A 71562-nucleotide genomic window follows, 5' to 3' on the forward strand; every position below is an offset into this window, starting at 1 on the left:
GTTGTATTGTGGATTATTCAGTTTAAAAAAAAATAAATAGTTTTAATGTATAAAAGCCAGAGGTAGAAGCTAAAAACAAATATTCACACTAACCCTTTCTTATAGTGAGGAAAAGCTTATTCCAAAAGTAGTTCACAGCTTTTTAATATTTAAGTTGCCAACTTTTTAAGAACGACAATAAAAAGTCCCTTCAGTCCTAGCACCAATGTGACTAATCCTCAGCATAAAATATGAAGGGTGCACAAGGTGGAGGTGAATTTGTCAGTTTTCAACTGAGTAAAGTGGTGTGTAAACACCACAGTCGTAAACCTTACAATTGTGAGTGTAAGTGTGTGCAATTAAAGCAAGATTTCCCTTTGTCGGTGTAAACAAAATCCAGAAATATTCCTATCGGTCTGTAATTTCCCATAGTTTGGAAGAACAAAACAATGCCCTGTGAAATCAGCAATGGTCTTTGGAATGTGATTTGATTGCGATGTTCATAGTGCAGCAACATACTCGAATGTTCTGAAGAAATCCATGCCCTATAAAAGAAAGAGAGAGAAGCAATGCATGCATGGCTTAATACACCACAGTACAGTAGACAGCTGGGTCACACTGTGTACTTTGTTGCGCGAGGATAACTGAATGCTTCCATTGGGTACTTCCCGTTCTTTTAGCTTATGTAAGTCATGGAAAAGTGGGGAAACTCAAACACTATCGCAGGTTTGCTGTCCATCATACAAACAAGTGTTTACACGAACGCTGGGTCGCTTACTGGATTAACACAGTATTTACCAAGGAGAGTCAACGCAAACCTCTTATAATATCCACCACATCCTACGCAAGCTAAGCTAACGACGCAAGTTCGCCTACTTTGCGTCATTGTTGTTCTGTGACAGCTGACTGGCGATGTAGAACTAGACTCTAACTTTATTCACAATGTACGATGCTGGAGGTTGTCAACATTATTCAAACGTGGTAAAACGGAATGGCGATAACATGAAATTAGTTCAGTTTCTGGCATAAAATCGATACCATACCCAGCATCATCCCACAAACGGTTTAGCACACAACATTAGCCAGTTAGCTTTGGACAAAGTACAGTAACTGCGACCTACTTTAGGTAACGTTCACATGGCTCTCATTATCATCGATATGTTATTAAATAGCAGACTGTAAACGTACCTTTCCGTGAGTGGCGTTCAAGCTCAGAATTCCCATTGTTTGTTATGCAAGTTTCTCTTTCATATCTGTTCGGTTGCAGCAGGGGCATTCCACCAGACGCTAACTACTGCCACCAGCGGCGAAGGAAGTCACTCATGTCATGTCATGTCACGTGTGTGTTCAGGTTAAAAACAATCTAGTTCCAGATATGAGTCATAAAGGTAGGGCTAGGGCACATGATCTTTTGTAGTGTGGTTAAAGTCGGTTAAAGTCTGGCAGCGCAGGAAAGACGCAGACTACCTGCAGCTAGTGATGGGGAACTTGAAGCGAGGCTTCGAAGCCTGCTTCGAGCAAAAGTGGGCGTAACATTTGAAGCCTTGCTTCGAGGCTTGTGTCGGCAACGTAGAAACCACGTGACAATGCCAGATGAGGCTTCACATTTTGCGAGGCGTGTGGAGGTTTCATTGCGCGCCGCTACCCAAACGAGCTTTCTGCGCCTCGGAGCACTTCTCAAGTTTTCAAGATTTGTTGTGTGTGTGTTGAGACTGGATATGTAGGCTAGTGACTTTGATTTGGTTCCACTCTGCAATAAATTCAGCTCATGCCGTAGATTGACCCAATTGTCAAAATGATCTATGCACCTCCAATTCCCTTTTGAAGTAGCCCAGATTTTCAAAGTGAGACGCTTCCGAAGACGAGGTGGGAAATTGTTTTAGTTCTACCGCTAAGCAACCATAAACAGCAGTTCTGTCAGCAATCATTAATACTAAACTAGGCCTACAGCTACATAAGAGAGCAGACCTATTTTATTTATTATAGGTTTTGTGCGGGTTTTAACAGTCTTTGCCAGTTGATTCATGTTGACTAGAAGAAGGAAACTCAGCTGGAATCGTACAGAGTCTAGCGGCTAGCGCAGTGGTTAAAGTGTCCGACCTGGGTTCTCAAGATCATCAGATCAAATCCCTGTAGTCGCGACATGATGATGATAATCCAACTAGTTCTTGATTTCGCGGGGTAGCTTTCTAGTAAAGTTGACCAAGTAAACTATGACATCATCTGCTGGGCTGGTATAGTGGTGAAGGTGACTGAGTGCTACCTCAATAATTGTGAGTTCGAATATAAGTAGTGGATAACTGATATTTGTTGGTACCCCTTGAATTACATTTAATTCATATAATGTGAATTATAGTAGGCTAATATTTCTTTCTGGTTATTTTAATTGGCTGCTTATTGTGTTGCGTTTATGGCCGACCACTCCCAGTTGCGCGCCGACCTCCACACAATGATGCTCTCTCACTTCCACGATAACACAGGGTCAGCGTTAACCTTGATTTTAGTGTCCCACAGTCACGAGTAATTAATTCCATACACACACACCATCACATTTATTGAAACAGAACGGATACAAATAAGACGCGAGAAAAAAAAGTTAAAATTAAATCCAATGCCTGCGGTGCCAATTCATTGCACACCAGATGGCGCCAGTGAGAACTGAGGCTTCGAGAAAGGCTTCGAATGCTCGAACCTTTTTGCATGAAAGCCTCATTGGTTCAGGAAGCCTCATTTCGCCATCACTACCTGCAGCACTGCTCTTCAAAACCATGTTTACAACATCAAAAGGGTGAATAGGGCCTACTGAATAGAACATGAAACTAGACAACATGAGAACCATGCCACCTGATTGTTCACATGTTTCTAGGCTAGGCCTACTTGTGCAGTCAAGCCTGTGAAAATGTTTCTGTGGAGTATGCACAATTTGAATTCCATCTTGATTTCAATCCTTTTATTAGGGCCTACTTGAAAAGGGCAATTGATGCATTCATGATTGTGTTCTTTGTGTTGTGGTTACATTGTTGCAAAGCAATTCAGTGCAAATCATTAATGTCAATTCATTCCCTGCCCCAGGTGGTTGATCTGAACTCTGAAATGTCTTTTCTCCAGGCGTTGGTACCATTGTATGCCTATGACCAGTGTGCATGCATCATCTCGTGCAAGACCCCGAATGGCTGCTTATGGGGAAAGAGTCCATGACATTTCAAGTCAAGTCAAGTCAAGTCAGCTTTTATTGTCACTTTCTTCATATGCACAAGACATACAAGGGAAATGAAATTACGTTTTCTCTCTATACCATGCCAGGACAAGACATATACAAGACTGACATTTTACAGATTGACATAAGTCCAAGACATGACAGGTAACAGTGATGGACTGGTAACAATAAGTGGTCAATAATAATAAATACAGTATGAATAAAGATTTAACATTTAACATCCAACATTTAACATTGAACATGTAAACAGAAGATAAGATAAATAGCCTATGGAATGTAGACATTACAATAATAGGAATAATAACAGTGACAGCAGCAATAGTGTGTGTATGTTCCAGGACTAAGGTAGTGCAGGTAAGGCAAAGACATGCCAGGTACTCAAAAGTATCACCCTTGCAAACAGCCAGCCTGAACAGCTTTACCTGCTGAACACAGACAGACATTCAACCCTGATAAACATGACTATAACAGAGGTCTTCCCAGGGCTGATAGTATTCAGGCTCCATGCCTGATTTCAGGCTTGACAGAGTTTGCAAAAATAAAAACATTGATAATAATTAGCCATTAGGTTATTCTTATCTCAGAAAGTGTTACAGGTTCAGGGTTTTCTTCTACTATCAGGCTTGGATAATGGTCATACACAGGCTATTAAATGTTTGAATAATGTGTCAAAACAGGCCTACGTTACGTCACTATGCAGTATCTTGTCGTCGTCATTAGAGCAGGGAAAAAAGTTCAGGCTCAGGATTTTTTTTCACTTTCGCCCCTGTCTTCCTGCGCAGGTCGTCCCCCTCGGGCTCACAAACTCGCCACCTCATCAACTCATCGGTTCGGAAATGTGAGGCACAGTACGAGATCGCTGAGCTTAAGGGCCAGTATGATAGCCCAAAGCTACTGCACTGTATTGAGGCTTCGGGAGGGAGGTTTACTAACGTCCCACGCCACACGCTGCTAGTTGGCCTCCGTTACACTCACCCCCCTAAACCTCACTCCCATCCGGGTCATGGCACCATTGTAACAAAGGTGTTCCCGTGCAGTTCGTCCCCCTCGGGGCCACAAACTCGCCACCTTGTCAACGCATTGGTTTGGCAATGGGATGCACAATGCAACAGCGCTGAGATAAAGGGCCGGTCCGATAGCCCAACGCTACCGCACTGCATTGAGGTTTCGGGAGGGAGGTTTATAATGTTCCACACCACACTCTGCTAGTTGGCCTCCGTGACATACGGTATACTGCATGTCAATATCATGTCATGCAACCCCACGTAAACTTAGTGAAGAACGGTACTGTATCAACATCCTACGACTGCATTCGAGCTGGGCCTATAGATTTGAGAACCAAGCTGTGTGTGTGTGTGTGTGTGTGTGTGTGTGTGAGAGAGAGAGAGAGAGAGAGAGAGAGAGAGAGAGAGAGAGAGAGAGAGAGAGAGAGAGAGAGAGAGAGAGAGAGAGAGAAAGAGAGAGAGAGAGAGATCTAACTTTGTCTAAATGTATGTAAGCGTGTGCTGTATGGTGATTTCATGTGCGATGATGTGTGTTATGACTGTTTTTTCTGTATTCATGTACTACTGGACACCTACATTTTTCCGCTGGATTAATAAATGATACTCTACTACCAATCATGTGCACAGACCACTCTCTCACACTATAATCTCATTCCACCAATCATGAGCAGGAGTGTTAAGGATGAACAGGCCTCAGTCTCGTTTCTCCTCCCTTTACACTTGACTTTGTTTGCTGTCAACTTTCACACGTCTAAAAAGATGAAGTGAAAGTTGTTAATGGTTACCGGACCTTACTCATAATGTTGATGACTGTGGAAGTTGTTAATGGTTAAAATGCGCACTCATAATATTGACTGTGAGCTGCATTTATTTTGCGCTACGATAGGCTTAGAAGCACGTGAATTCAATACATCACAACTATGTTTGCATGATTGCTGAGGGCAGATCCAACTGTCAGCAGAGGCTACACCTCAGTCAATCAATCAATCGTAAATTAATCAGATGTATGACATCCATTATGTTTAGCTGTAGTAAAAGTTGTAGTAAAACTTAGGTTTTTATTTTACTTCAGATAAGTGTTATGTTTCGACGGAGGTTCCATATTCATCAGAGGGTCACATGACATGCTTTAAAATCAGCTGATGTTGTGGAGGTGTGACCTCCCTGTCAATAATGAACCATGAACAGAGATGCGGGAGCACATCTCCCACACCTGCACCACAACTCTGACAGGAGGAGGTGTGACGAACCTGGCATTAGTAACAGGGAGGTCACACCTCCACAACAACATCAGCTGATTTGAAAGCATGTCACGCACCAACATCCATGTGACCCCCTGATGAGCTACCGTGGAAACATCAGGTAAATATACAACTTTTACATGTCCAAAATAAAAAAAACCCTAAATCAATCAATTAAAATATGTACAGCACATTCATTCCAACTACACAAGGCTGCCAGCAGTTTTCCCAGGCATGGGGGCCCTATTATGTTGCATGTACTGAGAGGGGGGCCCTTTCAAATGATTTTGTCTTGGACGAGGCCGAGCATGTCAGCGGCTCTCTTTTGTCAATAATAACCACAGCTAGATCTGCTATATCCTTTTTTAAAAATATATTTTTTTGGTCTTTTTAGACTTTATCATGGACAGGGCAGTATGAGAGGTAGACAGGAAGCGAAAGGGCAGAGAGACAGGGAGGGGTCGACAAATGACCAGGGCCGGGAAACAAATCCAGGTCAGCCGCATGGCAGGCGAGTACCCTACCGGATGGCCACAACAGGGCCTAGATCTGCTATATCCATTAACCCATTGATACCTAAGGCACCTGCAAAAAAGGGTGCTGAATGCCTGAGCCCTTTTTAAGAAAAGCTGCCCTCTGCCTATAAAAAACTACATATCTCAGCTTCTGAAGCACATAAAAATATGCACTAAGTTGCATTTAAACGCTAAGACCCTCATCTTTCATTGGAATGTGTGAAATTATTGTTATTTATAATTTATGTAGATTTTTAATAAAGTTGTCTCATATCTCATGACCCTGAATGTTGCGTAATGCAGCTCCAGTCGCCAGGGCCAATGTTGCGCATCGCAACATCAGGCATCAATGGGTTAAGACATGGCCCCTGTTATGCACTAGCTGTCACCAGAATGCCATTGTCCAAATCATGTATGTATTACCACTATTGTACGGTCACACTGGTGTAGTACTATGGTAGTTATGTTTTTCAGTGACTATATTACAGTGGAACAGCGTGCACTAAGGGGCCACGAAATGACGTGTTCACAAGGCTCATTTACTAGCCTATAACAGATACCACCGGGAGATACTGCACACACAGCTGCATGTTCAGGGCAGGGTGCAGACCGGGGTCAGGGTACAGGGCACCTGTTGGTAAACAACATTTTTGTCTACGGAGAGGAGAGTCACCACATTCTCAGACGAGATCAAAGAAATATTCCTGGACATCAGGAAGAAACCTCCTCCCCCTCTCCTGCGTGGCTGGACTGGCCATAAGGCATATAGTGCATTTCCCGGTGGACTGTATAGATTTTGGTCTCCTCCCCTTAATGTAAAGGTATCAGTCCTCATGCCGCCACAGCTGACCTCACTGAGTCAGTTTTAGATATTAATTTTGGCTCTGTTGTGCTCAAAATAGATAGGCCTAACTAAAAATGTTATCACAGACTTCGTTGTCTATCTCGATGTCTAGCGGCCCGGTCTTGGCTGAAAATGCCCGGTCTGATTTTTTGTACTCAGCACAGCCCTGCATGTAGGCTACTGGGTGTTGTCATCAAAAGGGACTGAGGCTGAGGTTGCAGCAGGTGGCATCCTGCAATGAACTTCCACCAGTTGGTACAGAGAAAAGCTTTATGTCCTTGTCTAAAAGGCTTTACTGTATTTCATTATTTAAGCACCCCCAAATAGCTGCTCCACTGACATCATGTGTCTGGTGTGTGAAAAAAAACCTGTTGATGAGATCAAAGAAATACTCTAGGCCTTCAGGACGGAACCTCCTCCTCCTCCTCTACTGTCTGCTATCATCAAAAGGACAGAAGTGGAGGGGGAAGGCAGGTGCCATCAGGGCTGGGCATATTCCCGATGGGCCGAGAGTCGTCAAGGGCAGATGCTGCTTTTGTTTGGTCTTTTTTTCCCCTTCCCTGAGAAACCGACCCACAATTTAGATGGGGTGGCCAATTGCCCATCTTTAAAATAGACAGTGAAATGAGCCTTTCAGTATGTAGTACAAAAAAGGGGCAGGAGGTGTCTTGTCGTGTGAGGGGATGGTCAAAATGCCCTGGACAATTTTTGGTCCCAGACCAGCCCTAGGTGACATCTAGCCTCAACTGAACTATTAGCTCCCAAGAAGCACAGAGAAAAGCTCTGGTGTTCCCAACCTGTTCCAACTTGGGACCCGCACTTAAAAATCTCTCAAACATCCACATCCTACCTGGCCCAATAAACAATGCAAGCCAAATAAATAACTGCCCATAAGGGTTGCAATGTTTAAGAAATCCCTCTGCTTTGACACACACACTAATAAGCAAGTCATATTAAAGCCATTTTGATATTAAATATAATGCTAAAAAGAGTGTGATAATGGTCTGTAGAACAAAGGATGACCTGAAAATTAAGTTCCCTCCCTTTTATCTATCTGGAGAAGAGCTGGGGGTAGCTAATGCCACAAAATACCTGGGGCACATCCTAACTGATACTCTAGAGGATGATGCTGACATGAGCAGACAGAGGAGAGTGCTATATGTCCAAGCCAATATGCTGGTTAGAAAATTCCATCATTGCACTACTGATGTCAAAGTCAACCTGTTTAGAACTTACTGCTCCCCTCTTTATACAGCTCCTCTCTGGATCAGATACAAGAAGGAGAGTCTACTGAAACTGAAGGTAGCTTACAATGATTGTCTTAGGATCCTCCTAAAGAAACCAAGGAGTACTAGAGCAAGTGGGTTATTCTGCACATTTGGTTTAACTACTTGTATGACACTGTTAAGAAATCTTACCTTCAAGTTCATGAGCAGGCTTGATTGTGCAAAAAATGAGCTCATCACTCAATTGGTTGATCCAAGTCGTAGCTCTGTAAGATACAGTGAGTCCAATATGTATTTGATCCCTTGCTGATTTTGCCCGTTTGCCCACTAATAAAGACATGATCAGTCTATAAATTTATGATAATATGTATTCAAACATGGAGAGACAGAATATCAAAAAGAAATTCCAGAAAATAACTTAAAATAATATATTTTAATTTATTTGTATTTAATTTAGGGTAATAAGTATTTGACCCCTCTAGCTAAAGAAGATAAAGTGCTTTGTGGCAAAGCCCTAGTTTTCTAGCACTGAGGTTAGATGCTTCTTTTAGTTAATGACAATGTTTGTGCATATAGTAGAAACTATTTTTGCCCATTTCTCTTTGCACATTATCTCTAAAACATTAATAGTTTGTGGTTGTAGCTTGGCAAATGGGAGGTTCAGTTCTCTCCATAGAATTACTATAGGGTTAATATTTTGAGACTGTCTAGGCCACTTCACGACTTTAATATGCTTCTTATTGAGCCACTCCTTCGTTGCTTTGACTGTATGTTGTGTATTATTGTCATGTTGGGAGATCCAACAATGGCCCACCCATCAGTGTAGTGGTGGAGGGAAGGACGTTTGCACTCAGGACTGCACATTACATGTCTCCCTCCATCCATTCATTGACGATGTGAAGTTGTCCTGTGCCTTGGCCAGACAAACACCCTCAAACCATAATGATACCACTCGTCGCCTTAGGATTATAGGGTTCTATCTGACTTTTGACCAGTTCTGAGATATTGAGGTTTAAAGATTTTGCACTCTGTAGATCAGAAGTGGCATATGGAATAGGTTTGTTTGATACACTAGACTTAAAGACACCTTCAATGAACTCTAAATCTGAAATATTAAAATCATCGAACATTTGGAAGTGGTGTTTTTTAAAACAGGTAAAATGTAGATAGAACCTTATTGCACTGAAATCGCAAAATGTTTTTAGGATTATAAGGTTCTATCTACCAAAACATCAAAATTAACAATAATTTCTGAACAAAACTCATAGATTACTAATAAAATAGTTGTAACAACACTGTTTAAAGAAAATTAAGTGGTATTTGGAGATTGCAGGCCACTGTATGTATTGCTGTAAGATGCGATTTTGCACTGTATAATTGGGGCACTCTGTAGATCAAAATTGGCATATGGAAAAGGTTAATTTGATACACTAGACTTAGAGACACCTTAAATGAACTTTAAATATTAAATGAAACTCTGAAATATCTAAATCATTGAACATTTGGAAGTGGTGTTTTTTTAAGAGGTAGAATGTAGATAGAACCTTACCGCAAAATGTTTTTAGAATTATAGGGTTCTATCTACAAAAACATAGAAATTAACAATGATTTCTCAACAAAATTCATAGATTACTAATAAAATGGTTATAACAACACTATTTAAAGAATATTAATTGGTATTTGGAGATTGCAGGCCACTGTATGTATTGATATATGTATATATTGTATGTATTTATGCAATACCCATAGTTAGGTAGAGTTTAACCTAGATATTAGAAACCCTTGGTTATTAGGGGTTCAGGGGCTTGTCCCCCAAGAAAATGAGGGGGGAAAGTCACATTTTAACACAATACGAGAATGGAGCCCAAAAATGTAATTTTTTTTAGCCATGGCCCATGGCCCAGTGTCGTGGAGAACCTATGTCCCAAGGGCCGTAATCATCTTATCCGGGCCCGATATACTTTTACTGTTATGCAGCTTCACATGAAATATGACATATTTTGTAAAGTATTATTAGGAATTACATTTGCAGTACAATTACGGTATATTGTCAGGAGACCTAGTGAAGGTGGGATCTGTTATAAAGATGGCATCATTCAATATAGGCCTAAAGTGCAGGGGGCAATCCTGATTTGTTTTCATAGTACATATGCAAAAGTTTCTTCACCCCTGGCCAAGTGGTTAAGGAGACTTTAAAGCAGATTGTTACAGGTTTGAAACCCACCCTTCCACTCAGTATCTCACTCCCTGGCTGAGATGCCCTTGTGCAAGGAACTTAACCCCTTACTTCTCCAGGGACTGTAGCCAATACCCTGTACCAATACCTTGTACTGTAAGTCCCTTTGGATGAGGGCCTAATGTTATGTAATGTACTGTAAAATATATACCAGGTACAGATCTGTCAGCACTGCAATACAATTCAAATGTGCATTACAGTCAATGTTTTTGTATAGTATGGAGTTATGTGTCTAACATATTGCATTTACTGCAGTAAAAGTGTACTTGTTAGACTATTCCAGGGCTCCATATAATAAATTGCAACAGGTACCTGCTTTTCACTTTTAGGGAATGGATATGCACAATGTTTTAAAAGTGATATTGAAGTTTTATTGTGGATGATGAGCTTTAGGGCCCCCTTGGTTCTTGGGTCACTTGGCCTGGGTCGGTGTAATCTGTCATTGAGCCCACAACATTATCTTAAATGGGCCTAATATGCTAAAAGCCACTAAAAAAATCTTAACATCAGCTTAAATTTACCAAATAGTAAAGGTCCAATAGGATATGTGCTGCACATAATGTGCAGCACCTGTTCCACAGATGGCACCTGGGAAAGGCTAGCCATGGCAAGATTAGATAGAGCTAGCTAGATAGAGAGATTTTATTTTAACGTTTGTCCCATTATTGCAATGGGAACCAAAAAGTGTAAAAATAATAATAATTAGTGACCCAAAGCCATAGTATATTAAATAGTTAGATATTACCATGCTGGTACGCCATGCGCAACCAGCGAGCACTTTGGTCAAATACAAACACTGTCTACAAGTCTACAACACGTGCGTAACGTTTACCGTCATTATACCTTCCCATATAAATAGGGACTGCTTGGCTCAGTAAAATCGACGGTGATAGCATCTCATCGTGTGATAAGGTAGGCCTAATATTGATAGCTAGTTTGGTCATGTCCATGATACTACTGGCTACTTTTTTGAGCAATTCTGACCCAACGCAAAGCAAAATCTAATGTTGCCTCACGTAAGCACTGCTAATTGGCAAGCATGGGATTAAGAATTGCCACGTTTGTTCTTTGAATGTGTTTCGACCTCAACTTTCTAACGTGGGCTACATCAGTAAGCCCATACGACTTTGTTGCTATCGACCAACGTTGACGGAACCATGTGAGCGAGAACTTGTTGTCACGATGTGGGTGTTATTAAATACAGCGCATTTGCAGTCGGCCACAAATATGAACGAGACGATGAGCTCGCACCGGTTTGCTCTACTAACACACCACGTGTGAGGAGTGGGGGGACAGGCAGTGAGGAGGAGCTGAAGTGGGGACCTGCGCAAACTTGTGTAGACGGCAAAGAAAATGGAATCTTGTACAAGAACGACCACTAGCTGGTGTGGCCAGGAGTGGCACTGCAGCTATGTTATCGCAGCCAAGTAAATAATGAATGGGTGCCAATGGGGCTATACGCTTCTCATAGAACTATCTGCCCGTGTGATTTTTTCCCTGGAAACAATGAAGTCGCGTTCGATAGATATGAGTAAGTGAAAGCATTTGCCGACACGTTTGCATCTTGTCAAGTGTTAGATTCGTGAAAATGACCCTTATTTCAACTATAGCAATGACATAACACGTGACAATCGACTTTACGGCACTACGCCATTTGTTTTGTAGTTTTAAGTCTGACTTCAGATGTCGATGTGTTTAAAGTTATGTTAGGATTGTTGCGGACACCTGTTATTTATTGCATTTAAGGTGGTGGAAAAGCGGCATGTGTACATGGGGTAAAGGAAATGACTGCGCTCATCCTTAAGAATTTGGGCACCTTCAATTAACATGTTGGACGGTGGTGGGGGTTGAGGTGTGTGACCGTAGATGTCTCTGCTAGGAGGATCAGTCAGAGTACGTCTCTCGTCAGCTCTGGTCGTGAATAGTCGCAGAGATTCCTCAGCCAGCAGGTATTAGCCGAATGCTAGCGTGTTGCAGGACAAAACTAACACGTCTTTGGGAGAACAAAGCCATGTCAGGAACCTTTAACTTCACTTCTAATACAACTTCCATGATAAGGTACAGAATGTGCACACATCTTTACAAACCAGAGAACAGAATCGTCACAAATCCCTGCTGAGCCATTTAGCCCAATAGGCTCCCATTCATCTTTTACTTGGCTGCATGCGCCAACGGGGCTATAATGGGAGCCAATGAGAGATGCCTATCTCATAGCTTAGAACATTTCTGGTAGAGGTGTGAGACAAGACTCATATACACACGTGAGTGAGTTGTTGACCAACCAGTTCATGGTCGCGCGACCTCAGAGGCAGTCCACCGACGAGCGTTGAAGGGGATAAGCAACTGCAGAGGTTGCAAGATCTGACTGCAGCCGCATTCATCCCGCGATAGTTTTACACCATGTGACATGTCACCTCGTCAACGCAACGTCGACGAAATTTCGAAGTTTGACAGGAAATCTAACCGTCATGCAGCATTTTCCATCCAGGGTGCATTGCTGTCTAAATGCGCATGCATGCGTTGACACATCTCGAATGCACCTACTGTCACCGTAAGTTGCAAGATCTGTCCAACTTGGTGCATAGCTCCGCCTTTTGCTGATTAAATAAGCGGGGGTGCATTGGAGTCGCCATCCTTGCTTTGAATGGCAATCAGAAGCTCATATTTGCAACATTTTGCGAGGCAATGTTAGCACTGAGACTGGAGACATGCGTTGGTATCATAACAAACGAAAAAGCAGCTGATTAGCCGCTTTGCAAAGCTGCTACGTTCAATTGCGTCAGATAGAACCCTATAATTCTAAGTTGAAGTGCGGTTTTGCAGATAGAACCTTCTGGTTCTGAGGATTAAACGGTGAAAAATGCATAAAACGTTAAAAAACACATTCTAGGATGTAAAGCAGTGCTACTATAATATGACTATGGCAATAACTCAATTTCGACCAAAATGTCAGATAGAACCTTATAATCCTAGAGCGACGCACTCTCATGCATGATGGTGAGGAGGGTGTTCTTGGGATCATAGACAGCAGTACTCTTTCTCAAAACACATTGAATTGTGATAAGGCCAAATAGCTTGATTTTGGTTTCATCTGACTACAGCACCTCCTTATCATATCCTAAACCAGTCTGATGTCCGTTGGCAAACCTCAAGTGGGACTGCGCAGGTTCCTTCTGAAGTAGAGGTACCATGTGTGCACTACAGGATTTTAAACATCTGTGGCATTAAGTGCTACCAGTAGTTTTCTCAGTGATTTTGGTCCCAGTAGCTTTGATATCATTGCCTAGTTCATCCCGTATAGCTCTAGGGTGATTTATTTATGTTCTCATGATTATCAAATCCCTACAAAAGGTCAAATCTTGTATAGAACCCCAAGACAGGCTGATGGATAGTCATTTTGTATTCCTCACATTTTGGAAGAAATGCATCAACAGCTGGGTCATTAATACCCAGTCTCTTTCTTGTGGTTTTGCAGCCCATTTAATCTTTGTTTAGGTCTAAAATCTTGTCCCTGATATCATTCAACCGCTCTTTGGTCTTTCCCATGCTGGTGAGGTTGGAGTGTGACTGATTCACTCATACTATGGACTGATTGGACTGATTCTGCTGATTCAGTGTGTCTTTTATGCATGTTAGTATGTAAGGGTGTCTTTAATTCAGATGACAAGTTGATCGGAAGTGCCCATCTGGTATGTGGGCCCGGAACTGTAATCAGTTGGCAGGGGATCAAATACTTATTTTGCTCGATGAAATGGAAATAAATTAATATATATTCTCTTCAGTTAATTTCTGGATTTTCTTTTTGATATTCTGTCTCTCCATATTAGAATACATATTATCATAACATTTATTGACTGATCATGTCTTTGTTAGTAGGCAAACCAACAAAATCAGCAAGGGATCAAATACATATTGGACTCACTGTATATGAAGAGTTCAGATGCAAAAACCCCTAACTCCATTTCTGAAGACCTGCACTTCTATATTTTTAGAGAACCCCGTTCTTGGTTTGGTTTACATTCATGCACTTGATAATGCATATAAATAGTTACATTACATAAATAAAATTTTAAAATATGCAAGTTTGATAGCTTTGTATTAAATAAAAATTAATTAAGATTATTTTCTGAAAAGGCACTTAGGGGGTTTTGCATCTGAACTCTTCATATGGTGTCTACTATCTGGGAACACTGGCATGAATGCCTTCACTAGCTTCCTGTTATTGTATGTGTATTTTTTATTTTATGTATTATTGTATTGTTGATGAGTGTACTGTAATGTGTCCAATGTGGGCCCTGAGCCTGTAATAAAGTTTATATATAATTCAAGAGAAATCTTTGATTTAGTGTATTTTCACACACACAAATAGGCTATTTAGATTTTTAAGAAAATTATTTCACGGCCCACTTGCAATAGTTTTGTGACCCACCAATGGGAATCACTGATGTAAGCTATTGAACAGCTTTATTTCATTAGACTGCTAGCTGGTCTGGTATGGGGAAAACTGTTGGAATGACTGTTGGAAAGAAATAAAGGTAGCCTATACAAAGGGTCATTAAGACTGTGGGAAAAGGATTAAAGAGACATTACTTCCTTCCATCTCTATGTGCAGGACTGTCGTAATAGAACAAAGGAAATTGTTAAAGAATATACTCTCTCCACCCATCTCCTTCTCCGCTTTAAACAATACTGTACGTGCATTCTGACACACAGAGTTTACAGCACCATCAAAAGAGCATATTTTCCAATAGCTTCGTCCCTGCCAGGGTCAGACAGGTGGCAAAAATAGGCCTATATAGCCTACAATAATACGACACTTAGGCCATTACATGTTTTGCTTTGTGCAAAAATAATTGCAATTGTAGTTACTCCATAAACTGACAGTCCTAAAAATGCTCTGGAAAAAGTGATACATGCACTTATGTCAAATAAAAATCCTGAACCTGTTAGTAGTGCATATAATTAGTAGAGTGGTAGAATTGTTTTGATTTAGCCTAGGCCTGCTGGCAGATATGCCACATATAACTGTCTCTGCACATGTTAATGACTCCTTATCCCTCAAAAATGAGTCCTTTTTCAGGTAGCTTACTGTGATGTACCACAAGATGGCGCAGTAGTTCTAGACAAAGATGACTTCTGATTCAGCCACCAATTGTCACAAAGAACAGGAAACCGCGGTTGTTTTAATTCGGCGCATTATTTTGGTTGATTGTTTACAAGTGGAGTGTCACATTACCCTCTGCATCTGCAACACAATGCCGTTTTCAGCTTTAAACGATACAACGTCTAACTTTGACTGCTGATTTGTACATCGCATTAAAACCTAAACGCGACAGGTATTACATTGTTATTACTTTTAAATTGTATGTGGTTCATTGAGTTATCGTTATCATACAAGCATGGGGCGGCGGAGAATTTCTGTTGGTCCTTCTGAAACATCTTTGCGAAGATCCACTCGCATCCGAACCATGTGCACGTTGTCAGAGGTGGGTATTTTAAATTTGGATGAAGTAGGCGAGCTTTTCCGCCTCACTTTTTCCTGTAACGTTACAGTATTCTCAAGCCACGTAGCAGTGATGAGGTTAACGTTAGTCACTACGCTAGCCACTTTTATCTTTTGCCGCGCGCTTTATTGATTTCCCTTGCAGAATAGTTTGTTGAAATTTCCGGGTACTTACATCAGCGACCGTAGAGGGAAAAACGTACATTGTAGTACGAGGCGAACATAATGGTACGTTTGTTTGACTTTTCATGCCCGCATGTACTAGCCAGCTAACTCGCTAAAGGTCCTGCACAGTCCGTCTACTCGCAAATGTAGATGCTTTGGGTTATTGTTTTGGTATAGCTCTAACGAGTTTATGTGTGTGGACCATGGGAAGATGCTTTTCTTCCGGATGCTTTACTAGTTTTATGGTGCAGTGTAGCCTATCGAGGGGAAGGTTTTGTTGCCAGCAAACTAATATGCCTGTTTAATTTCCACGGTGACTAATTTTATTATTAGTGAAGTGAGTAACTGATCTATTGACCGGTACTTCGTCCACACTTTAGGAACCAACAAGACCCGAAAGTTCGCAGAACACATCGGAGGATGAAGAGGAGACCCGCAAACCTACCAAGCGCACTTCTCGGATTCCAACTTTTCAAAGCTCATTAGCTCGTAAAGGCCCTGGTTATGGTGCCGAGTCTGCAGCAGCCGGCCAGACCAAAGACAAAGCAAGTTTTGGGGCAGAGCTGTCAAAACCCAAACCAAGAGAAAAGGCTTTGCCTGTCCCCTCTGTACGAATCCCAGGGACTCTCACGGATACTTATGCATTTGGGGACCATGTTGACCCTGTCACCAGTTTTATAGACACCACAGGGCATTCTGCCAGCAAAGAAGAACCTTCAGACCCCGTTCTAGAAGTTCCAGACCAGCTCCAGCGTCCTTCAATCAGGTTTGACCAGGATCAGGACCAATCTGATCCTGACCCCGATGAAGATGCTTCATCACCTGCAGACAGTCAAGAAGTGGCCGGTACAGACTCAGAGGGTGAAGATGATGACATAACACAGGAGACCTCCAGCATCCCCGATGATGGGGATCATGACTTGACTTTGAAAGAGGAGGAAGACGAGTCGTTTGGTGTGGAAGAGTGCCCTGGCGAACCAGCATTACTGAACCAGACTGAGCTTGACTTGCAAAATCAAGCAAATGATAGCAATTTGAATACAGAGGAGAAGTGCACTGTTGAGGAGGAGAAAGTGAAGTCTGTCTCCACGGAGGCAGTGAAGACTGAAGAAGCACTGGTGGACGAGACGTCACAGCAAAGTGCCAAAATCGTGTTAGAGAGAAACACACAGGTGTCAACAGATTCCACAGCAGGGTCAAAGAACGTTGTGGAGTCTCTACCTGAGAAAGAGGAGAAGAGACGTGAAGCAAAGCAGTCAAGGACTCCAGATTCATCTTCAAGGAAGGTAAGTAACTTACATGCAATGATACACAGGCTATACTAGGACTTTAATTTGCCACATGCATTTACGTTACTAAAAGTAAAAGTGTACATGTGGTTTATGATTGCATAGTGTTTTAATGGGCCAGAAGAAGAAGTGACAGGGGAGTGGTATTTGGGAGGTGGGAAATGATGCTATAGTATTAGACTCTTGAGAGGTTGTCTGTCTGACACTGTCACTTTAAGAGTGGTTACCATAACAAACTGACAACAAATACGGACACTGGATGCACTGTAATTATATGGAACCGGAAAGTCTGTGTTGGTCACTGCATAGTGATAATCGCTGGCATATTTCCTCTGAATAATCACAACAGCTGAAATTAACTTCTCATGTTTAAATGAGAAAAAAACAGTGTATTGTGTTTTATTTATCTGTATATTTTATTATGTATTTATTATCCATTTTTTAAAATTATTTGTAGGCATGAGTAAGCAGCCTTTGCTTTGTCCCGTCTGAAGAACCATGTATCATGTGTATCATGTTTCTTTTCTCTATCTGTATATTTTATTATTTATTTATTAATTATTATTCATTTGTTGTATTCTTTTTAGGCAGAGGGAAGCAGCTTTGTTGTATTCTGTCTGCTTCCCACCACTCTGTTGCTGCTGGGCGGCTTCGGTCAGCATATCTGGCTGTATGGCATTCCTAAATCCACGTCACACTTGCTAGCTCAACTGGAACTGCACTGGCTGGAGGGTCTCTGGGTTTCCCCTGAATGCTCCTCTGACTGCCGGTGAGAGCATGGTTTTAGTGTGTGAAAACATCAGTTATTAATGGGCAATACTATGCCGTTGATGTCCGTTTCCATTAAAAAAGTATGTATTTTTGACCAAAAAAATACTCCAAATTAGTTTATTTTATATACGGTAATGCTCTTAGAAATTAATGGGGAGTTGTTATATACTTGTAACAGACAATAACAAATAGATAACACACAATAAGTTATGACATTTGGTAATAACATACAGTATAAATGAATATTCTTTGCAATTTCTTAAGTATCTACTGCAGTAAGGTTATCTCTACCATTCACTCAATAACACTTCTCTGTGCTTCTCAGCTTCACCTTGGTCGAGAGTATTCCTGAAGGCTTGACATTTCCACCCGATTCACCGCTTCTACCGAGCATCTCCCAAGCATGGAAGGACCTTCTGGACAAGGCCAACGCATCCGTGGATGTCGCCGCTTTCTACGTCACCCTCAGAGACTCCGACCTGGGCCTCACCGAGCCCAGTGCAGAGGAGGTAAGAGATGATGACTGACACTTTATTTTAGGGACACATCTATAAGCACTAATGCATACAATGTTAATGCCTGCATAAGTAACTTGTAAGGCATGTACTAAGCAAACGCTAAGGCCTACTAGGTCCTTACTAAGGTTAAATTGGTAATAAATCCCTTATTGTGCATGAACAAGACATTTGCAAATACATGCCTAACAAATGTTTGATTTTGCTTTGTACATGCCTTACAAGTTACTTATACAGGCACATTGTATGTATTAGTGCTAATACATGTATCCCTAAAATAAAGTGTTACCAAGATGATGACTGACACCTCACTTTTCTTTGTCCTTTTTCCTAAAAAGTATTTTTCTGCTTTTTGTGCCTTTTTTCTGATAGTCCACTACTGTCACTCACCAATGTTAAATGCCCAGTTATTATTTATTACTTCATCACTTTCCTGTTATGGTCCATCACTGTTACTTGTCCTGTCTTGCCCTTTGATGCCAGTTTGTAAAGGTCAGGCAGTCCTATGTATGTCTATGTCCTTTCATGGTATAGAGAGAGAAACGTCATTTCAATTTCTTGTATGACCTGTACATATGAATAAACTGACAATTAAAGCTGACTTGACTTGACTTGACTTGACTTGACTTGACTTGATAGGATAGCAAAGATGTGACAGGAAAGTAGTGGGGAGAGAGAGATGGGGTAGGGCTGGGAAATGACCCGGGCAGGACTCGAACCGGGATCCCCATGTATATGAGACAGGTGCTCTACGTGATGCACCACAGGACCCCCAACGACTCATCTTTCCAAAGTTTATTTTGGGCCTTTTTATGCCTGTATGTAGGATGATACAGTGTGAGAAAGTGACAGGAAATGAGTGGGGGTGATAGAAAGATGGGGAAATGTCCTCGGGTTGAACTCGAACCCGGGTCCCCCAGTAGTGATGATTTTGGCACCTTAGCCGTCTGAGCCACGGCGCGCCCCCCGGCTACACCTCACCTCAAACGCACCTTTAACCGGTCACATCACTCCGCAAGTTTACAGCCGTATGTATTATTTGTGTTTGCTATTAGGCAGTATCAGACGCGACCCTGTTAGCGAGGCAGCAACTTCTGACTTACCCGAAACACCCTCTTTCCCTCTGATCGCAAATGAAAGTGCTCGTTGGTATGACATGCCTGGCCCTTTAGCGCAAGTGCGAGAGTCGATGGGGGACGCGGGTAGGTGGAGGAGGAGGGGGTGAATGAATGAGGGATGAAGAAATCTTCAAAGGGGTTTTTGATCATCAACTGCTGCTGCTTGCTGCTGTCTCCTGGCATGGCTGTCATGTTGCAGGGGAGACAGGTGTTCTCCAAGCTGATGCAACTGCAGCCCAGAGGAGTGCAACTGCGGCTGGCCGTCAACAGTCCCCAGTCCTACCCCATGGACGCGGCGGAGCTGGCATCCACAGGTCAGAAATCGCATGTGCTCATCGTCAAAACTCTTGTCTTGCATGCGTATTTATGAAATAAAAATTGAGCGTAGATGACATTTGTGATAAGGAAAATGTTATAGACGTTCCTATTGATCTGTCTGCCTGTGTGTCTGTCTGTTTAATAGATGAAAAAATAATTGCCAACTTTTTATTACATGGTTCCTTTTTTAGTGTGTCTACATGTATCAGCATGTAACATAATGTTACACATCCCTGACCCTAACACTAATACTAAGGTGCAATGCAGGTGCAGGTTGTTATTACATATTGATACATGTTTTGTGAAATGAAACTGTAAATAACTGATGTTACCTGCAAATTAAGTGTTGTAACCAAATCATTATCAAATGGGCAGCTATGTGTAAGCGGTTAGGGCGTTAGCCCAAAGGTTGCCATTTCGACTTCCAAACCTGCCAGGTTGGTTGGGGGGGGAGTAATTAACCAGTACTCTCCCCCACTTTCCTCCATCACTGAGGTACCCTGAGCATTGTGCTGTCCCGCTGCATTGCTCCCTTAGACTGCTCTTTTGGGCTGCCCCCTTACACAGGCAAGGCATAAATGCAATTTTGTTGTGTGCAGTGAGCACTGTGTGCTGTAGATTGCTGTGTGTTACAATTTAGGAGTTTCCCAGGTGGGCTTTCAAATGATAACATTTTGCTTCTGTTATTGTTGTCCTTACTCCTCTTTTAGGTGCAGAAGTGCGGCCTGTGGATCTCCAGTCTGCTACAGGAGGCATCATTCACACCAAGCTGCTGGTGGTAGACAGGAGGAACATGTACATCGGTAGTGCAAATATGGACTGGAGGTCCCTCACACAGGTATGCAGCCGTCGGGGCAGTGGTGGTGTAATGGGTATAAGGGAGCAGCCTGATCTCCAAAAATTCTGTGCTCCTGGACACGGATGTTAAGGACACGAAATCCATGTCCAGGAGCACGGATTTTGCCAAAATTCTGTGCTCCTGGACACGGAATTGTGTTCCGTGATGGGCACACGGAAGTTTTTTTCTTTATTCCAACAGCACTGTGTTAACTCTATCATTAGAAAATACATACCAAATGCTAATCCTAAACAAAATAATGCTACAGCAATTTAAGGTGTGCCCCCCTGACCAAAACATTTCCTAACCTTAACCTGTCATTAAAGACATATTTTTGAGAAATACCTTTTCCAGTTGGTTGATAGGCTATGAAATTCATATAATGAATGAAAGAATACTAGCTGTGCCCAGACCAAAACAATCCCTAACCCTAACCTGTCAGTAAAAAATGTTTTCTTGAGAAAAATATTTGAAATGAGAAAAATCCTGAGAAAACACAAGACTGTGGAAACATAGAACTGTGGGAGTATAGAGAGAGCACTTCTGTGTGTCCATCACGGAAAATAATTCTGTGTCCGTGCTCCTGGACATGGATTTTGTGTCCTTAATATCCGTGTCTAGGAGCACAGAATTTTTGGAGATCTTGTTGCAGCGAGCCAGGCTGTATATCACAGGTGTTGCGTATCGTGTTGAATGATACTGGATAATGGGTTCTGGATTCCATGTGTAATAAATACTTACTTATATGAACTTCATAGGAGCATTACTTACAGGCAGCATCACTGTAGCAGTACTATAAGCAACTGACATGGGAAGTAACTGACTTTGAATGTAGAATGTACATTACCGGCGTGCGCACTGTAGTGTTACAATGTCACATGAATCATACATAGAAACATTACACAGATGTTCTACAACAGGGTTGCAGGTTCAATATCCTCACCCTTACCAATCCCTTCCTCACTCCATGGCTGAAGTGTCCTTGAGCAAGGGACACTTATCCCCACACTGCTCCAGGGGCTGTAACCAATGTCAATATCTTTTTTTAGTCGCATTGTATAAAAGCGTCAGCTGAGTGTAATGCAGGGTTCCCACACGTCCTGGAAAACCTGGAAAACCTGGAAATTTAGAGATGTGTTTTCAAGTCCTTGAAAGTCCTGGAAATTCACCAAATGTCCTGGAAAAAAAATATTTGTCCTGGATTTTTTTTCCCTTCAACTTTTTCCCGGTTTTGTTTGTGGTATTATTTTTACTCTTCTCCGAGTCTACTGTAGACATGACGATTCAATTTATATCCATCTATTGAATGCATTATTGTCCACACACAGACACACACACACACACACACACACACACACACACACACACACACACACACACACACACACACACACACACACACACAGTTTGGTCAGGTTGCCATCTTTGATTGCACTTATACACAGTCATATTCTTTGACTCAGTGTTGCCAAAAGTCACTAGAAGTCGCTAGTTGGCTTGCTGAAAAGTCGCTAGCTGATATCATGGCGTTATATATCTCTCGAAAACCTGCGTACGGTCATAAAAGGCCTACAAATAGGCAGTGCTAGCACTTCCTTACAAAAAATTGTACTGCTATCTTTTTTGGAGATCATAGCTTTCAGTCTCACTAGCCACTTTGAAAGCTAGTTTGATCTTTGGTGTGACAAATCACAGTAGTCGCATCAATTGTTTGTATGCAAGAATATTCCAGGGAAAAAGAAACTGTCAACAAAACTGGCCTACAGAAAGACAGAAACCACTGCCCACAATGGTTGGTGAGCAAAAAAGTCAAAGTCAAGTCTTGTGGAGAATGCATTTAAATCCAAGTACACTATTTTTTGCGATAAGAGAGAGACTATTATTAAGGTATTACTTTCTGAGATAATGTGAGTTTACATTGCACTTTCATTTAATTCCGAATAAACGTTTTGTGGATCAGAAAGCATTTCAATTGAACAGAGGTTGCACGTGCTGGGCTTGCGAAATTTGACATATGGGTGTGGTCGCCAAGCTCCAGCAGATTCCTACTAGCGGGACAACTGGGGATCTTCAACCGCAACCCAGGTCAATACCTTTGGACAAAGAACATAGAATGGATAAGAACGCTTATTCGCAGGAAATTGCATTGACCACGGTGTAGTACGGGGGCGTAGCCCGGGGACACCATGCGCAGTGGATGCAAGGCCATGATCGATAAAAATTGTGACACTGGAAACTCCGCAATTTGAATTGCGGGTGCGAGGAGCTGCTGCAAGTTCCGGCCCGGTCAAAATAGGATGTCCTGTCGTCAGTGTTCAGTTTGTGGTTAAATTACAGCTGTCATTCAGCCTTAATTACAGCTGACACAAATTCACTATGTCCTATGACCTGTTCCACACTCCAGCCCTGGCGGTAGTGGCTTTGAATTTTACCTTGCCGCCAGTACTAAGCAAATAATGTACATTGGATAAGAAGTATCACTCAATGGAAAATGCATTGGGTTAGGTGTAGTCCGAGGACATTGCTTAAAGACACTGTGCTCATGGTCAGTGGGTGCAACGCCATAATGGACAAAATCTGAACTCTGTAACTTCGCAAAATTGGTCAAGAGAGGAGATCCAGTTGTCAGTGTTTAATGTAATCCCTCCTATCACTAGTCTCCTTAGTACTAACTGCAGAAGAAGAAAGTGACTCCCCTTGCGGCCATGCCATACTATGCTCTTATGACGTCTTTGGACGTACCCTCTTCCTTAACACACTGTACTCATTCATTACAACTCATTCCAACCTTAATGTCACATTGTCTCTAAAATGCATTGTGTGTCGCTGTGTATGTCCAAATTGTGGGTCCGACGGATGAAATATCCGTCCTGAATTATCCAAAAATAGTCCTGGAAATGTCCTGGAAAATGATTTTTGAAAAAGTGTGGGAACCCTGGTAATGTAATGTAATGTATGCTGACTTGGCAATGTTTTGTCTTTGAGAAAAAAAAATACATTTACACTTTATTTAATACACGTACAATATTTAATGGTAAAAGGTTGTCACTAAATATATCTAAACATACATCAACACAGAGAATATTTAATAGTAAAAGATTGACACTATTTAGTAGTGAAAAGCTGCGCTGACACGCCCTACAAGGGTAATCTAGCTTTTGCTCTCCACTACAGCATTCACAACATTTCAGTAAGGGTGTTGGTGGAGATTTAGCAAATCTTAGTCCCAACAGTAGTTTTCTAAGCCGAATATAGTTAAAAGTTCATGCTCGGGAATGGGATTATCAACTGTTAATATCACACCTTGGTAAGTCTGATAAATGGGCAGGTGTGTGCATCTGTCCTAGACAGCAATATACTAAGCAACTCTTAAGTACTGAGCAACTGCTTTTCACATGTCATCTGACAGGAGTGTTGGATATGACCCATTGATCGCTGAGCAGAACACATTATACGTAAAACTTGCTGCATACTGACCATTTCGCAATAATTTTATTTACCTGATGAAGGTTTCAGACCGAAATATTGAGAACAAAGTCACTGCAAAATGGTCAGTGTATTGGAGCTTTATTGTGTAGGATGTGTATATACTTTCTAATTGTCTTCAGTTTTCAGAGGAAGAGCGCAACACTGCTTTCTTGTCAGTTTAACCACTTAATTTTTGGCTTGCTGACGTTTTGGCACAAGGTCTTTTATCGGAGATATAAATACAAAGCATGCACAAACACGATGAACATACACATGCACACACACACACACATACATACACACACACACACACACACACACACACACACACACACACATACACACAAGCACACCGCACTTTCTGCACTAAACCCAAACATACACACACTGACACACAACTCATACTCACACACACACACACACACACACACACACACACACACACACACACACACACACACACACACACACACACACACACACACAAGTACACAGACACACACACAGACGCACACCGCACTTTCTACCTGCACTAAACACACACACACACACACACACACACACACACACACACGCACACAAAACACATACAAACACACACACACACACACACATACTGCTGCTGGTGTATTTAATAAACCTTTTTTAATTATTTATTTTCTTCAAATGCTACTATTACTATGTCAGAACGCTATAAAGGACTTTTAGAAAAAGCACAACAAAATACCTCCTCTTAATGTATGTTCTCTACAAGTCTTCTGTTGTCCAGTCTTGCACTTTAAATGTCTGTATGAGCAATGTCTACGTCCATACTGTCTTATGTCCATGTATGAGTACTGTCTATGTCTATACTGTCTATGTCCTTACCTAGATTAGTCTATGTCTGCATGGGAGAGCAAGAAACGCAATTTCAAATTCTTTGTATGACCAGTGCATGTCAAGAAATTGACAATAAACTTGACTTGACTTGAAGGAATAATTGCAAGGGTCTACACGGAGCAGTATCGTAAGAATTGCCCCCTGTTGCCACTGTATTGTGTTTGTGCAGACTATTGTATGGCTAGTGTTTTCCTGACGACTCAGAATAACATCTGCTACCACCGGTCCGCCTCTTCGTGTCTTTGGTCAGCGTTTTCCTGATGACTCAGAGCGTGGTCTGCACGACGATCTGACATCTCCTTGTTGTCTTTGTTCAGGTGAAGGAAGTGGGCGTGTCGGTGGAGAACTGCAGCTGCTTGGCACAGGACGCGGTGCGCATATTTGGCATCTACTGGGATATAGGTGACCGGACAAACGGCACTCTGCCGCCGTACTGGCCTGGACGCCTCTCTGCCCTGTCCAGTGCATCCCGCCCTCTTGTAGTTAATGTCAACGGTGTCCCTGCACGTGTTTATCTGTCTGTGAGTTCATTTGTGTTGTTGCTTTTTTTCCCCCACCCATATCATTTGGTCTGCCTTTCAGCATTGACGACTGGAGTTACATGCACAGACTGTATTCTGGTTTCAAACGGAATCTTGTCAGTATTTGGTTTAACCCATTGATGCCTAAATCGCCTGCAAAGGCTAAAGGCTAAAGCCAGTTTTGGGGAAAGGCACTGTCAGCCTATAAAAACCTAAATATCTCAGCATCTGAAGCACATAAAAACATGAAATTCTATTCAAGAGCTAAGACCCTTGTGTTGCATTAGAATATATTCATTCATCTCTACCATACTAACATGTCAGAGATGGTCAATAGATACCATTTCTGAACATGTTTCATAAAAAAAACATATGCATCTTCAGGCGCTAGGGTCAATGTTGTGTTATGCAGCATGTGGCATCAAGCAAGCTTTTTAACAGGTTCCAGAATATTCTGTTTTACATGTGCGAAACACTGTTCTATTATACAGCATGATATTCCCTAAATACGGCCACATTCAGAATGAATAAAAAATGTTCATCACTTGTGTGCAAACCCATTACTGGCACCATTCTGGTAAAAATCAAAATATTTCTTGCATGTAGCTCTACTGTAACTGTGCTCATTGTATGTGGGCTCAGGCTGCATCTGTCAATTACCAGTAAAGACCATTTTTACATCTCATGAAGACTGTTTTGCCAGCCAGGAATATTTTTAATACCAGGTCTTACCAGAGATTACCTTAAACACCTGAACTAGATTAAAATGTTTAGTCTTAACGACTTAAGATTTAAAGCAGCAAATTGGATACAAAAGTCACAAGTGAAGCTAAGCTCCCTGTCCATTGTTTATGAAATAATACTAAGACTATGTAATGCTCACAACAAATCATTATGTATGGATTGTGGTTGCATTCATTCCAGTAGTGGGACATGTACTTCATTGCTGAAGAACAAATGAATGTGTCAAGATTTGATTGTGAGCTTGTTGGCACTTCTGGCAAAATGGATCTTAATGTTTCAGAAATGCGTATTTACTTATTTAAATGCGTATTTAATTACCATGAAATCCCTAATATCCCACATTTGAAATAACATTTTCCTGCCTGCTACTCCATTGATACCTGTTCATTTACGTCTGTCAATCAAACTGGTTCATGTGCTACTAGCTCAACCATTGTTCATGCTCTCTAATAAGTTATATGGTTGAAACTAACAAATATTGAGTTACTTGTCCTTAACAATTTAACCTACCAGTATCGTTATACAACACCAGACAGTGTAATGCATTGCATTGCATTAAGCACTCTTTCCTAGGCCCTTAAAATCCGTTGATATTATTTATTGAAAGATGCTACAAAGCATGGCCACATGGCACATTAATATTGGATGATAACCTTGTGATCATGAGCTGTGATCATTGAACACACTTTGCCACGCTTGAAAATGAAAATTGAAGCATTGAAAATGTGACATATAGGGAGAGGGGGTGATCTGCATTTCAGAATGTCATAGCTGTTATTACTTCCTACTGCTATTATTCCTCATCGTTATATGTAATTGTGTAATCTCTGAATCTTGTGTTTCCTTGTTTCGATCTGAGTGTTCAGTGTATAATGTGTGGGGCAGCCGTGGCCTAGTGGTTAGAGAGTTGGTCTTTCAATCTAGGGGTTGCTGGTTCAAATCCCCCCCTGACCTCTCCCTACACCTCCATCCATGGCTGAAGTGCCCTTGAGCAAGGCACATAACCCCACATTGCTCCAGGGACTGTAACCAATACCCTGAAAAATAATAGTTGTAAGTCGCTTTGAACAACAATGAAAGCGTCAGCTAAGTGAAATGTAATGTAATGTGTCCCGGCTGCTTCTCTCTAGAGTGCACCAGCTCCGTTGTCTGCTCAGGGCCGCTCTGATGACCTCGCCACCATCCTCTCTGTGATCGCAGACGCCCAGAAATTTGTCTACATATCAGTGATGGAGTATCTCCCCATGAACCTGTACTCGGATCCAATGAGGTAAGAGCCAGCTTGATTCATGTGCGTGCGTGCCTGTGTGCGTGCGTTCGTGGATGCGTGTGTATGTGTGTGCGCGTGCGTGTTTGTGTGCATGCGTGCGTGCGCGTTTGAGAGAGACACTTACGGAGAGATAAGAGTTTCTGTTTTTCTTCCTACGGCACAAAGGGTTCAAATGGACAGCCATAAATACACAGTAATATGGACACTTTTCTATAAAATATGGACTGTTGCAGATAAAAAAAAGTATCAAATACAGTGCCAATGTACAGCATATACCCAACAAGCATGAGTGTGAACCGGTTTCTGTTCTGACCTTTTGGAATGGGAGTTCAGACAGACCCGTTATGTGCAACCCCCATACATATACAGTGTAGTCTGACTTGGCAGAGTAAGCAAAAGGAATAGTCAATAGAAAGGAATCGCAACCCAATCTAATATTAAGACAGTTTAGTTAAATACATGATCTCACCAAGAAAGTATTTTAAGAATGCTCATACAGGACCTCTATTTAGTGACAGAGTCACTATGGTGGAACAGCATGGGCTAATTTCTGGATTTTTTGAATTTCTTCTGTAATTTAGTGAATAGGTTGTGTTCCGAGCATATAAACCCATATCGAGTGTGTTCATTCACTTCAATATCATCCTACCAATTTACTGCTTTCATGCGTATGCATATCGTCGCTGTCCAGCAGAAATCTCATATCTCCACCTTTCAGAAACTAATTCATTAGTCTTCTTTTCAAATATATATATATACTGTATATAAATCTGTACAATTGGTCAGTTTCCATGAGTACATGAGTTTTATAATTGATTTACCACTTTTAATGATGAAATATTTATTTATTTAGAAAAGTATTGTTTTGTAAAAAATAACTTAAGATGTAACAGAAAGTGGAGATACAAGGTTTCTGCCAGTCAGTGCTGATATGTATTCTGGCCGGGAAAAATCAGTCAGCTGTTGTAATCAGCAACACACAGTCTAATATTAAGTCAGTTTAGCTAAATACACAGCGACCTCACCAGGAAACTATTGTAAGAATGTGTGGATTAATGATAAGTCTGGTTAGGCGACCAGCAGAGCCCCATGGCTTTGCTTTGTAAAGAACCACGTCCCAAGACACCATGGGACATCTATATCAGAGGCTTTATCACTGAGTCTTTGTTAATGCATCTAGGTCGTTTAGCGGTCTAAATTATTGGAATAGAGACGTCAGATAGGGAAGGGAAAACAGAAAACCTCAAGCTATGCAGGAAAGGGACCTGCTTATTTGTACATGCAACACAGAGATTACTCAGGCACGGATTCCTGCTGTTGTAAGCCTGTCACTTCAACACAGCTAACAATATCCATTTCCACAGTCTTTTAAGCGAACTTTGTGCCTCTTAACTTTTTTGAAGGAGTAGTTTGAAGCACGCACATCCATAACACGTCTAACCTGCGAGCAGGACAACCATAATGACTAGATAGAGATGAAAAAGTCCGTCTGAAGAAGGGGGTTCACCCGAAACGTCACATAAAAATAAACATTTGGGAGCAAAAAAAAAATCATGGTTGAAGCAGACTTTTTCCATCTCAATCTTAACTTTTTTCCCACATTTAAAAAAAACACACACACACAAACATTTTGTTTAATTACCCCCCTGTATATGCATAATTACCCCCCCCCTCCCCTCTCATACAGACCTGTGTTTGTGTGTGTTTAATTTTGTTTTGTCTTCTCTACTTGTGAATATTCCAGTTTCTGGCCCCCGATAGACAACGCCATACGAGAGGCTGCGTGTGCGAGAGGGGTGCAGGTGAACGTGATGGTTAGCTGCTGGATGCACTCTCCTAAGCCCATGTTCATCTTCCTGGAGTCACTCAAGGTCCTCAGCCAGCCACCTCTGGACTGTAAAGTCAGAGTTGTAAGTGTTTTGAAGTTGCAACATTGTGCAGGATACCAGTGGGGTTTTCTAAGAGCATGGTTAAGTGATAAACCCTGGTTAGGTTGACTTAAAAGAAGTGGTAATCTGCTAATACATAGTCCACATGTGTCATTAAGTTAACGAAAATGAGGACTTCAGGCTCTTCTATTAGATGATTTACCACAACAGCAGGGTTGTCTTTACCTGGTGTACTACTGAGCCAGGTATTTGGAACACGCCCCAGGCTGGTGTTGTGAAGTTTGCATAGTTTCAGGAATGGAATTATGTCATGCTTTTCCAAAAGTGTTCAGCTATAAGCAACTGAACCTGCTCTAAATTTAAAGTCAGCTTATGTCTTTTTATAGCATGACCTGGTAAAAAAAAAATCTTCACAGACATTATGTCCTGCTTTCTGCTGTGCTCATTTATCTCTACAATGTGTTTTGTTTTTGCATCTGTTGACTTAAATTGTTGTTGTTTATGTGTTTTTCTGTCCAACAGAAAGTGTTCCAGGTGCCATCTACAACTGCCCAACAGGAGATCCCCTTTGCCCGGGTCAACCACGCTAAATACATGGTGACCGACCGCGTTGCCTATATAGGTAAGCAACTCGGTAACACTATTTTAGGGACACATCTATAAGCACTAATACATACAATGTTAATGCCTGCATAAGTAACTTGTAAGGCATGTACTAAGCAAACACTAAGGCCTACTAGGTCCTTACTAAGGTAATAAATCCCTTATTGTGCATGAACAAGACATTTGCGAATACATGCCTAACAAATGTTTGATTTTGCTTTGTACATGCCTTACAAGTTACTTATATAGGCACATTGTATGTATCAGTGCTAATATATGTATCCCTAAAATAAAGTGTTACCAGCAACTCTTCTGTGTGTGTCTGAGACCTACTTTTTCTTTATCTCCATAGTGCATTTTTAGTTATGAAAAAAATGAATATTGGATTTCTAATAGTGGTAAATTATCCCAGAAAATATTGTGAATGAGAAAACATGGAAAAAAATATTTCAGTGACCATAATATTTCCTCACATATTGAATGCTTCTGATTATGTCCTTGTTTCTAAATTACTTTGGATAATTGCGTCTGCTAAATGTAATCTTATTTAATGCTGTGACTCTCAAACTGTGGGCCGGGGCCCTCTGGTTGTCTTTGATAGTATTACAAGTGGGACTTGAAATAATTTTCTAAAAATCTAAACAATATTTGTATGTGTGTTGCTGTTGACTATTTATTTGTATTGAGTTGTATTGATTATTAGGTCAGATGTTTGTATTTGTATATATGGCTTTTCGTTGTTTTGTCCCCCTAGCTTAAATTAAACATTTTCAATAATTATATTTTGTTTGAATCTTTTAAAACAACATTTTTGAAATTTGAAGTGGGTCCCAAGTTGGAATAGGTTGGAAACCCCTGATTAATTTACATCCTTTGTCTCCACAGGAACATCTAACTGGTCGGAGGGCTATTTCACCCAGACGGCTGGTGTGGGGCTGGTGGTGAACCAGACTGGGTCTTCAGCCGGCCAAGAACACAAGACCATCCAGAGGCAGCTGCAGGGTGTCTTCGAGAGAGACTGGAACTCTGCTTTTGCCAGCGACCTGTCAAACGATCATGTACGACTGTGTGGAAAGCATAAAGCATAGGAATGAACTGTAGAGGTTGCCTGTTTGTGTTACAAAGTTTACAAAGCGTTTTGGGTTTAAATGCACTCGTGTTTTAGGTCAGAACCATATTATGTCGGCAACAATTTGCTTTTATTTTCGTGTTTGTTCTGATTTTTTTCTGTGGTTGACCTGAAGGTTTTCATTTGTTCTACCTGGAATATATGAACTTGTTTGTTTTACTTTTAAAAGTGCATGTATTTTCTCCTTTGTCATTATCGTTCGTCTTGCCATTGTCTTGGTCATACCTTTGTTTACCACTTATGATTTGTTTTTCATGAAATTACGTCTTGAACTCGTGTTGAATAATTGGCTCTGGTAATTGAAAGAATTTGTATATATGGCTTTTTGTTTTTGTCCCCCCCCCCTTCACTTAAATTAAGCATTTTCAATAATTATATTTTGTTTGAACCTTTTAAAACATAACTGGAGAGAAAAATAGACACGATTGTCTCATTAGCATTTTAAATATGGACAAAATCCCAATGTGCTGTAAATGGGTGAAAATAAAATGCGTGATATCAATAAATATTACTTTATTTTTACTCTGGTCTTTTCTCTCTTTGAACTAAGTACAGTATTAAGCGTGGATGCCTATTTCGCCTTCTGGCCTTATTTTTCTGCGTAGTACTGGACACTGCTTATTTCATTTCTTTTCGGTCGCTTCTGCAACAGACTTGACGGATGAGGTTTACTCATAGTTTGTATATTGGTTTACTGCTGCTGCAACCCAAACATCTGGAGCTCGAGCTGGGTACCTACTAAAAGTTGGTGGCTTTTATTTTGAAGTTTGTTTTCCCCACTTTTATTTTTTTGATAATGGCTTTACATATCCGGGTTGAATATTCTACTTCCGTTTGAAAGGCTCTGTGCTGTTCAATGAATTCATCACATTGTCAACACAACCTCTAACTTTAATCACCACAATTTGCCCAATTGCTCTAGCTACTAACGCTACAAAGAAGCATCGTCATGTTTTACCACGTAAGTTATATCTCCCATTCGTTCAACGTTCGGTTAACGTTTAACAAAATGTTTTTGTTGCTTTACTACGTTGCGTTGAATGAGGCTAGCTGTTAGCCATGAGTTTCGCGGTCATTCATTCAATTTGAACTAAAATGAATGAACAGTTTACAGGTTGCACAATCAAGTGAAGTACATATTCTACGTAAAATCAGCATTCAAGGCTTACTTACGCTAATTGTCAACATTGCGGTGGTAGCTAGCTTTACCCTTTGAAATCAATGTTGTTGGGCAACTCACCTCATCCAACTTTGTTAGTAAACAAGCTGGCTGGGGTGCCGACTGCCGAGGTCTTGCTATAAATATTCCCCTGTCAATAATTTTAACATTGTTTGTAGATTAAGGCTCTGTTTTCTCTGGGACCTGTGTTTCATGCCTATGTTATGTATGATAATTACAATAACGTTACATCACAATATGAGCTTGGTGTAACCTGCGCTGCAGTCAAAATGATGCTACAGTCTTTGAGTGCAACTTCAGAAGACGTCAATGTATTGTTTATAAACATGATGGATACATCAACACTTACAGCTGCACTTGTTTCATTTATTATCAGTGTAGGATTTGTCACGCTGCTAAAAGCTTGCACATTTCCCCACAGATATCTTTAGAACATGAAATTCTGCTGCATCCTCGTTACTTTGGACCAAACCTTTTGAACACGGTGAAGCAGAAGCTTTTCACGGAGGTGGAAGGGACGTGCACAGGAAAGTGAGTAATCCCATAAACTTCTTTGCAGGATTGAGTCATTATAAACTGTTCATGGATATACAATATAAGTTTAAAGACTTTGTTAGCCAAATATACTTCATTTTATTTTTACCAACGTGTCTGGACCTGAAAAGCACCACTAATAGTTGGATTTTACTCCCTTTCCAAAGGTATGGCTTTGTCATTGCTGTGACCACAATTGACAACATAGGAGCGGGTGTTATCCAGCCTGGCAGAGGTTTTGTACTGTACCCCGTGAAGTACAAGGCTATCGTCTTCCGCCCCTTCAAAGGAGAGGTGGTGGATGCTGTCGTCACCCAGGTTAACAAAGTAAGTTGAACTTTTAGAACAAAAGCAAGCATTTTCCGCTGTTAAACTTGTTTTTTTCCGCACACTTTAGCTGGATGGTGCGTAGGAGATGATATCAATAATGAGACAATTTGAAAAACAAAAAAAACTCCTGTACACAAATTTTCTGAAGCATTTCCAGTGAAAAGGTCCATGTCCCCTTTGTACATCCAACTGTATTCTGATACCAGAAGCTGGTGAACTGCAGGTTCACAATTCATGTAGAAGTAATGAAAATAACTGCACACCATTCACCCCGTATTGCTTCAGGTGCAGCATGATCAAACATTGTCCACTGTCATTGTCAAAGTCAAATCAGTGTACTTTATTGTGAATAGTACCCTATGTAACAAGTATTACACAGACGCAGTGGATTGAAATTGTGTTGCTCAGAATGTGCAATTGTCCAGGATCACCTGAACAAAACCTTTTGTTTTCATGTCAGGTCGGGCTCTTCACAGAAATTGGACCCATGTCCTGTTTCATCTCGCGGCATGTAAGTATTGTCTGTGTTTCCTAGATATCGTAAATATGTCGTCTGCGTATCATATCGTATTCTTTTCAATAACTGAAGCATTGCAGAGCGTGAACACATTCTAGGAATGTTATGGAAAGCACAAACCTTGGCTATCTTGTTAAAAATATCTTTTTCTGTGTCTTTCACTAGTCCATTCCATCTGAGATGGAATTCGATCCATCTTCAAACCCACCCAGTTACAAGTCTGCAGAAGAAGTAAGTGATGCTTTTTTATTCCAATATTTTAATCACATTTAGTCAAGCTTTTTTCTCATTTCAGCACACTGCACACCTCATAGGGAGATCAAACAATATTATTGAATTATGTTTATATAATGAGTTGACATTGTTTTTTTTGTGACGTGTGTTATCAATAGGTAAGCATTTTGATAAACTGAAGATCTGCCAGAAAAAAACCCAAATATGAAGTATAAGTTCTTAAAAAAATGTTCATTTTCTTTTCAGGACGTTGTTATCCAGCAAGATGACGAAATCCGGTTGAAGATTGTTGGCACAAGAGTAGACAAGAATGACATTGTAAGGACCCCAGCATGGCTTTTTGCCTTACCTGTGCAGCTATGAACACAAACCATGACCCCACCCCCTGCACTTTAAGGCCTATTATGAAGGCAGCTACCTTTAGAACGGACCCCACCTCCTCTAGGTCCCTTTTAATATAACTTAACTGTATTGCAAATGTAATTTCTAAGATTCCTTTTAAAAACTTGTTAAGCTGCATAGCATTCAAATTATATTGGTGGCAGGCAGGATAAGATGGCCTTGAGACATAGATTCCTCTTCCCTGTGTTATACCTTTCTTCAAGTGGTTCCTTAAAGGGACACTGTGTGAGATTTTTAGTTGTTTATTTCCAGAATGCATGCTGCCCATTCACTAATGTTACCTTTTTCATGAATACTTACCACCAGCATCAATTTCTAAGTATTCATTATGACTGGAAAAATTGCACTTTTCATACATGAAAAGAGGGATCTTCTCCATGGTCCGCCATTTTGAATTTCCAAAAATAGCCGTTTTTAGCTGCAAAAATGGCTGTACTTGGACCATACTAGAAAATATTTGTTTATTACTTAGTAAACTTTCATAGGCAACACAGTTTCAATGAGCAGGATAGTTGCAGTACCTTTTTTGACCATTTCCTGCACAGTGTCCCTTTAAAGCAATGTTTTTCTTACTCACTGATTAGCTACTGATCATGTATGCAAGTGGATTTCCCCTTATGCATGTGTCTTTGTTTCTTCTTTTCAGTTCGCAATAGGATCGCTTATGGACGATTATCTAGGTAATTTACTGCTCTCACTTACATTAATTGGTCGGAAATGTGTACCCCTGTATGACTGGCTATTACTCTTGACTGACTTAGCATGGTACACATAGATGGGCTACTGTGAACATGTCAGCCCCTGGACAGATTCATGCATGTCATTTTTTTGAAAAGGCCTTGATTTTTTATTTTGCCCCTTGTGTATAAGCACTTCTTTGTTATTACAAAATGATGTGACTGTTTACCAAGATTTAGTTTTGATGTGTCAATAATAATGATGGTACTGAGGTCAACTACTGTGACTGTGTCCGTTAAAACATTGTAATGATTTAGCACAATGGAGTCAGACATAATGCCTGGGGGAGGCCTTCTTTCTCAAATTAAGTAAATATCTACATACAAAGTTGCTGCAGGCGTTTAAGGTTTCAGATTGTCAATACTTGAGAACAAATTAGCATTTTTGCTCGGCATGATTGACTAGCAGGTTTACTCTGATATGAAGCAGAACTTTGCAATATTTCACAATTACATTGCATTGGTCTGGCCCACTTCAAATGGAGACTGTGAAATAATTCTGCAGTCTGCTGAATTTGGTATGTGCACTCAGTGATTTAAAAAAAAATCTACTTGAAAGAAAACAACAAAACGGATACACAGATATTCTCTCAAGACATTTGTAGATTTACCTTGGCTACATTCTTGTCTTCAGTAGGCAGCCACACTAGTAGACAGTATGCAAGTCTGTCTCTGCATGATTAATAGCATCAAGATATTTAATGCATTTAATGATGATTTCTTTTAAATGATGACTAAGTTCATTTTAATTCAAATTCAATTTAATGACGCATCCAGATACATTTATGAGCTTAACAAAAAAAAAGTCCTACCTTTTATGATGTGATGGAATATACATATTTTTATGGATTATATAATTCTGAAGTATGCTTAGTCGTTGTGTTGATTTTGTTTTAATTATTCTTTTTAGGACTGAGCTGATCTTTTGCTGACTCCGGACCAACTTGCAACAAACTCCCTCAAAGGACTCTGCTGTCAACGTTGGACATTATTGCCACAATTGTTTTTATGTTTTATAAAGCATATTTTATATGGATAAAGGCACCTGATTCTCATGGAAGCTCTTGTATTGGTTTGGGCAGACACCAGCCAATTTCTTTTTCTTTCTTTCTTTCTTTCTTTCTTTCTTTCTTTTGCCTTTTTTCAGAATTCAAGAAAAGCTGGAAATGGGGTAGCATCATGCCTTTAGAAAATACAAAGAATGAAATGAACATTCTCAAATCTGCTCAGTGATCTAGTATTCATGAACATAGAGTGCTGTGCTAAAGTTATTTTTAATGTGGCGTTTGATTTTGTTTCTATTTAAACATGTTAGAGTTTCACATAAGAATTTGACTAAATGTGTCGGTTGAATTTTCAGAATAAAAGTTTTAAATGGTTTGAACGCTGTCTTCATTTCTTTGTGGCAAAATGTGGTGACAAAAAAGGAGGAGGAGAAAACAAAGTGACTAAATGAAACTGAGATTAGGCCTACTGAGTTAATCGTGGCTTTTCATTCTTTGAAGTCCAATGTCAAATGGAAGAAGTTAAAACATCTTTGGATATGAGCAAGAGCGGCTTTAATTGCAATATCGCATGACATAGGCCTATGCTGTGCATAGTAGGCTACGTTTCCGGATGTCTTCCAATATCACTAAATGTATTCAATTTGTACATTCGTATTGTATTAGTATTTCAGGTGTATTTATTTTTGTTTTTTCCCCCCAATCAATTAAACTTCTTGATAAGTTCGCCAGCCTCGCTGTGACACGTTATATTTCTGCGACGACGGCTGGTGTATACGTCAGGGAGGCGCGCCTGGGATCTTCCTTTCTCTCATCCTGAAGATGGCGGCGGGGGTGAGTAAGATGGAAGGGGAACCTTTCAATGGATATTTCAGCTGTATTAGACAATCTAGTGAACATCGTGTGCATCGTTGATGCAGTATTAAAAATCTACCAAATGTCGAGTCTGTTACTTTTACCCGATTAAGTTGAAGTGCCCATTTAGTAGTTCTGGCTATGCATACCTAGCGGTCTTAGCTGTTAAATGCCCGGTGCGTTTTTGTGCTGCTTTGCCACGTCTAGCATTGTGGTGGCGTCTCTAGTTTCCACCCAAATGGCCACATGTCATATCTACAAACTGACTCGCCCTTCAACAATGAGCAAAATTAAGTCTTTTGGTACTTGGAGTAACTTTTGGGCACTTCTCGTATAACGTTACGCTATTACGTGCTAGAGAATTAGCCATGTTTGCACCTTGCAAACGTCAGCTGTGAAGGAAACACTCTTGAATGGCCGGTCTGAATTGAGCACCCTCCCCTCCTGCAACGTTTTCCTATCTTGGGCCAGATAAGCATATCTTTAATATAACGTTCAGTGTTGTAATTGTTCTTTTTAAGCTGAGGGGATATGTTAATCACAGAAACTGCCCCTGCAGTCGTTTAAAGTTATCATTAAACATACCAACTTGGTTACATAATTGTAAATGGTCACAGTATGCTGATCATATGTTTTTAGCCTAACATGAGGGTGTGGTACTTGTGCGGGGAGAGGGGTGTATTAGAGGGAGCACCTCAGATCAATCTTGCTGCATCATTGTCACAAACCTGCCACTTTATAGGAGGGCCATTATCTGTCATCAGTAAAACAATCTTCCCTAAATCAAAACAGTTCATTGCACTATCTTTGACCCTATTGCTTTTGCTTTCCCTCTTTTGCAGACTCTGTACACATACCCAGAGAACTGGAGGGCCTTCAAGGCCCAGATTGCGGCCCTGTACAGTGGTGCTAAGCTGAAGGTTGCCAGCACCCCCCCTGCCTTTACCTTTGGGCAGACGAACCACAGCGCTGACTTCATCGGCAAGTTTCCCATGGGCAAGGTCAGTGGCGTTTTGTCGTAAGGTCCGTATCAATATCCCTCCTGCAGTCGCTTCCCCTGGCCTTTTGCCTAGATGTCATCAAAGACGACAGAAATGAGAAAGGAGGTGAGATGATGTAAAAGCGGGCCTGCGCTTCGTGCTCTGGATTCCTCCATCCTCCCTTGAATCCTTCTTTGAGTCCTACATGAGGCGTGGAGTGACTGGAGTCACCAGGCTGGCAGATATTGGGAACGACACGAGGAGAGATATTGAAATGAATCCCATACTCTTAGAATTTTGTATTGACCCCTTTGCCTATCCCAGGCTGTATTGAATGCTAAGATGGTTATGTTACCCCTTGCAGGTCCCAGCTTACCAGGGAGATGATGGTTTCTGTCTGACAGAGAGCAATGCCATTGCTTACTACCGTAAGTCTACTGCTTTCTGGAATGATGTCCAATCATACGCATGAGTCAGCGCTAGGCCTTAATTCATATGTCAGAGAGATGCATCCTTTGTGTTTCGAGGAGAGTGGTGTATTTCTAACAAGTTCTCAACACCTGAGACGATGACTGTTAAGATGAATGTATAGATGTGAATGTAAGATGAATTAATACCCTCCCAAGCCTCTGTGGCATTCCATCTTCATAGACATTTTTTAACCACTGATTCACACTTTGGGCCTCAATTAACCTTGTTTATGTAACCTTTATATCAAAACGACTTCTACCTGCCTATTTCCCCCGCGCTATTGTGGCCTCACCTGCAACACCAAGTTTCCTTTTTTTACAGTTTTGAAAGGATGTTTCTAACCTGTAGCACAATGTAAAAGGGCTGATAAAAATATGGCTTCAAACAAAAGCCTATTACCTCCTTTCTTGGCATGCGTGCGGTTGTTCAGTACTCATGTGTGTAATGTACGGAGGGAGAGAAGTGCCAGTGCTATGTCTTCGGTACCAGTATGTTCACTGTCTACTGGTTCTATCCTCAATCGCTGGGACACTCGAACACTGCTTCTATTTGCTTACTCGGAACAATAAAATGTGGACCATAACGGCACACTGCAAACAGCTAAAAATTGTGGGGTAATGGGTTGTTTTAGATGAGCCTGAAAGTGTGAAGCCAAATGTATTTTGTGTTGCTCCTCTCCCCTCTGCAGTGAGCAATGATGCCCTGCGCGGCTCTGGCGCCAAGGACCAAGCCCAGGTCATGCAGTGGGTGACCTTCGCCGACGCCGACATCGTGCCCCCCGCCAGCACATGGGTCTTCCCCACCCTTGGCATCATGCAGTTCAACAAACAGGTAGGCAGATTTTATCATGCATACTGGGGTGTGTTTGTTGAAAACATAGTCCCTAGCCAGTTAACAACTTGAGTAGTTGCCAATAGGACATTGCATTGCAAACAACAAGGTAGCTAACAATGCTGACAACTGTTTTCGAGCAATGCACCCCAACTCTGTCTGTCCCCACTCGCTAATGCCAGACCCTGTTCTGTATAGAGGTGATTCACTACATGGGTGTTGAAAGCAACAAGGAAAGTGTTAGAGTCCTGACTACTATATGGATACAGTCATTTCAGGAGATGTGTGTGAGGCTTTCAGTAACTTTCATTCAACACCAAGTTTCCTTTTTTCAGTTTTGAAAGTATGGTTCTGTATCTCAACTGAAAAGGGCTGAAAATATGGCTTCAAAATAAGAGCCTATTACCTCCTTTCTTGGCATGCGTGTGGTTGTTCAGTACTCATGTGTGTAATGTACGGAGGGAGAGAAGTGCCAGTGCTATGTCTTCGGTACCAGTATGTTCATTGTCTACTGGTTCTATCCTCAATCGCTGGGACACTCAAACATAGCTTTTATTTGCTTGTTTACTGAGATTATACTGGGATGATTTTGAAAGCTGGGATACATCACTGGCAATATTTGTATTGCATTTCTGCTTTGTTGTACTGTAATTGTTGTTCTGCCTTACAGTGTCTACTTATCCATGCTGATTTATAATGCTATTTGGCTTATTTCAACTTAAACTTGTCTGTTGCCTCTTGCAGGTTTGAGTAGTCAAGTCAAGTAGGTTTTATTGTCAATTTCTTTACATGCACTGGTCATACAAAGAATTTGAAATTACATTTCTTGCTTTCCCATACAGACATAGACTAATCTAGGTAAGGACATAGACAGTATAGACATAGACAGTACTTATACATGGACTTAAGACAGTATGGACATAGACAGTGCTCATACAGACATTTAAAGTGCAAGACTGGACAACAGAAGACTTGTAGAGGACATACATTAAGAGGTATTTGTTGTGCTTTTGTGCTTTTCCTAAAAAAAAGTCCTTTATAGCGTTCTGACATGGTAATAGTAGCATTTTGAAGAAAAATAAATATTAAAAAGGTCTGTCAAGTACACCAGCAGCAGTGTGTGTGTGTGTGTGTGTGTGTGTGTGTGTGTGTATGTGTGTGTATGTGTTTAGTGCAGGTAGAAGGTGCGGTGTGCGTCTTGTGTGTGTGTTCGTGTGTCTGTGTGTGTGTGTGTGTCAGTGTGTGTATGTTTGGGTTTAGTGCAGAAAGTGCAGTGTGTGTGTGTGTGTGTGTGCACGTGTTTTGAGGTAGTGCAGGTTGAGAGTTCAGTCACAAAAATAGTAGTGCAGGTGGAATGTTCAGTCGCAGATATGGTGGTGGGGTAGTGGGGTGGTGGAGTAGACGTTATATTTCCGTTCAGGGTGTCAAAAATAAATGCTGGTCCCTTGCTGGGGGAAAAGACAGAAAAGAGCCTTTTTACTAACGTTCTCGAACACTTTGTTCTCAGTGACTTACTCGACACTCGTTGACTTTGTTTCAGGCCGCCGAGCAGGCCAAGGAGGAGGTGAAGAAGGTCCTTGCTTACCTCAACCAGCACTTGAAAACCCGTACCTTCCTGGTCGGAGAGAGAATCAGCCTTGCCGACATCACAGTTGCTTGCTCTATGATCTGGCTCTACAAACAGGTGAGCTTTGGGCCATGTTTCAGTTGTACTGCAGTTAGTCAACACATAAACAGAGTTGGACGTGTTTTTTTTTCCCTCAACTAGTTATTTGTTGTTACTTTTTTAAGATGCATCTTTATTTTTCCACCCAAAATCTATAGATTATGATTCATAGGTAGAGCTGGGTACACGTCATTACCTCCTTTCTTGGCATGCGTGTGGTTGTTCAGTACTCATGTGTGTAATGTACGGAGGGAGAGAAGTGCCAGTGCTATGTCTTCGGTACCAGTATGTTCACTGTCTACTGGTTCTATCCTCAATCGCTGGTACACGCAAACATAGCTTTTTTGTTTCCGATCCACAAACCTAATAGTGCAGCGACTGTCCTAATCATAAATGTATGATGGCACGATGGGTCAACCATATCTTTTGATCTCTTGTCAATCCCTTTGACAATTAGCCCTGATATGTATGGGTATACTTAAAACGTTTTAAGTGTAAGTAAACGTTTTTTTTTGTTTATTTGCCTTTTTCTCCAACCAAAGGTCATGGAGCCTGCCTTCCGTCAGCCCTACGCCAATGTGAACCGCTGGTTTACCACCTGCATCAACCAGCCACAGTTCAAGACCGTCCTCGGCGAGGTGAAGCTCTGCGAAAAGATGGCTCAGTTTGATTGTAAGTGGCTTTGCATTTTGCTGACGTTACCGTGTGAACTACAGTGAACACAGAACCCCTTCATCTTTGGGGGTACAATATTTTGTTATTAGGGGTTACTCTCATGCAGCGCTCTAAATTGGCACCAGTCAAATGCTGGTAAAACTTCAGTTTGGCTGGTAGGAAAGACCAACTTACTAGCCACTTTCACTCATTAGTGAGTGTATGTTTGGTTGGTAAGCGAAGCAACTACTGCCAATTTTGTCTGGTGATGAAAAGTTAATTTAGAGCCCTGCTGCAGGGCTCCAGACTAACTTTGTGCACTGGTTGCACTGGTGCGCCTAAACATTTTTTTAGGTGCACCAGCACAAAATTTAGGTGCACCCAAATGTTTTCACCACCCCATACACACACGCACCTCAACTTTAAAAAAAATAATAATAAAAAATAACAATAGCAATAATAATAGCAAGAAGAATAATAATAATAATTATTATTATTATTCTATTATTGTTGCTATATTTTAAAAGACCTGGAGCCTTTCATGTGCTATAGGCTAGTCTTCCAAATGTGCTCCTTATAAAAGACATGACAGTAGGCTACCTAACTATCACATCTTGGCTACAAGCAGTTTGGCTGGTAGAAAAGACCAAATTAGTAGCCTTTTAGTGAGTATGTGTTTGACTAGTAAGATCAACATACCAGCCTTTTCTGCAATAAGGCTACGCACACGGCACAAGCACAGAGTTACAATATGAAGATATATGGATGGATGGATAGATGGATGTATAGATTTTTTTTAACAAACCCTGCTAAAAATGTCATGATTTTTAAAATCATTAGGCTAGGCTATTTGTGTCTATGTTTACAGTGGAATCTGAGGTGAATTGGGTTTTGTCTATTTCCCCGTTTTTGAGCGCTCTCCCTCTGCATAATGATTGTGGTATCTTAGCAAGCGCTACGAACAGACACGACAGCACTAGTGCGCTTGCTCGCTCACTCTCTCTCCCTCTCTCGTGCTGTCTCGAGATGCATGAACGATGCCTTGCCGACTGATAGGCCGTATGTAGCCTGCCCTAGTCGCTATCAAAAAACTGTCACAGAAGTCCCGACAGACTAGCGCGTCACCTGTTGTTTGGCCAGCTCTGGACGCAGCTGAAATGGGCAATTATCCGCACCCGTCTGCGTTTTTGTGTAGCAATGTTTAATATCCGCTCAAGCCATTTAGTTTTTCCCCGTGATTGTGACTCTCTGGTGTTTAAAATATCCTCAAGTCATTTTGCTGTTTTTACCGTGATTGTAACTCTCTCGTCCGTTGTAAAACTCGCCTGGTTGAGAACACAAAACTCGCTGGCACATGTGAACTCGGATAGTTGAGCGAAGTCGAACATTCTATTCTGAAACGTCGGGCTGCCTGTGAACGAGGAAGGGGGAGAAAGCTACCGGTAGTTCAGCGGAGTTGAAGGAATGACTGAATCGACACGATTTATTGTGTGATGATGGGCCACTACTGTAGAATGACTATTAATTTTATGTCCATTAAAACGGTTGTTTGGTCATTGATTTTGTTCTACTGATGGCTGGTCGCACCGGTGCGCCTAAAAATATTTTTTAGGCGCACCATTGAAAAAAATGGGCGCATATGCGACCAAATTGGTCGCACTCTGGAGCCCTGCCCTGCTGCCATGTATTGTAAGTGAAGTACATGATGTTGGTATCCCCTTATTACAAGCCGTATTGTTTTGTCTCTTTGGGTGCGGAGACTGGGAGTAGCATTGGCCTTAGCATTGCCTGATGTATTACCTTTAGAAAGTGGTCTTTCTGCATTCCTTGTCATTATTGCAACCCCAACGTTTCTTACTACTGGTGTTGGTATTGTAGCTTGGCTCTAAGAATTTGGTTTGGCCTGCTGGCGTGGTCCAACCCATTTCTCTGAGGGATGGGGAAAAGGGGGTGTGTCTAGCTCGTGTTCAATTGAAGCTTCAACCAGTAGCATTGCGAGGCATTTTGTGATCACACCACCCATTCAGTCACCTGCTAACTGAACTGGTGCATCATTGCCTCAAACATGCCCCATGGAGCTATTGGAAGTGCTCGAAATGTAATTCCCCATATAGAACTTGTTTTCTAGATGTGCCTGGTTAAGACTAAAGCAAAACTTGTTGTAGCGTCACAGTGTGGGGCAGTCCCAGTCTACTGAAATTAAACATTGGATGCTCAAATTACACATCCGTCAGTCAGATGAGAATGTCAATCAGTACTTTCGTCCTGGGCAGCTGTCCAAAGTTCTATTCTGAAATTGGATAATGGAATGTTTGACTTTGGCACACGTGTCTTTGAACATGTCAACTCGAGGAAAAGTGACTCGAGTTTTGTTGCGTTTTCTCTTTCAATTTGTTTTGAAATAAAAACCGTGGTGGCCATGGTCATATTGTAAAGTTTTGTGTTTGCATGTGTATACATTTTTATTTTAGCTTGTATGTGCCTAGGGCATATCGAGCGGTAAGTGTCTCCAATATTGATTGTGCAGAACTGTTTTAGGAAAATGCTACTCTGCTGTCCGCTCTTAAGGTTCTATGTTCAGCCTTAGCTAAGGCCCCAGGCTCAGTTCAGCTGTTCCTAGATGGAGGATGTGAGGAATGATACGGCATCTGTTGTATTATTTAGGGCCTACTGTGTCTTTACTTACACTATTTCATAGTGGGGCAAAGTTGTTAAATGTTTATGACTTCACTGGCATATGCAGTGGCATCGTTACTGTATGGACACTAGGGCTGGAACTAGTGTTGCACCGATACCATTTTTTGGCCCCGATACCTGGCTGTGCAGTATCGACCGATACCACCCTATTTGAAATGTATATGAAGGGCTGTAGTGCATACTAGGATGTAAAATCATTGCATGACTTTGTCAGGCTGCTGCCTACCTTTGTGAAACAGGAAAAAGACTAATACAAAGTGAATCCAGCAAAACTTTTTATACTTTTTAAATACCTCTATGAAATAACTAATTTCAAGTTTGTTTAAGTGACTTACAAGCATCTGTAAATGGTATCGGTGCCCTATTTGTTGGTACTCGCCAATACCGATACCACCATTTTAGTACCGATCCACCGATACTGGTATCGGTATCGGTGCAACACTAGCTGGAACAATACACCCCACTCACGATTCGGTTTGTATCACGATCTTTCACCTGTAGTTCAATACACCACACTGTTTTTTAAATGTATCTTTTTTTTTACCAAAAAAACTAGATTATAATTCATAGGTAGAGTAGGTTACAAGTCGTTACCTCCTTTCTTGGCATGCGTGTGGTTGTTCAGTACTCATGTGTGTAATGTACGGAGGGAGAGAAGTGCCAGTGCTATGTCTTCGGTACCAGTATGTTCACTGTCTACTGGTTCTATCCTCAATCGCTGGGACACAAACACAACTTCTATGTGCTTGATTACTGAGAACAACAAAATGCAGACCAACATTTGGCAAGCTGGGCTATATCTCTAAGGTATTTGAATCGCAAGGGCCATTGAAGGACTCATTGAAGATGAATGTTTCTACTTTGGGGTACTGTAACTGTTTTCCTGTTGTACGGTGGCCCCATATCCATTTAAAAAAAAACTGTTAAAGTAATGGGGAGGATTTGAAACTTGAAAGCACTATCGAATCATGGTTGTTTTCTGCACTGAAGGGTAACAAAACTTTGAAATAAGTGCATCACGATACTGCCACCTTATATCGTGACCCTGTGTATTGCAATTTCTTGGTTCGATGCAATATCGTTAAAGCCCTAATGGAGACTTATCACAGTTGCTCTATGGCTGTATGTAGATGTGTGTTTGTTCTAGATCCAAAGAAAATGCATGAAAGGTGTTGAGGTGATTCATTGGAGAGGGTGGTGGCTGTTTGCCTCATTGACATTACTACAAGACTGCTGTCGGGGATAGGCTGTTTGCGGCATCTACGATGGGTTTGAAATATTTCAACCAATACAAAGTTGTTTTTTGTCTTCAGTTGTCCTAAGTTTCATCACTGAATGGGGCCAAACTTTGAAATTGTGTTTCTCAACCATGTAAATTAGAGAATTTACTCTCTGTGCACAGCTTCCAGCAATTTGGGATTTCAGTTTTTAGCGTTATTGATGAATATTCACCTCTAATTTTTTTGTATTGTCTACCTTGAACCAAGTGGCCATCACACAATGTCACCTCTGGTATAGTATGCGACCCAGCCCTTTGATTATTTTCATGTATTTTGCCCTCACTAAAACACACCTGCCCTATGGGCTCAAGGTGCAGGCCAAGTTATTAGCATGTGAAGAAATAACTTTGTACAGCTGCAACAAATGGAGGGGAACCAAGGCAACATGAATGTAGAGGTGCCTTTCGGACTAGAGATTCTTGTCAGCACGTTTTTGGTTTCTTTTGTGTACCTTCTCGGCTTGGGAGTTTGCTGGAATTCACAGCTGCCCGATTTTGGTCTTTGGTCACCTTGTAGGCGTGAAATTTAGGCCTGGTTATTGGTGGTCTTGATTAATGCGTTTGAAGCCTGTGGTCAGGTTTTGGGGCGTTCAAATAAGTAATTCCCCTCGTCTTCTCCACAGCCAGGAAGTTTGGCGAGATGCAGCCCAAGAAGGAACACCCGAAGAAGGAGAAGAAGGAGGGTGGCAAGCCCCAGGACAAGAAGCCCAAGGAGGAGAAGAAAGAGAAGAAGCCAGCTGCCCCCGCCGTGGAGGAGATGGACGAGGCCGAGCTGGCCCTCGCCGCCGAGCCCAAAGCCAAGGACCCCTTCGCACATCTTCCAAAGAGGTAAGGGTGTCCTTTTTTGGTGGTTGACCCCTTTGCACACCTTGAAGTGGTGATGCCAGACCCAGGGTACCTTGGTCGTAAAGGAGGGTAGGTTTTCAGGTCTTGTTTTGGTCTCTCTTTCTGTCGTGTAGGAGGGTGGGTTGTAAGATCTGGTTTAGGGTCTTTTTTTCACATGGCACGCCTTCAAAAAACGAATGCTTCAATACATTCCGATCAGGTGTAAGTTGCGTCTGGTGGCATAGACACAAGCTGACATAACAGTATAGATGCTCTTTTTCTGCCTGAAACTGGTTGTCATTCCTGCTTTGCTTCAAGACAGAACTTGTCTGGCGTCATGGTGAAAGAGGATAATATGGCTTTCAAATATGACAGTTGTGAAGGAGTGTCATTACAGAGTATTATGTGCAACATTATGTCTGCAGGTTAGTAGAATGGAGCAGATGGATTACTTTGACAATTCTTGTACAACCCACACTATACAAACTATGCACAATGTATTAGTAACATTAAACTACCCATGCTAATCTACACAGTAATACAGCCGATGCAATACTTTGTATCAGTTCATGTACAACCCACACTATACATAATAAAGTACACAAAGTATTCCATTGGCTGTATTACTGTGTAGATTAGCATGGGTAGTTTAATGTTACTAATACATTGTGCATATTATGTATGGTGTGGGTTGTACACAAACTGCGACAATGTACTAGTTGCATTTAACTATCCTTGATAATCTTTTTTTTTTTTAATTTTTCTGTGTAGCGCTTTCGTTATGGATGAGTTCAAGAGGAAGTACTCCAACGAGGACACCCTGAAGGTGGCCATCCCCCACTTCTGGGAGCACTTTGACCGCGAGGGCTACTCCATCTGGTACTCCGAGTACAAATACCCCGAAGAGCTCGCCATGACCTTCATGAGCTGCAACCTCATCACAGGTATGTAGTGAAGGTGAAGGCCCACCTGGGGAAACTCCCCATTGTGACTTCAGTGCTCACTGCACAGAACAAAATTGCATTTATGCCTCAATCATCAAGGGAGCAGTGTAGTGGGATGGTACCATACTCGGGGTACCTCAGTCATGGAGGACGATGTGGGATGAGCACTAGTTAGTTAATCCTCCCACCAACCTGGCGGGTCAGGAGTCAAACCGACATCCTTTGGGCTACAAGTCGGAGGCCCTAACTACTTACCCATGACTGCTCATAATGTATAATATCGCATAAATTCATGATGTATACCGGAAATGCAAAAAGATCTTTATTCGCTGCAACCTCGTCACACTAAATACAAAAAGGGAATTGTATGAAGCTCTTATAATTTACATTTGCAACTAAACAAAATACCCTGAACGGCTTTATGTACACACCTTGCAAACTTGCATGTTGGTAACGGGTCCAGCTTATAAACCTTTTTTTTTTATTCCCACTTTTTGTCTTCCAGGAATGTTCCAGCGTCTCGACAAGCTTCGCAAAAATGCCTTCGCTAGCGTCATCCTGTTCGGCGCAAATAACGATAGTTCCATCTCCGGCATCTGGGTATTCAGAGGACAGGACTTGGCCTTCCCCGTAAGTCTCACTCTCACTCATCTCATACACTCACTCACTCACTCACGCGCTCTCATATTGTGAATTTTAACGTAGTCATTTGTGAAGTCTGTTACATTATGCCGTTATTGTTCAGACTTATTGGTCAGGTATGTTAAACGACCTCTTGTTGGCAGAAATTGTGTATTGGCACAATAGGAAGAAATTAACAATTCGGGGACCCTTCACACTTCCAGCCCATAACGAGCTCTATGTTGGTTTAGTGTTTTGTTTTTGGCCTTGTGTTGACACACTCACGCTCTGCTGAACTCAAATGCACCCTCAAGCGTGCTTCAACAGGGAAGGACCACCTCGATCGCTAGCTGATTGGCCCTCTTTGTGAAACTCAAAGCGCCACCAGCCAGCCTGCCTGCCTGCTGCGCAGACTGAGGAGCTATATCTGGGACGATGACAGCAACAGAGGAGAGAAGTAACTGAGCCTCATTCACAGCTCTTCAGACTATTAATACGTACTGTTGCCGCAATGCTGGGGTTCACAGATTACCGTCACGTCACGTGACCTCACCTCGGTCTTAATCGCATTATCCGAAATTTGGCTAAGCAGTGACTCTCCCAGACATGAGTGAAAGAAGGGGAAATGCAGATTTGGAAGTAGGAGTCTGAATTGTCACTCCAAGAAGTATATAGTTGGAGATTTGTCTGGAACGGCCACAGATGCACAAGAAGCAGCTGTAGGTAAGAATAGAATAAGAAATGGATTATCTCTAGCTGTTAGCATGTAACACTTAATATACAGATGCTTTGTAAAGCAATGCATTTGTCCAGGGGTGGGCAAACTGTGGCGTGCAGGCTGAATGTGACCCCCTCTTCCATGCAGCTTGTTGTGACCAAAGACAAATTGATCAAATTGAACGTGGCCTGTTTTTATTAACATTATTGTACAGTTTATCCATCACACTGCATGGTTTCATCCCTTGTGTGCCATGATTGGTCGTTAATATGATCAACCAATAATGCAGGGTCTGAGCCGGGCTGTAGGTTTGCACATTGAAAATGCGGTTTCCCCTTTGAAACTTGGATTTTCAGTATTGCCCACCCCTTAATACAATGTCTTGCCTCCCACACCTCCTCGGTGTCGAGCTTTATAGTGGTGCAAGGCACTGGGTCCATGCTAATGCTATGCACCCTGTTAAGAGGTTTGATGTGGCATTTGCATAACTTGGGGATTTCTATTCAACATGGGAAATCTAAACTTTTGTCAACATGATGTACGCCATGTTATCCGTTTTGTGAGTTAAGCTCAGGTGGAGGCTCCAGTCAGTGGACTTTTTGATCTACCCATAAGTGCAAATACACACTTGGGCAAAAGAGAATTGGAGTAGGGTTAGCTTTATCATGTTCTGTGTGGACTACAGTAGTTCCAGTTTGCATACCTGAAGGTAAAACTAACAGCGTCAAGAAAATGCCTTTTAGCCTACATTAACATCACCACCTGGCAGGGTTTATGGTAGGGAATGTGCATTGCCTTGCTCTTGCTTGTTATAACACTGCCTCCTGGTGTTCAGAGTGGTATTACATGAGTAGTGCAGTACAAGCTACAAAGTTTGTTTGTAAACATGCACTTGTGCAAAGAAATATGGGCTAGGTTTTCTTCCCTTTCATCCTTTTACCTTTTCTAATTTGTTTTTAAACATACAATCCTTTTCAAGAGTAGTGATCTGTGGGCATAAGGAGTTAGTTTTATTTATTTTTGTTTATCATTCAATGAAAAATTAACACCCTGTGAGCTACATTTTGTCTGGGCTAAATCTGCATCCAGAAATGGAACTATGGTAAGATCTACTTGTGACCTTTCCCATGTTATGTGCGTCTCTTTCTCTCGTCTGGGATTCCAGGGAAGCCTGTCCCATCACCACCACCACCCCACCCAACACACTGGGCATGTGACCAGTCAGTCTATCTATTCTGTTTTTGTTCTAGCCTCTTATTAATTAATTAACTCTGGGCTTGTGGTTGGGAAGGAGCAGTTTGTGTGAGGGCTTGTGGTAGGGGAGAGGACTGTGTGCGGGCTGGAGATGTGACTGTGGGAGGGGTTGGACGAGGAGCACGGTGCCCCAGGCAAGGACACGATGCTCTGCATTACTAGCCGTCACGGCCCTCTGTCAAACATCTGTCCTCTTCTGCGGTTTAGAAGACAAGATGGTGAGCTCCTCTCTGGGTCAAATGGCAAATATTTGTGGTTGCTTGTCATGGAAAAATGAAAACGACCCAGGAGTAGTCCTTTTTGCCAAAAAGCTGTAACTACTTATTTGGTCAAAATTGAGTTAAGTTCTGGGAGTTGTGGAATTAATACCTCTGCTATGCAATCTAATCTTACTACTGAAGAGTTGTCTTACCACTAGAACATGTTTTTGATGGGGTGGTATTACTGAATTGTGGCTTACTGGAGAGGAGGACTACATTTAATCAGTTTTATTGTTTACAGCCTTTGAAAACTTTTCAGTGTCCTTAAAAAGGCAATTCGTATTACAGTAGAGTAGAAGGCATGGCACAAATTGCAGAAATTGATGCCAGGCGAATGCCCCGTTGCAGACATACAGATACAATGCTTGCATCAGTGACTGTCTGTCACGCAGGGGCGGGTAAACCTTTAACATTCGAGGGGCCACTTCATATTCATCAGAGGGCCATAAGTCATCAGAGGGCTGTACTATGAACACAAACCAGCATTTCCCCCTACACTTTAGGCCTATATTGAAGGCAGCCACCTTTTAAAACAGACCCCTTTTCAGGCCCCCTGAATATAACTTAATTGTATTGCAAATGTATTTTCTTAGATTCCATTACAAAATGTCATATTTCATGTGAAGCTGCATAACATTAAAATTACAACGACTTACAATTACTACTTATTTACGTAGTCGTATCTGCCGTTATTCTTTGTGAAGCAAGAGTTGTAATCTGACTCTTTAAGTAATGGGTAAGCCTAATAAGGAGGGCTGAGGGATGAGAACTGCTCACCAAATTCATCACCCACCTGGCCGCTAGAGAGGGCCCATAAAAATCTCCGCCAGGCAAAAATGTGTTCCCAAAGGCCCAGTCTATGCACACAGACCAGCCATTTGCACACACAAACCGGCCGTTTGTTTGCCGTTCATGTTCAAGTGGCGTTTGGCAGTCAACGTGGTCCTGTAACAGGGGCTATTGTTGCTCTGCAAAGTTGATTAAGTTGGGCTATTTGGTTTTGTATGAGGGTAAAATGGATCTTGTTTCTTGCCAATGTGCCCCTCTTAGATCTGCGTTTTGTTCTGCACGTCAACAGTGAAACGGCTGTGATTAACTGCACTCAATGGAAACATCTTGTTGCCAAAATGGAAGCCATCTTTATCCTGCTACTGTTGTTCATAGGTTTTCAGGCCATGTTTTTCGGCACAGCTGAAGTGCAGGTTGTAAAGAGACTTATCCAGACAATGCCAGCAGATATGCATGAGGCAGATGTTGGGAAATCTTTGCTTGAGCTGTTTGCACCAGTAAATCATAGGATGTGAACTCACAACTGAATGTCACATTGGTTGCATTAACAATCTTAGGAAGGCAGTCTCCAGTGAAGCATCTGCGACTATTTAAACTGTTGTTCATTGAGGGTGATGGCCTCTGTTGATCATTACAGGGAGGTGTGTGTGTGTGTGTGTGTTTATCCCCTTGCTATCACTTTTCTAAAGCTATAGGAATCATCAGGGCTGGATCCGAATTGAAGAGGTTTGCGGGCATGAAAGTTTCCATTAATGGAAAACTGGCAGGTGCCACACCTTGATTCACTCATCTGATCCTTAGCCTTGGGAGTTGTTGTGCCATCTGACTATAAAAAAAATCTATTTTGCAAGTGTTATGTTGGCCGATGGCAGATTCATTGGACATTTCAGTTTTTAGTGTCATGTCTTTCATGGGTTTAAATGAGCACAGGTTGTGAATAAGCATTGCAATCGAGCGAGAGTCAGAAGTTCCCTTTTTTTGTGGCTATATTTAAAACATTGCGTGCCCTGGCTCAGTGGCCATAGCCTCCACGTCCTGCCAGCCTCATGCATACCCACGTTAACATGTAATCTGCCTCAGTCTTGTTTTAGACACCAGTGTAACTCCCTGTAATAAGCGGCCATGATCTTATCAACATTTACTGGGCGGTGACATCACACGGCGTCATGACCAAGGCATCTGGGCCGAAATCGCTGTGCAGTTGGACGAGAAATTCGCACTACTTTATACTTTCGTGAGGGAAACTTTAATGTCAGTCACACAAATGGCCCTTCCTGACTGTATTTCTGCCACTTTTGCCACATTCTGCTGTGATGTAGGCCACCGTTAAACTTGTCTGTGTGCGTGTGTGGATCCCTTGTCTTGTTCGATCGCCAGTATGGTGCAGAAAGTGAATCAAGAAGTGGCCCAGGCTCTTGTGAGTTAAGACCATGCCAAAGCACTGCAGCAACTTGTCTTGGGCTGAAGTGTTCTTCCATATATCAGTCCTTTGTGGTGAACCTGCTTTTTGTGTTGTGAAATGCTTGCTTTAAAAAGGAAAGAAAATGTGTGGGTTTTTTTTTTAGTGTGCATAGTATGCAAACCTGGGACCCTGTAGAGGCGAAATACGTTGTCAAGGCTGTGTGTTGTAAACTTTGTTTTAGAATTATTCAAACATTGTTTTTTGTCTTCCTGTGTCTGAAAAAATGAGCATATGTGCATTATAACATCTATTTTAACCTGCCTTTTTGTCTGTCTTTCTGTTCCACAGCTGTCCGATGACTGGCAGATCGATTACGAGTCCTACAGCTGGCGCAAGCTGGACGTGGACAGCGAGGAGTGCAAGACCATGGTGAAGGAGTACTTTGCCTGGGAGGGTGACTTCAAGCACACCGGAAAACCTTTCAACCAGGGCAAGATCTTCAAGTAAACTCTCTTTGCTTGGGGAGTCTGGTGTCTTGACAACATGCATGGACATGCAACCACAATGAACGGCAAAAAAGGAACGTTAAGGATATTGGAAGAAAAAAAGAAAAGACACGGGGAGTGTGTTGTATGCTCTGTCTGGAGTTATGTGTTGAGGTGGAGAGAAAAATAAAATGTTTTTCATTATCCCATTTGGATTGGTGTTTTTTGTGTTGGCTGGCTGCAGCATGTTTATTTTGGGAAGGGAAAATTGTTCTTATTTTATTGTATAATTTATTCCAATCATTTGTTTGTAGGTCATCTGAGTGTATTTGGTCATCGTCTTATGTTCCTTGTGTGCAATTGTACAGCATTAGGAGTTCACATTGAACACTCCTACTTCGATTGGAGAGGATGGCTTCAAATGTAGCAACAAATGAAAGCTGTTAAGAATAAAGCCTCGTCTCTCCCTCCATATACATGTATGTTTATCCTGTGGATGTGTGCTTGAAGTGACAGGCAAAGGGATGATGAGTCGAGCCCATGTGGGATTGTTGGGAGAAGTTCTAGAATGAGACCCATTTTTCCACTCGGCGCTCTCACACACTCAGCTTGCCTGAATCTGTTGTATTGGAATGCTTGCGCAAGAAGTTTCTTGCCTTGTTCCAGATGCAGTAGGATTTCGTGTTGCAAGCACACACCCTTCTCCTCCCTTTTTCGCCTCCTGGATCAGGGAATGTTCTTTTGTCTGGTCTGCCACTTGGGTAGTGGCTAAATGCACACAGTCAGCACATCTGCATTCGAGGGTTAGGGGAGAAGATTGTGGCCATTTATTGGCGCACACTACATGAATTGAGTGGAGGCTTAATTATAGACTTAAAAAGTCAGATAAAGCAGTGCCTGCTGTTTTGTCATTTACCGGTCGTAGTTGGTTATAGTGGTTTTAGCAGAGACTTGTGTACACTCCCAAAACTCAAAGTATACAATTAAGTGTATGCTCCCAAATCAGTACTAAAAGGTTGAGGCTTGATCAATAAACCAATTTTAGTCTACCCCAAGTTAGTGATTTGTTGTGCAGACTATTAGATTTTGAATGTAAGTTGAACTCTAAACAGTGGAGCAATACGTAAACTTCATCAGAATCCACTTATTCTAATCTAATGGAAGTAAAATGGACTGCTTTGTGCAATTAGGGCGCTTCACTCCGACTGCCAGAACTGGATGTGGAAGTGACTTGGGACCGGCTCCAGATTGATTGTATTGTCAGGAATAAACAGTGCCCCTATTGGCCAGCGAGTTTGGCTCTTTGGCCCTCTGTGTTCGGTACTTCCCCAGCCCCATTGTTTTGAGTACGGAGAGAACAGGCTTTCAATAGCGTTCCTCAATGACCAGTTATATGAGCAATTGTTTTATAATACTGCATTTACACCAGTTGCCAGATAAAACAAAATGTTATATAATAATGAATGAGCTCTTCAACGTGCAATGCCATGGAGAGAGGAAAATCGGTTGTTTTAAGACCATCCCTAAAGTTAGTCTCTTGAGTTGGCATGCTATTCGGCTTCCACTGATATGACCTATTTGAGCATGTTGAGCTTTTTATATCGGAAAAACGCAGCATTCATTCTGAAACGAGGTTCCAAAAATTCCATTTAAGACTCTCCGCTAGCAGTTGGAATGGTTGTTACCTACACATTCTTGTTTGATGTGGTGTGAGGTCCATGCTTTGGTCCATTTTGTCCACTAGGTGGCGTATTGACCCTAAAATGCAAAGGGTGGAGTCTTGGGGTTGGAGGATAAAATGGAGACTCGCTTCCATTGCAAAGCAATAGACTTGTTTCATTTCACGGGAAGCAAAACTCACAGCAGACCAGTCCAAAAGCTAGGCCAGTCAGTTTTTAGCAGCAGCTTTCAAAGTGTGTGTGTGTGTGTGTGTGTGTGTGTGTGTGTGTGTGTGTGTGTGTGTGTGTGTGTGTGTGTGTGTGTGTGTGTGTGTGTGTGTGGGATGTTAGGCGGCCACGGAAAGTTAGTAGGGAATAATAAAATGAATTATTGAAGAAACTGAATAACTAATGTACAGCAAAATAAACAAAAAATCAGCCGAACAGTATTCACATTAATTAATTGATTTTATATCCTAGTGGGGCACTGACTCACAGGCCTAGACTATGGTTGTGAAAGGGAGGGCCTTGGCATGACAAAGTTTGGGAACCCCTACTTCAAAGAGTTCGGCCAAAATCTTGCCTTTAGAGTCAGCATATCCCACAATGGAAGGATAACTTCTTTCTGACTCTGAGCCCTATGTTTGTCAATGTAGACGAGTTGAGCATTTACTATGCAGAGAGTCCTACTACATTATTCCAAACACCCCACTACTCCACACACTACAGCACACTTCAGCTCAAATGTGAGAGACTGTTGATCTCCCCCCTTCTCTCTTCTCGCTGCAGTATGTGTCTCCTGTTGTAAATTCTTACTCCTGAGATAAGTACCTTTTGGAGGCATCTGTGCCACGGGGGCCCCCACTTTGTCTTCACTTCATCTGTCATTTGTCAACACTGTGCAGAAGACAAGACAGCGCAGCTGCTAAACCGACGTCCATCTCCTCCACCAAAAACCTGCTCTCAAGCTCGAAAGTTATGCAGCTCAAAAAGACACCCTAGTTGTCGGTCTCTTTTTCTTTTTACTTTTTTTTCATGGAGGGGGTTAGGAATCATAAACCGGAGCAAAATCTGGTATTTGTGTACACTTTAAGACTTAAAGGAAGCTAGCGGAGCTCTGGTAAGCCATCAAAGAACACCTGTTGTATTGGGTTTATGTACGCACCTTTGAGTCTATACATACATTTACATACATGAAGAGCTTTGTTGCAAAGTGAGACATGTCCATTTTGGCACATTTGGGGAAATAGAGATTTTTGTATTGGGCATGCCATTGAATTGCATTGCAAAATGCATTTTTATAGAGGTTTGAAAGGTATGTTCTCAAAATATTTGAACGGCAAGAATTCACACAGATTATAGGACTTCTTAAGAGTCATTTCCAATATTAAAATGCAAAAGTGAAAAATGGTGGATATCTCGTTTTGCAACGAAGCTCTTCACATTTGAACTAATGGGGCTTGATGCATATAAGGCCGTGCATAACTTAAAAGTAACTGAGTATAGGGTGAAAAGATTACATCTTATTCGCTACATTATAGTTATTCCTCGCTGTTTGTAGTTATGCACAGTCTTAAAGCAGCAGCTTAATGTGATCATATTTATCTTTCTATATCATAATGTTCATGTTTCTATACAAATAAGCCTTCCCCCAAGTCATTCTTGAGGATATTTCCACATTATAGACAGTTGTGTCACCAGAATGGTACCACAGGGTGTGCATTACTGAAGAGAAGCCTGAAAAGTTGTCAGAGATTTATTTTTTTTTGTCTTCAGATGACAACTGTGCCTTAATGGTTTAGAGATTGGTGGGGAACACTGTTGAATTGAAGCAATAAACTGATAAGAGGGCATAAATTGCACTGATAACAGTGAATCTGGCCATCATCCAAAACCCTGCTGCTTTGTTCAAACATACTTTAATGTTTTATTGAATAGCGTTTTAACACGTTCATTCAGAGTAGATAAGCAATATGCAGGTATCGTGGGTTTCTGCCAAGCTGAACCTTGAAGTTGAGACATGCCTTTATAAGCCATTCATCTGAAAGTCAGCATATATGCATTGGCATGTTGGTCTTTTTTTTTCTTCTTTTAAATAGACGAATCCCATTCAAACCAACAACAAAAAAAGTCACATGTATCCTTGAGGTTTACTCACAGTAAAACTGCATTTGAGGAGCTGTTTTCCATAAGATACAGTCCATAATATACAGTAAATAATATTCTATTGCTACATTTTGAAAGTCTCAAATGCAAGTCTTCTGAAACGCAAAAAATAAGGCCGGCCTTTGAAAGGCTATGTAATGCGATCTTAATTGCTTTCAATCTTGACTTCATTCAAAATGTCATTCATCTCGAAGTCAGCATACATGCATTGCAATGAACAAAACCAGTCCAAATCAATAACAAAAAAGTAATGTGTCCTTGAAGTTGACTAACTACAACTCACTGAAGTCTTCTGCAACACAAAACTAAGGCCAGCCTTCGAATGGCTATATCATGCAACCCAATAACTCATCCTATCCAATCCTGGCTTCATTTAAAATGTCATTCATCCCAAAGTCAATGTATGTTGTTCTTTTGTTTGGAAAAATAGATGAAAACCAATTCCAATTCTAAACAACACAACAAAAAGCCTCACACGTGTTCTTGCTTTGAAATGAACGCACTGTTTGAAACCATATTTTGAAAGTCATCTTCCATCTCAGACACAAAAAATGCCTGCCTGCCTTTGAGTGGGTATATTATGCAACCCTAATTGCAGTAGGGAGGAGTCTGTGTGCCTGCTCTGCTCTGCTCTGCTCAGCTCTGCGGCCTGGCCTGGCCTGTCAACCATCTGCAGGGCCACTAATAGCTTTTACCAGGCCCAGGACAAAGTCATCTGAAAGGGCCCTCCACTAATGCATATAATGTGCTACCAAGGACCCAGTTTGTGAGATGTTTGGTGTTCTTTCCCAGCATCGTCAGCTCCAATAAAATTGAAGGTTCCATTAAAATGACCTAAAGCTGGCCCTACCTTGGCCTAACTTGTCTACTATGCGGTCGACCCGGGTTCGATTCCCGGCTCGGGTCCTTTGCCGGCCCTACCCCATCTCTCTCTCTCTCTATTCGCTTCCTGTCACCATCTTAACTATACTGTCATGAATAAAGTCAAAAAGACCCCAACATTAAAAAACATTACAGTTCTGTAAACCCTGGGCCCCCCTCTTGGGCCTGGGACAACTGACCTCTTTGCTCCCCTTCCTGTCGGCTCCCCTGGCCATCAGACATTCCATCCTGCTGAAGGTGGGTGCCCTGACCCGGTGGCCCCGGACTATCTGCTTTTCCATGGTGCGAGAGCATAACAAGTCGGTGTGCTATGCACCACACCACACTGCACTGTGGATGACAGGACACGACTGGCTGCAAAGCTGTCTAGCCCAAGCAAAGTTTTCTCTCTCTCTGTCTCTCTCTCTCTCACTCTTTCTATCTCTATCTCTCTCTGCAGAAAGCAAACCAGTCAACCATTTTGTTGTCGTCTTGAGAAAGAATGTGTGTGTGTGTCAGAGGGAGAGAAAGAGAAAGAGAAAGAGAGAAAGAAAGAAATGGGAGAGTAGGAGAAGTGGAGAACTTGTGGGCAGGACCACTTGAAATGCCAAAGAAGTTATGGTTTTAGGAAACTGCCTAGAATGGGTATAGGCATATGTTATTTTAAGATGTTTTTCTCATTTCTACAGTCCCGCATTTATGATTCAGACGCATAGTAAATTCAGACGCACGTTAAAAATTCAATAGTCCAGCAACTTTTATAATGTTTGCACCAAAGAATGGGACAGCTTTTGGGGTTAGGTTATTTAGTTTTACAACTCTTTAAAGCACACTTTAAATCTCAGATTGGGTACTGTTTTTTTTGGGGTGGGGGGTGGGGGGGACACGATTTCTCTAAAAAATATATGATTTGCAGGAAGACAAAGTTAGCCAACTTTTAGGGTTGCTTGCCAACTGCTGTGCAGAGAAGAGAGGAGGGTGTCTTGGGATAGGGTGGGTGGAAAAGACATACTGGAAAGCGGAAACTCAGAGGGAAGTGAGTAGTATGGTGCAGGCTCCCCAACGTCAAAAAAACACCCAACCAAACGTAGTAGTAGTAGCCAACTGACACCAGCCAGAGCCTGCTTCCCTCTTGCTCTGTGCTTGTATCCGTCCAAGAGAGATGTGAGGGTTAATAAACGTGTAAAAAAGAACTCCAAGCGGCTTCAAGAACAATATGCTGTGCGATGCCAACAGCAACACTCCAGTCCAGCGTTCCTGCCAACCTTTTTTGTTGTCTCCAGAGCCTTCTCAACCTCTCGCTTGTTCTCCCTCTGTCCTCCCTCTCCTCTTCTTCCTCCTCCTCCTCCTCCTCCTCCTCCTCCTCCTCCTCCTCTCTCGCTCTTCTCTGTCTCTATCTCTATCTCTCTCTCTCTCTCACACACACACACACACACACACACACACACACACACACACACACACACACACACACACACACACACACACACACACACACACACACACACACACACACACACACAGGTACACACAGACACACTCACTCACTCACACATACACGCACACACACAGGCACACACACAGGCACACACAAAACTCTGCAGTGTTGTGTTTTACAGGCGTTTGGTTTGGTATGCCATCACTGTGCTGCGTATCCAAAAGGACAAAGCAGAGAGCACATGGAACGCTCAAGAACCTCAAAAAGCTCTGCCTCTTCACCTCTGCAGACGCTCAGTCTTGTCCCACGTGTGAGGTTAGGGCAGAGATTCCCAAACTTTTTCTGCCTGGACCCCCTTGAGAGGTCATAAGAATGCACCCCCCCCCCTTCCATTTTCCAAATGCAAAAGCATTGTATTTGCTAAACTTTAATGTAAATCACAGGGAAGGTAAATACATTTATTGCCCATTGACGTGAATATTGTTACCAACAATTAGGCCTCTAAATGAACTTTTTTCTTGACCAGCCAAAATGGCTAGTTGATGTTCATCATACTAGCCAAACACACACTCACTAATGGGTAAAAGCGGTTAGTAACTTTCTACCAGCCAAACTGAATTTTCACTAGCATTTGGCCGGTTTGCGGGTGTTAATTTAGAGCCCTGCTGTATGTGATGTATGGAACGGTTATTACATTACATTACATTACATTACATTGCATTTGGCAGACGCTTTATAACCAGAGCGACTTTCAAAAGAGGTTATAAAAGCATATGTCCAAGCATTTATTCAAACAGTCCTTTCTGTCAGCGACCCCCCTGCAGGACCTCTACGACCCCCCCTTAGGGGTCCCGGCCCCCAGTTTGGAAGCTGCTGGGTAAGGGCATGGTATGGCATGGTATAGTATGGTATGCATGTGCTATGCATCTGCTCCGGCACATCTGGAAAGCGTGAGGGGCTTCAGTGCTGCTGGACCATCGAGTCCCGCGATAAAGCACACACGCAGGCCAGCTAGTGTGTTTTTTAAGCTTTACTGCATGGTCTATGCAACAGTTCTGTCTGTGGCATTAAGACATTGAGAATAAGCCAAGAACTCTGCACAAAACTTTTTGTTGGTCACTTCGTTGAGATGGTCATTTTGGTTTGAGTGTACTAAATGGTTATTCTCATGCAAATGTTTATCTAGTAGATGTTCCAGTGTCATTAAGTCTGGAAAAACTAGTCACAGTGAGCTAAAAGTGATCAGATGAATCGTATCGTTGTGGCCTGTGTGCTTTTTCTTTTTTTCAGCTACATTGTGCTGATAGTGGGATTTTCCCCTTGACTCTACTGGCAGCTCTTGCGCTGCAGGAAAAAAAAAAACTTTTTTTGGTGAAGGAAAATATTTTCTCCCCAAAGGAAACTGTGTCCTTGATGTTTCACAATTCCACACTAAAAGAATGACTTGTACAGGCTATGAAGTTGGTTTTTTAACAAATTTTCATACATAATATGTGATGTTTGGAGAGTAGATCCTGCATCTGGGGTGTTTTCCGTGTAGATTTCAGTGAGGTCTGTTTTCAGTGTATTGAGGTCTTCACGGTAGTCAGTCAGTCTAACTCTGTGTGCTGCTGCTAGCCTCACACGCTGTGTTGCGTTGTTTTGGGATCCATAAAACCATGAACTGTGTATAGGCTATGAATTTGTATGTTTTACACATTCAGTTGAGTGATGAGGACTGTTTTGAGTATATGGTATCTTCACGGTAGTCAGTCAGTCTATAACTTGGTGTCTTGCTGGTTTGCCACGGCGTGGCACGGCGTTGTGGGATGTGTTGTGTTGTTTGGGATGGGGGAGGTGGGGGGATCCATGGCGGTGGTGGCGGCGGCCGGGCACCTACAGGTCGACTGCATTTTCCACGCCGTTGTCATGCAGCGAGGGCTTTTTGGCATTCCGCTGAGGTGGCGGGAGGTCAGGGAGCCCAGGGGGGAGAATGCGGATGCCGTTGTCAGTCACAGATGACTTCAATACTTGTCTAAACAGCCCGGAGGGCAAATTGAAGGCAGAGTGCAGAGACCAGAGTATACCAGAGCCTGCCTGCCTGCCTGCCTGCCTGCCCGCCTGCCTGCCTGCCTGCCTGCCTGCCTGCCTGCCTGCCTGCCTGCCTGCCTGCCTGCCTGCCTGCCTGCCTGCCTGCCCGCCTGCCTGCCTGACCTGAAGCGTCATACTTCACTTCACCTTCCCCTTTTGTTTGCCGTGGAAAACGGCAATATGTCCGAGGGCTTTGCGCTTAAGTGGAGGAACAAAACAGTGTGCGACTTTCAATAAGATGGCGAGGGAGAGAGAGAGAGAGAGAGAGAGAGAGAGAGAGAGAGAGAGAGAGAGAGAGAGGAGGGATAGGAAGAGAGGGAAAACAGAGAGCCCCTGCTTTTTTGGACATGAGGCCCCATACATAGTTGTGCAGTCTCATATTACCAATGGGGGAGGTGGAGCACTGGAATTGATGGTCTCTACTCTTCAGCAGCACCAGTACAATGCTCTGTGATGTCAGCCCTCACAAGCGCCTATCTCATACTGTTTGCAAACATCAGGTAGTGATCGGGAGCGATAATCTTACAGCAGATGTTTACTACATTGACCCAACATAAAAAAAATAGAGAAGTTTGTTGGTCATTTAAAGTGTAACAAAGGTAGATTTCCTATTATTTTTTATGTAATAAGAATATGATTTCTTGAAACACATTTTTATTATTCTTTATTATCATCATATCCTGCTCTGCTATGCCCTTATACAAATATATCTAGTGTCTCTGGAATGTGCGGGCACATTCCGTCCTGTCTGTCTGTCTGTCTGCCTATCTGTTCCTGTCTGTCTGTCTGTCTGTCTATCTGCCTATTTGTCCGTCTGCCTATCTGTCTGTGTATGTCAACCATGCTACGCAAATATCCCAAGTGCTTGTATGCCCACAACTTCACAGGGGGAATCCTGTTGTCTGCAGTGTAAACAGAGCGGTCCGAACACTGTCCTCCTACACAGGAAGAATTCCACTCACATAATCGTCTAGCTAGCAGAAGGGCAAGCACAATTGTTGAAGAATTTTAATTTCGGTAAACATTTTGTCCAATCTGTTACTCATCTGCAGTCATAGCATATAATATACACAGATTATTGTAGTACCTCTCTGAAAACCTATACAAACAAACCTTTTTGTCCATGAAACTTGTTTAACAAGACTGAACCACTATTATAACAAGGGAGCAAGAGTATACAGAAATTTGTGGTGTCAGAAAAACATTTTTCTTTGTGCAAATTCTTATTTTTCTACATTTTCTGCATTAAAAAATAAGTTCAAGTCTTGTATGCTACAGTATTCTATAGTTTAAGTTTTTTTTTTTTTTTTTAAGTCAAAACGACTGCTTAGGGCGCCAATTGTGAGGTAAACAAAAATAGTAGTGTGTCACATGAAAAAAGGGTTATGGGGTCACATTTTTACGCTGCCTGTGATGCTGCCTCTGCCAGCTATATATCAACTTTGGGCCGCGTGAGCATGAGGTTTGAATCCCCACCAATAAAGGGCTGGACTGTTGGAACACTTTAAAACTATGAGAGGAATGCTTTGCTCACAGGAAGGTGGCTGCCTGTGCAAAAACATGAAAAAGCCGCTGAACAAATACCCTCTGTTGCCTCCACACTCAAATCATTGGATCATTTACATGCGTCACAACTTTAACAACTAGGCAATCTGTGTCTGTTGATCTTTTCCCAAATGGAAGTTTTAAGGTATCCCAACTGAAGGTGTATGGAGTGGACAGGCAGTGCTGAACGTGTTTAACTGGGTTCCATTATATTCTATCTTATTGCCATGTCCAGAAAGCACCCACTCTCTAACTTAGTTACCACAGGAGAAAACCCGAGGCTTGTCTCCTGCGAATTGGAGACATGAAACCAAGCCAAGATGGAGCAATTGCATTATAGGAGAAAAGAAGAGCAGTTAAGGCAAGGTTATATGCCTAGAGGATATTCGCCGAACTTCCCTTTGAATAAACAGCCATTGCTATGTTACCCCGACGCGGTCTAAAGTGATGGGTTTGTGACGCATAAACAACAACTAGCAGAGTCCTCCTAGCCTACTCTGAGACGAGCTGGAGTTTTGGAAGCCCGTATTTATATATACACACGGGCTATTGCTATGGAAACATCTCTTGCAATAACCTGCCCCCTTGCTTATTATGTTGCTATGGCAGCCATCCCGGAATAGTCCTTTCGCAGTCCCTCCCTCGTGTTCATGACTCACAATCTGCAGGGGAAACCACAATTCAATCTGTCTCTTATTCCCTTTTTTTCTTTTTTTCTTCTTTTTTTTTCAAAGTGTCCTCACGGAAAGAGAAGGATAGCCTCTGTGTGATTCAGATGAGACTGTGTGTGTGTGTGTGTGTGTGTGTGTGGGGATCCCCACCACAAAGCGCCGATATGAAGCGTAACCATAGCAACACAAAGTCAAGGTCAGCATAATTGTGTCAGTACACGCTGAGACGTGATGACATTGCTCACAGATGTTTGGACATCATAGCCGTCATCTCAGAACACAACAAGGACAAGCAAACAAACAAAAATCCTGAATTTATACATTTTGGAGTAAAGTTTCCCTGTACGTGAATGAAGCAATTACTTTGCTTATTTTGTTCTGTTTGTACTTTGCTTATTTTGTGCATCTGATGCACATTATACATACGCTCATATACCTCGACGACATTGTAGTTTACACATTTTAAAAGCCTGCTCAAATACACTGTTGTTATCCTTGTAGGTGTGGCACCTTTTGTGTGTAGGACCATGAACCATATGTGTGGATCTATAGCTACCCCACTGCGGATGCCTGAATATTTTTCTGGCATGAAAGCACATACCACAGATACTTTCAGAGATAACACGCCATTCATTTGTGGTGGCTGACATTGTGGTGTTATCGCTGTAACATGCCAGCATGGTTTACCTCATTTGACAGAAAGTATTCCAGCCATATCGTAAATGTTAGCAGCCGACAAATAAAAGCTATATTTCCTCCACATCGGTTTTGTTTTTTGTTTTTTTGTTTCAAAATGCAATTACTGGCTTTATTAAATTAATATGTGTAACACACAGGAAATTGTTGATTAAGAATGTGAAGGGTGCCTTATCTAAGGGATGTTATCTAAGGGATGTGTTTTCTCCTTCATTTGAGACCCCTGGTATCATCCATAACTTCCCTCCTTTAAGCCATCTGCAAGCTCTCAACAGAAGTATGATTGTGGTGATAATAGCTTTGGGTTAGAGTGTGTGTGTGTGTGTGTGTGTGTGTGTGTGTGTGTGTGTGTGTGTGTGTGTGTGTGTGTGTGTGTGTGTGTGTGTGTGTGTGTGTGTGTGTGTGTGTGTGTGTGTGTGTGTGTGTGTGTGTGTGTGTAGTGTTTCACACTGCACTCAGATGACAGACACAAGCCAAGTGTGTGTGTGTGTGTGTGTGTGTGTGTGTGTGTGTGTGTGTGTGTGTGTGTGTGTGTGTGTGTGTGTGTGTGTGTGTGTGTGTGTGTGTGTGTGTGTGTGTGTGTGTGTGAGAGAGAGAGAGAGAGAGAGAGAGTCTGTCTGTCTGTCTGTCTGTGTGTTCTGTGTGTGTGTGTGTGTGTGTGTGTGTGTGTGTGTGTGTGTGTGTGTGTGTGTGTGTGTGTGTGTGTGTGTGTGTGTGTGTGTGTGTGTGTGTGTGTGTGTGTGTGTGTGTGTGTGTGTGTGCATTAATGTGTGTGTGTGTGCGTGCATGTGTGTGTGTGGGTGGGTGGGTGGGTCAGTGTAAGTGTAAGTGTGGATGTGGGAAGGTGTGGGTGTGGGTGTGTGCAGAAGGAGCGGTAATGGGCTAGGGGCTGATAGACATGTACCTATTAACCTATGACTCCTGCCTTTAAGAAATTCCTTCCTGTGTTGCCTGTAGGCTCCTGAACTTACACAGTCCTGCCCTACAAAAGAAAAAGGACTACGCACAGCTTGGAACTCAGTACAAGGACTTTGAAATGATCCTGTTGTCCAGCCTATAAGTTGTTTTAGGCATATTATTGACATGTGACAGTTTCGTGACTTTATACTACAACGTTCCTTGCAGATCAATTATCTTTATTTAACTTCATATTTTGATATATACAGTATATGTCTTTAATGTCATAATCACTGAATTTCAGCAACAACAATAGAAGTACTGCCTTTTTGCTTTGTAGAGTAGTATAGATTTCAGTGTGAATCCTACCCTCACAGTAGAACCGGTTAACACTCTACAAAGTAGAATAGAGTTAAATTCGACTGTCTTTATTGTTGAATTAAAACTGAAGAGGTGAACTGAGCCTTGTTGGTTTGTTTGGCCATGCAGGTGTCCTTCCATGAGTCTGTCACGGTTTCGTTTTGCTTACAGGTTGACTTTTGAAAGGTAGATGGATTGCTATCAATCCTTGTGTGCTAACACTCTATCATAGTTACATGAGCTGATTAAACGAGCGAACTCTTACAAAGATGGCTAACTTTTTCTTACTTTTTTCTTACAAAGATGACTGTTTTTTTCTGTGGCTGGATAGTCACCAGATTTTGCAAGCTAGCACGCCACAATAGGCCATGGAAACATCAGAATCCACACTTAGGTATCAAATTTCACCCACTTTCATTTAACACTCTATTAATTGGTCTCACATTCTACGTAAAGTGTTGAATTAGCACAACAAATATACTGTGTATCATGTTGTTTTACTGGATGACAAAAATGTGCAGTGTTTTACCCTGGGAAAGCTGTGTTGTTCATCTGTGGTTCAGTCTTGTTGTCTCTTGAGATACATTTGAGCTTCTCGTATTCACATTATTCTGTGATCGATTGTTGCTGGGTAAAAGATAGGAGGAATAAAAGAGATACAAGACATAGGCTAAGTAAAAAGACGAAGGAGGTTGATTTGAGATAAACACTCAAGCAATGATTGAGAAGGATTTGAATCTTTCTCCAATGTTTATTCTTCTCTTCAAGTATTTCTCAACTGATTAAAGCACAGATGAGCAACACCGATTTCCCTTGGGTTATGGCACACATTCTTATTGTTTCACAAACTGTTAAGGTGTTGAGTTGCAGACTAAACGAGAGAAGCCACAGCCTTATGATGTTGATATTAGATCCTCTTTGTTGATGATATTAGATCCAAGCAGCCAATGACGCATTAACTTTTCTTTCCACGCCACTGTGCGTTGATAGGCTGTGCTTACTGTATGACTTGAATTGGGAGGAGTTCCTCTTCTTCCATTCACACCAAGTGATGTAGGCCTACTAGAATGTGTTATATACTGTAAAGTTAGTTGTGTTTTTCTGAGACTTCCTCAGTTGGACTTGGGAACAATAAAAGGCCCAGGCATTTTTGCATGCCACACTCAACATTATGGTCCAAAACGTTTATTCAAAACAACAACATCAAACAAACAAACAAACAAACAGCATCGCCCCCTGAAGACTGCCGGCCCGCCGGGAAATGCGCTGTATGCCAGGTTACCAGCCCAGCATTGCCCTGGGTAGTGTTAGTATAGTGCAGTTAAGAAAGTGGCACTACAGAGCCCAGCCTGTTTGTACACAATAGGTAGGCTGTTTTGCACAATGCAACAGATGGTCATGAGAATAAATTCGATGAAAACCACTAAATGTGTTTGGAATAAGGAGATCATGGGCTCTCCTCTCCTCTGTGTCTGTCAGGCAAAGCAAGGTCTTCTTTTAGATCTCCCCAGTAATTCTTTAATTGGCGACTCCACCCACAGAGAGGGCTGCACAGACTTGTCCTTTTAATCAAACCCTGCTACCTCTAATACTAGCCTCAATGAGACAGAGTTTCAACAGATAGTGTAGTCTCGCCTTCTGTGGATAGCTTGTAAGACAATCAGCAGGACAATTCAGATTAAGGTTGACTGTTCTCCACTTCCAACGGCCACTTTTGTTAATCAAGGTTTCTTTTACAGTGTTTAGGGTCTGGGCTGGGCTGATTCCTTCTATGAGATAGATTTTCAACAGCTTGTGCATCTGTAGATCAATAGCCTGTACAAACCATCTGCAAGACAGTTCAACTTAAAGTTTGAACAATCTCTAAGGAAGTTATTACTATTGTTATTATTATTATGTTATAATTGTATAACTGTATATTATATTATTTATAATTAACTGAGGCTGCTGGTTTTTGCAACTGTTACATCCTGTCTTGTTTTTATAGTATGGTTGGTTATGTTGTGCCTCTGGTGTGACATCATGCTGTGTTGCTGTGTAGCTGTGCACCCTTGGGTGCAGCTCAACCCGTTGTCAGTATGTGATTCAGCCGCAATCCGTGACCTTTCACCTCACCTGTGATTTGACACAATCTCCTTTGTTCACACTTCGCACTGATGAAGGCTTGAGGGCCGAAACACGCTTACTGTGGACATGGTGGATCAATAAATAGTGAGATTAAGCTTGTGAGTGTGGTTTTCTCCACTCCACTCCAGTTGGTAGGTTTTAAAAAAAAAACCTGCACACAAAGTATTTTTTTATGTTAGAAGTTGAGCGTGTCCATCTCTTCTAAACTCATGCCCACCCATCTGCAGTTGGCAGCAATTTCATGTTGTTGTTTTTGTTTCTTTGCTAGTCTAAAAACCGTCAGTTGCCTCTGGGCGAACCTGAAAGTTCTCTGAGGAACGTTTATGATACATTTGTCCTGAGAAGGACCCGAAGGTTCCTCAGAGAACTTTTATAGGTTTGAGACTCTCAAGTTCAAGGGAAACAAGAAGAATCACTGTTGGACTTTTGGTGCAATTTAAATGTTTTTTTTTTTTTTAAACAACGCGTTTCACTTGCGCTTCTTTATTCATGCATTTATAAAATGTGATCATTGATCATTGACCCAATTTGTTCATACCCACTGTTTCACTTCAGCTTCTCCGGTGTGCAGTAACTACAGAACAAAAGATGAGTGGTTCTGAATGACACCTTTCAGAATGCAGTGCCTTGTTCAGCGAAACCTGGCTCAACATATATTCATACAGAAATGTGGATACTCATTTTTATCTGCTATATTGCAGAATAGTATTGATCAGAGTAAAAGTAAAAGTAAATTCATGGTGTAAGTACAACATTAGCACTTGATATTATACATAGCCTAACTGTTACACCATGTTCTCTATTGTACCTAATGAGATAGATGGGCTGTGTTGCTGCTGAAAAATACCAAGAACCTCACCACAAACTGGATCCAACCAGTGCGATTTCTGTCCAACACCATCCCCGGTGTTAAGGTCATTCCTAAATGCTCTAACAGAAACTAAAAACAAATTCTTTATCATCAGATGTGCATCTCATCTCTTCGTTGCCTAGTTAGGCCTCCATTTATTTGAAAATATTTGCTGTAATTTGGCGTGGGTCTTGAATCCTGTTATGTCCACCTTGCTATGCTTCTGCTATGTACTCCTGTACACTTTCATCAAAAACATAATCTAGGACTTTATCCCACGGTAAATCATCTCCTTATTTCGTACGGTTCTAAGTGTAGATATGTACTCTTCTAATAAGTAGTCTGAAAGTATGAAGAGTGTGTCACATGCCTGTCTTTGTGTTATTTTTTCACAAATACAAAAATACAGGAAATCAAGCCAAATGATTTCCCAACAGCTCACATGATTAGATGAACTGACTTACACTGTGTTGGTCTGCAGAGCACAAATGATTCTTGTTTCGGCAGTTATTACAGTACTGCCTTATTTTTTGGTTGCAATTACTGTTAATTGTTACATGTAAGCGACTAACAGTATTTATCAGCCGGGTCATATGGAGGCTTTTCCGCGGTATCTTTGTAGTGTCTTCCTGACAATCCACACTGTCATTTAAGTATAAATATACATACGTACAAGATTAAATAGCATTACTGTCATATAGATATACTGTCAGAAATATGCATTAAGAGTAATTGAAAAATATTTTGCCAAAAAATCTTCCAGGAAAAAAGGTAGAGGTTAAAAAAATGACAGAGGAAAACGGCATGCTTTTCGAATGTGGTTTTCTGCACACTGACAGAAGAAGCGGTGGCGAATCGCCATTGGAGTCTGGAGAGTCTTCATTTGTCTATTAATAATTTAATTTAGTGACTCATAGACGCATCGGCTAACTCCAAAGACTTACAGTCCTTCACCAGCTTTCCCAGGTAGTCACAGGCGTGATTCACACACTCGCTCACACTCCCAGCCATTCACACACACACTACACAATGCCGCACAGTGCCACATAAAGCTTGCAGTGAATGTTTTTGCTGCATAAACGAAGTGTGAGGGTCAATTAAGTTTTTTTATGGTTCAGATGTCAGGTGGTATAACCACAGTTAATGCCCATAAATTGATTAGTAATTGGTAGTTAATGTACTGCAATAAATGTGTTTCTTAGATAATCCACAAAAAAAAAATCGTCCATAAAATAGTCGCATTAGCTGTGATTGCACCGCCCTGACGTGTACTATTACTAAAATGTCAGTGATCAGTATATGGCACATGTTGCATTAGGGGTGAGTGTAAGATACAGTGCCCTCCATAATTATTGGTTGAGATGTGTTAAAAGCCTTAAAATAAATTCAGTGTTTATTGCAGAAGAATACTGTCACACTGAAAATTTTAGGAAAATGTAGCCTTCAACTCAAATGAATTGTAGGAAAATAAAAAAAATCCCTGACTAAAAAATAATTCTTTTTCATTAAATCACCTGTTCCACAATTATTGGCACCCTTAACAATTCCCAGGAAATAAATATAATTGAAGCATTTCTGTCATTTCTACAGTAGTTTACAAAGTTTTCCAGAGTATGTAGGAACATTTAATTAGTAATTCAGCACTACCTGCTTCCCTGGGGTATAAATATGATGTGACACCGAGGCCATTTCTCTTATCCACTCTTAAACATGGGAAAGACAAAGGAACACAGCATACAAGTGAGGCAGATGTGCGTCGACCTTCACAGGTCAGGCAGAGGCTACAAGAAGATTGCCACTCAACTGCAGCTGCCCATATCTACTGTGAGAGGAATAATTAAGAAGTTCAAAACAACTGGAACAGTGGTAAACAAGCCTGGACGAGGACCCAAGTTTATTTTGCCACCACGCACAGTGAGGAGGATGGTAAGAGAAATCAAAAGATCTCCAAAGCTCACTGTTACAGAATTACAACAAATGGTAGCATCCTGGGGTCACAAAGTCTCCAAATCAACCATCAGGCGCTGTCTACACGCCAACAAGCTGTTTGGGAGGCATGCACGGAGAAAACCTTTCCTCACCCACAATCATAAACGCAAACGTCTGGAGTTCGCCAAGCGGTATTGGGGCTTCAACTGGGACCGTGTGCTTTGGTCAGATGAGACCAAGATTGAGCTTTTTGGCAACAAACACTCTAAGTGGGTCTGGCGTGCCACGAAAGATGCGCATGCTGAAAAGCACCTCATACCCACTGTGAAGTATGGGGGTGGGTCAGTGATGCTGTGGGGCTGTTTCGCTTCCGAAGGCCCTGGGAAGCTTGTTAGGGTGCATGGCATCATGAATGCTTTGAAATACCAGGACATTTTAAATCAAAATCTGTTGCCCTCTGCCCGAAAGCTGAAGATGGGTCGTCACTGGGTCTTTCAGAAAGACAATGACCCTAAACATATGGCCAAATCTACACAGAAATGGTTCACCAGACACAAAATCAAGCTCCTCCCATGGCCATCTCAGTCCCCAGACATCAACCCCATTGAGAACCTGTGGGGTGAGCTGAAGAGGAGAGTACAGAGGAGAGGACCCAGGTCTCTGGATGATTTAGAGAGATTCTGCAAAGAGGAATGGCTGAAGATCCCTCTTTCTGTCTTTTCCCATCTTGTGAAACATTATAGGAGAAGATTAGGTGCTGTTTTGTTGGCAAAAGGGGGTTGTACAAAATCTTAACAACAGGGGTGCTAATAATTGTGACACACATTATTTGATGTCAAATAATTATTTCTTTATGTGGGATTTTTTCCCCACTGAATAAATGCACTTGTATTGTAGGTTGGATTTTTCTCTTTTTTTCCATTAAGGTCCCATATTATTTAGAGAAAAATAATAATAATTGGAAGCTAAAAAACACATCTCAACCAGGGGTGCCAATAATAATGGAGGGCACTGTATAACATCTGTTTTTATTAGCCTGCATTTTTTTTTTTACCTGAATGCCAACAACATCTAAAAAACACGATAGATTACATGTTGCATGCATTCTAATGGCTGGTACACGCTCTATGGTCTCTGCCCGATTTTGATACAAATCTGTTTGTGTGCAAATTTCCAGCATCATAACTGATTTCTGGGAAGGCCGGGCACAGCATCGAACACTAGTGAGTCATGTATCATGGCCAGTCTCCCGACCAAGATGAAGAGGTTTTGAGGTTCTAAGATCTTATAGGGTCACCTAGTCAATCATGAATGGCAATTATGGCATATCACAAACAGTTGTA

General features: G+C 41.7%; 4 protein-coding genes and 4 non-coding genes across 9 annotated transcripts in view; 7 read left to right on the forward strand and 1 right to left on the reverse strand.

Moving 5' to 3' along the window:
• Positions 1 to 1289, reverse strand: part of gpr137 (G protein-coupled receptor 137) — a 10402-nt gene extending 9113 nt beyond the window's left edge. The window contains exons 1-2 of the mRNA XM_063190198.1: positions 1168 to 1289; positions 1 to 524 (exon numbers count right to left, since the gene is read on the reverse strand). The exon at positions 1 to 524 is cut by the window's left edge and continues 382 nt beyond it. The gene's annotated coding sequence lies outside the window, so the exon portion shown is untranslated. The remainder of the gene's footprint in view (positions 525 to 1167) is intronic.
• Positions 1290 to 15638: 14349 nt separating this feature from the next.
• Positions 15639 to 31804, forward strand: pld7 (phospholipase D family, member 7). 2 transcript variants are annotated; one of them, XM_063189471.1, is made up of 11 exons: positions 15639 to 15748; positions 16311 to 17216; positions 17807 to 17988; positions 18316 to 18499; positions 19823 to 19937; positions 20652 to 20779; positions 25444 to 25647; positions 27522 to 27661; positions 29406 to 29571; positions 30073 to 30172; positions 31039 to 31804. In XM_063189471.1, the coding sequence occupies exons 1-11, from the start codon at positions 15662 to 15664 to the stop codon at positions 31239 to 31241; spliced, it is 2415 nt and encodes an 804-aa protein (XP_063045541.1). In that variant the 5' UTR covers positions 15639 to 15661; the 3' UTR covers positions 31242 to 31804. The 2 variants fall into 2 exon arrangements, with proteins under 2 accessions (XP_063045541.1, XP_063045542.1); XM_063189472.1 differs by lacking the exon at positions 15639 to 15748 and adding an exon at positions 15815 to 15993.
• A 272-nt stretch (positions 31805 to 32076) lies between these two features.
• Positions 32077 to 36596, forward strand: polr2g (RNA polymerase II subunit G). The gene is made up of 8 exons (XM_063190295.1): positions 32077 to 32243; positions 32884 to 32993; positions 33164 to 33323; positions 33787 to 33837; positions 34009 to 34074; positions 34324 to 34395; positions 35126 to 35159; positions 36127 to 36596. The coding sequence occupies exons 1-8, from the start codon at positions 32232 to 32234 to the stop codon at positions 36135 to 36137; spliced, it is 516 nt and encodes a 171-aa protein (XP_063046365.1). The 5' UTR covers positions 32077 to 32231; the 3' UTR covers positions 36138 to 36596.
• Positions 36597 to 36948: 352 nt separating this feature from the next.
• eef1g (eukaryotic translation elongation factor 1 gamma) lies at positions 36949 to 53160 on the forward strand. Its single transcript, XM_063190241.1, has 10 exons — positions 36949 to 37054; positions 37918 to 38076; positions 38420 to 38483; positions 39215 to 39357; positions 40898 to 41041; positions 41566 to 41695; positions 46277 to 46481; positions 47250 to 47422; positions 47928 to 48052; positions 52815 to 53160. Exons 1-10 carry the CDS (start codon positions 37043 to 37045, stop codon positions 52971 to 52973), a joined length of 1314 nt encoding a protein of 437 aa, XP_063046311.1. The 5' UTR covers positions 36949 to 37042; the 3' UTR covers positions 52974 to 53160.
• Positions 38925 to 39060, forward strand: LOC134440709 (small nucleolar RNA SNORA57). The gene has a single exon (XR_010033008.1). It is a non-coding gene; the product is annotated as a small nucleolar RNA SNORA57 (small nucleolar RNA).
• On the forward strand, positions 39763 to 39898 carry LOC134440710 (small nucleolar RNA SNORA57). The gene has a single exon (XR_010033009.1). It is a non-coding gene; the product is annotated as a small nucleolar RNA SNORA57 (small nucleolar RNA).
• LOC134440711 (small nucleolar RNA SNORA57) lies at positions 41219 to 41354 on the forward strand. The gene has a single exon (XR_010033010.1). It is a non-coding gene; the product is annotated as a small nucleolar RNA SNORA57 (small nucleolar RNA).
• On the forward strand, positions 44968 to 45103 carry LOC134440708 (small nucleolar RNA SNORA57). Its single transcript, XR_010033007.1, has one exon. It is a non-coding gene; the product is annotated as a small nucleolar RNA SNORA57 (small nucleolar RNA).
• Positions 53161 to 71562: the final 18402 nt, after the last annotated feature.

Source organism: Engraulis encrasicolus, chromosome 23 (assembly GCF_034702125.1).
Source record: "Engraulis encrasicolus isolate BLACKSEA-1 chromosome 23, IST_EnEncr_1.0, whole genome shotgun sequence".
NCBI classification, from domain to species: Eukaryota; Metazoa; Chordata; class Actinopteri; order Clupeiformes; family Engraulidae; genus Engraulis; species Engraulis encrasicolus.

Bases quoted from the DNA above. Each gene is read 5' to 3' on its own strand.
- pld7 (XM_063189471.1), top strand. From the start codon at position 15,662: ATGGGGCGGCGGAGAATTTCTGTTGGTCCTTCTGAAACATCTTTGCGA. The intron at 18,500-19,822 runs GTAAGAGATGAT...GTCATGTTGCAG, and splicing joins CCGAGCCCAGTGCAGAGGAG to GGGAGACAGGTGTTCTCCAA. The intron at 27,662-29,405 runs GTAAGAGCCAGC...TGAATATTCCAG, and splicing joins CTGTACTCGGATCCAATGAG to TTTCTGGCCCCCGATAGACA.
- eef1g (XM_063190241.1), top strand. The intron at 38,484-39,214 runs GTAAGTCTACTG...TCCCCTCTGCAG, and splicing joins CAATGCCATTGCTTACTACC to TGAGCAATGATGCCCTGCGC. The intron at 41,042-41,565 runs GTGAGCTTTGGG...CTCCAACCAAAG, and splicing joins TGATCTGGCTCTACAAACAG to GTCATGGAGCCTGCCTTCCG.
- polr2g (XM_063190295.1), top strand. The intron at 33,324-33,786 runs GTAAGTTGAACT...TTTTCATGTCAG, and splicing joins TCGTCACCCAGGTTAACAAA to GTCGGGCTCTTCACAGAAAT. The intron at 34,396-35,125 runs GTAAGGACCCCA...TCTTCTTTTCAG, and splicing joins GAGTAGACAAGAATGACATT to TTCGCAATAGGATCGCTTAT.